Consider the following 72089-nt stretch of genomic DNA (forward strand, 5'->3'; position numbering starts at 1 on the left):
GTTAAGTTTGAAGAGAGGGGCTAGAGTTGAGTAGAGTTTCGACCGCAGAAAGTTGCGTCTTCGGGTTCTCGGGAATCTCTGCAGCGTAGATCCTTCGTCGGGGGCTCGAGTGCGGAAACCAAGGTAAGAAAATGGTCTCTGGAGCTGGGAGAATGGCTGAGGAATTGTGAAGGTGTGCCAAAACTCGAAGCTCATGCCATCTATTTATAGTGCTGGAAGAGTGAGTACGCGGGGCGTAATTTTGGAGTACACGGGGCGTACTCACGTACGCAGCGCGTACCTCATTACGCTAGGCGTAAAAATGCGTCATGGCTTACGACTCCTGGCTAGCTAAGCGTAGCTTGGGCAGGCCGATGGGACTCGACTCTGGGTCTAGTACGCGGGGCGTACTCCCAGAGAACGCGGGGCGTAATCCGGCCTGTCCTCTTCTAAATTCCGTAACTTTCGCGTACGAGCTCCGTTTTTCGTGTTCTTTATATCCACGCGTAGGTGAGATTATGCTCTACAACTTTCATTTAGACTTCGTCGGCTAGTTTTGTCTTTATTTTTAATGATATATTTTTAATAGGCCGGGCCTCCTAAAGTTCGTTAAAAATTCATAGGTTCTTTATTTGACGTCGGTTTTCGTTTGTCTTTTTATCGTTTTATTACCACTGAGGAGATCTTCAACTTCCGTTTAGGTGGCGATAGCTAAATAACACTCGATCTTCAATCCGAGTTTTTAGCCCTTTACTACTGTTACGAAACTTTGAAAATTCGTAACTTCTTCATACGAGGTCCAATTTGGGCGATCTTTTTATGCATGCTCACCTTTCAACGAGATCTACGACTTTTGTTTATATTTTACTTTTTACGTCAAATAATGTTTTAACGTCGTGTCGTAAATATACGAGTGGTTATAATTTCTTCAATATAACCCGATTTTGAGCATTCTTTATGTTTTTGGAAACCTTGGCATGATATCTAATATTTGATGCATTCCAACTTAGATACTTGAACACTTTATTTTTCGAGGTTAATTTCGTTGTTTATGGCTTTCGAGTGTTCACAATGCTTTCGGGAAATATAGGGTTGTCACATATTTACCTATAATACTATAGCTTATCAATAACTATGGAAATCAATACTAATATCCAGATCCTTCACCAATCCCATCAATACTATGAAATAAGGATCAGTAAGTAAAGACAATCTGGAGGCAGGACCATTTCAGCATATAACCTTTCTGAAATCCAACAAACAAGCCAACGTGTCTATGATCGACGCCTCTCTTGTAAGTAGATCAATAAATAATTTTAACCGAAATCAACAACTTGTTTATTGTTAAAATGACGACTATGAGTACAACCAACTATAGGTAAGAACAAGTGTAACTTACTTGATTTGACGAAATCCGAATACCTGCAACTAGAGATTTGATGCTTACTTTCTTATATCCTTTGTAAACCTCTAGAGCTCCACTAACTAGATTACAGAACGAGAAGTGAAATCATGAGGACCCAAAATGCTCAAGGATGAGAGAGACAGGGAGAGAAAGAGAGAGAGAGAGAGAGAGAGAGAGAGAGAGAGAGAGAGAGAGAGAGAAGAAAGAGAGAACATGACAACAGTTGAGGGAGGGATGGCTCTCCTTTTATAGTTGTAAAAAGCCAAAAGGATACCCATTTTATGATAGGGCACGCCACACCATTTGTCCAACCTAACAGTGAATTTAAGGTGGGTGGTTGACAATTGGGGTGGATGGCAAGTGTATTAAATGCCCAACAATTTCCTTTCGAACTTAACATGTATCCTCGCAAAACTTCATAAAATAATATTTTCTACATTCGAGCTCTATTTTTCAAGTTATATATATATATATATATATATATATATATATATATATATATATATATATATATATATATATATATATATATATATATATATCCACTGTTTGGTAATTCTGAGTACTACGACTTTCATTTACGCTACTTTTCTTAAAAAGTAATATATTTCACTTTCAATATTTGTTGTTTATACAAGGAAAGTGATCTTCCAAAATCCATAGCTTCTTCATACAACCTCATATTTTTCTATTCTATATACTCATGGGTTCATATTTTCGATTACTACAACTTTCGTATGGATTACTTTGGCTAAAAGTAATATATTTTCATAAACAGAAACGTGTATATTAAATTATACTGTAAAATGAAATTTACGTGATACCAGCACCATCCAGAAACAAGTATTTTATGTTACTTGCTGATGATCATATATTATTTATGTGGGTTTAAAAGTTAAAAATAAAGGTGACGCTTTAATTGTTCTTAAAAAAATTTAGAGCGCAAGTTGAAGTTGAGACACGAGTATAAATAAAAAAAACTTTTGAACTTATCGGGGTTGTGAAGTTCTTTCAACACATATGGTAATGAAAATGGGTTCAAATGGCACTACACGACACCTTATTCGTCTCAACAAAACAATTTTGTAGAAAGGCATAACCCAACGGTAGTAGAAATAAATAGAAGCAATCTAAGGGGTTTGAATGTTCCAGAAGCCCTATGGGGAGATGTCGTGAAATACGTAGTCTACATCATAAGCTGAATAACCATAAACTCATTGAAAGATTCAACACCTTATGATCTATGGACCGATCGGAAACAAAATATCAATCATGTAAGGGTGTTTGGTTATGTTGCTTATGCAAAAATAGTAGAACACATCTAAGAAAACTCAATGATAGGAGTAAGAAGATGGTATGAAGGGATGTTTCTGAAGAAGAAGGAAATTGGGAGTGGGTACCTACAACCAACCTCAAAGTTATCCCTAATGGAACATTTACTTTACAAATCTTGGTTGAAACCGGGAATGAAGACGAAGAAATACATCATAATATAAATTTCAATGAAGCCTATACACCACAAGGAAGCTCGGTTACACCTCAATTATTACTGGAAAGTTCACTCGAAAGAAAAGGCCCATAAAAATATCGAATTTTGATGGATAATGATGAAGATTGTGATGAATTTATGTTTCTATTAGATGAAGAATAACTGCAAATTTTCTCAATTTCAAGTACAAGTAACGATTGGATGGAAGCAATGAAAAGTTAATTAAGTGTAATTGAGAAAAAAAACATGGAGTTTAGTTGAGCTACCAAAATATAGGAAACCCGTCAGTTTCAAATGGGTGTACAAGATTAAGTGAGACCCGGGTGGAAAACATTGAAGTACAAAGCAAGGATAGTTGCTAAAGGGTATATAGAGTTACAAGGAATTGATTTTAATGAAGTATTCGCACCAGTGACTCGATTGGAAACACTTCAAATTATACATGCTTTTACAACTTCAAATGGACTGAGTATACATCACCTTGATGTACAATCTACTTTCTTAAATGGTAACTTATATGAAGAAGTTTATGTGACACAACTGCAGGGATTCGTAAAGAAAGATAAACTGAAGTTGGGGTACAAAATGGAAAAAGTGTTATATTGTTTGGGTCGTGCTCGATGAGCTTGAAATTCTTGCTTAAACAAATGTGTTAAATGTGACTTGACATTTGGAGCATTCTCACAGAGCATTTGAGTTCACTGGAGCAATTGGGATATACTTGGAGCATTTGGAGCAACCTAGACCAACTTGGAGCAACTTAAAGCAACATGGAACATCATTTTGTGCCCTTCATAAAGGTGTTGCACCATTTATGATGAAGTTGCTCAAAATGGAAAGGATGTTGCGCCAAGTGAATGGAACTTATGCCATTCATACGGGTGTTGTGCCAACATGGGAGAAGTTGCATGACATTAAAGCCACTATGATGCATGTTGCACACAATGGTTGGAGTTACGTCATCCTTACATAAGATGGGACATCTTCATACACGATGTGCAATATTCATGTAGGGTATACTATGATGAGCCATGTGTGCTATGAAGTCCTCTATGATAATCAGAAGTTGTTAATGCTCAAGGAATACACTGTGTTGTGCCGCCATGATGTATGTTGGACCAATTGTGTTCATGATGCACCACTTTTGCATCATAATGCCCTATTATGGTACATAGTGATCCATCATATGTGTTGTTAATACTTATGTGTTGTATGTCATGGATGAATGTTCTAGAAGCTACTACAGGGCAGAATGTGATTGATTGACACCTTTCATGGGCCTATGGGCCAATGGACTTGGCCATTAGGATTGATGAGATAAAAGCTCTTATTGATCGATAGGATTCTTAACTAGCAACACAAGAACACAAAGTAAATAAGAACACAAGATGAATCAAATTGATGTCGAATGATTAATAAGTCACAACCTCAGAAGAACTCTATGAATAATTGCTACTGTAGAGGTGTGGTAGGGTTACAATAATAATATCAACGACAACTCCATACACAGTGGATGCATGCACTCTATTTATATTAAAACCCTAATAAAAGACGGCTGGATAGGCCCAATCCATATACAAAAAGGACTAAGATAAAAAGCCCAATTATGCAATCTTTTGTACCCAACAATCTCCCCCATTGTGTCAATTGAGGCGAGAGAAATCTATTGTTGTGCTTGTTTTGTCTTCTTCACTATCTTGAACGGCTTCGATATGATAGCTAGTAGAGTATAACGAAAAAGAATATACCAGCGAAGCATGTCATTGAAATTCTTTTTAGCCACATTGTCATTTTGTTTGCACCTTTTTATGATACTCAAGATATGCTCCAAACAAGTAATGTATAACAGGTGTTTGTCGGGTAAGGCGAACAGACACTTTTGATTTTCTCCACGAGTGAACATCATAGTGTGATATTTTGTGTCTAATTTGCCCATTTGCATTTTGTTCACATCGCTTGCTTTACCAATGGGTTTGACAGTTGGCTTCTTCCTCAAAGCAGAAGCGATCTCCTGATCCAGCTTCGCGACTTCATGTATGCAAGATACCAACATTCTCTTTATGTGAGCCAGAATAGTATCATACTTCTGTTCTTCGGTTAGTAGGAAGTTTATGAGCAGGATCCAATCATGAGGGTTAAGGTTCGGTATATCAGCAAGAAAGATCTCATGAACCGAGTTTTAGAGTCCTATTAATTTTCACGTCAGGAGTAGGAATTGATGATGTCGGCTCACATAATACCTTGACCGATGTAATCTTCTTTTCACTCTAGGTCAAGTACTAAGGTTGAGAAAAAAGAAAGATAGTAGTCAATCAGAGTCCTATCAATCTTCGCGTCAGGAGAGGAATTGATGTTGTCGGCTCAAAGCAATGAAAAACAAATGCCCTTCGGGTGATCGGCATATTGAATTGTGAGTCTTTGGTATTTTCCAAGTCAAAAGAAATGACTGGCTCAATCCAATGAGTGTTTGGATACTCAAATGCTTCTTATAGCAACTTTTCCAATGTCCATAATGGAAAGAGAGATTTTCTCCTTTCCAAAATGTCATGGGCTGCTTTTTCTTTTCTTTCCCTCTCTTCGTCTTCACGTGCAACATTGATATTTTCATCAAGAGTTCGGTCACTGTGCTTTCGCTTTAACGACTCTTCTTCAGTTTTTTCTTCTTCATCACTTTCACCGATAACTTTCTTTCCTTTGGAACTCGAAGCTACATTATCCTTTTGGTTCATTGACGACTTTCGATTTCTGAGTTGTTTCGATTGTTATAGGTTGAGTAGGTGGATCTTGAGTAACTTCTCCCCTTGTTTCGGAGGAGCCCCCGCCTCAGAAATACCCTCAAGTCGATGCAAGATCTCAAGTGCTGGATGGAGTTTCTCTGCTAAGTTGTCGACGAACACTAATTGTAAGAACGGAGTCATGAGCATCAAGCAGATTCGTGAGAAGGACACTGACATCGCCTGCACATGTATTCATAACTGTCTTTTCAGACAAGAGCTCATCAATAGTCTTGTTTGCTTGGTTGAGCTTTAGAGTTTTAGTTTTAAGCCGAGTAGTCAGAAGAGCCAGTTCGTCCATGACTTTACTTTCAACAACTAAATCAGCCTGGAGTTTATCAAGACGAGAATTGATTGAGATTTGGAGCTCTGTATTATCAGCTTGAATCCCTGTACGAATTTTCTCAAAATTCTCCTTCTCAGCTTGAAGCGAAGTGGTGAGGTTCTCAATAGTAACGCTCTCCATATTGGCATTCTTTACAGAAGCCACCTAGAGAGAGTCCAAAAATAAACGAGCATCTGAGATTAGTTTTTCAACATTTTCGGTCTCCTGCTTACATTAAGTAGAAGAAACTTCCATAGATTTCGTGGCTTTATCAATGGATTCCTGATGCTCTTTAACCAGTGTAGAGAACAAGGCCTTGACCGTTGTTTTAGAGTATTTAGTGGTAGAAGAGGTAGAGGTAGAGTCAAGCAAGGAATCGAGCTTCAAATTCAGATCTTTAAGATGCCTTTTTGTGATAGGGGCCTCATCATCACTATCGCTTTGAATGGTAAAGGGGCTATAGTGGAATGTATCAAACTCCACATCATTGCCACAAAGAATGGTGTAAGACTCATCGGAGTGGAGTGGGGAAAGTGGTTTAGAAGTAACAGGGATTTAAAAACCAAAAGTTGTTGCCCCCGCATCAGATGTGTTGATATCAACAGGTGGTTCGGTTGTAGTGGTAGTGGTGGCGGTTGTTTCGGTGAATAAGGGTGGTGGTAATGGTGTAGACGTGGGTGGTTGAGTTAACATTGGAGGAGGGCAATGAGCTAATGAAATAGGAACAGAAGAGCGAGGTGGTGATGGAATGGTTTCAGTAACATGTACCTCATGATCTGGTGAAGGTGGAGCGAATCACCTTGAGGAGAAACTTTAGAAATTTTCGCTTGAGAATCATCTTCGCTTTCGCTTGACTCGTCTACTGGATGATCCGAAGGCACATAATATGAATCGCTTGAGGATGACACTTTCGGCTTGAGAGTCATCTTCCGCAACTTTCACTTCTTAGGAGTCAAAGGTTCAACAGTGTGACCATTTTGCTTCTTAGGCATGATAAGTTTAGTGGATGGACCCTCATGAACTTCCTTCTTTTTGTCCCCTTTCTTACCTCCTTTCTTTGTCTTGTCAGCCTCATCGAGGGAACGTTGCATCTTGGGAGTGAGTTCCCCTGGACCTGAAAAGGGCAATTTCTTGTATTCCATAATGAGGATACTAGCACTGGAAACACATATGTACATCGTTTCAGGGATGAAATCAATGAAGGGAAACTTGGAAGAGTAATCCACAATGATCTTTGTGGTGTCAAAAGTAGCAATTGTAGACATTAAAGAATCTGCCATGATTGGGACTTGAAATTTCTCCATTTCCCTTTGGGCAACGATGGTCCAGAATCTCCCAGATGAAATCTCAGTGTGACGACATGACGAATTCAAACTTTGAACTAATTGAGTCCAAAGAATAGACCCATAATCGAGATTGATGCCATGGTATAGAGCATAGATAATGGTCATAAAAGCTTTACTGGCACCATCGGATCCATCCACTCGTTCAAAAAAACCCTTAAAGAGAAGGGTAAACAACCCATTCCATTAAGGAGGTAGGCAAGATTTTTAACCTTTGAAATGGTGGAAAGAAGATCATTGTACCCCATGCTGTAGAACATCTCGAAGATCTGTGCAGTCGTAATCGAGTCAGGATTCACCATTGATTCTACATAAGTTAGCCCTAAAAGAGAGCAAAAGCTAATTTTGGAGACTGAAGTTTTCTTATTGAAAATCTCGAACATAATACGCTCCTCAGCCTTGATGTACTTCGTGGAAGAATAGACCTGAGATAGGAGAGACATTGGCACACATTCATCTTTGGAAAGAGCATGTACTAGTGGCGAGTACTTGAGGCATTCGACAATCTGCAACATAAAAGCATCATACTTGAATGGAGTCAAGTCAATGATCAGGTTTTCGTTAGGCTTGAACATGAGGAGATTAGATTGAGTAGTGTGTTCATGAACTGAAGACGATTCGGTCATTGTTGAAGCTTGGTGACAAAGATGAACAGTAGAGAATATTTGCCTTGAGAATTCTCGAGAGATTTTGTGTGTGGTAAAGGAGAAAAGAATGATGAGATATCCTTTTATACAGTTACCATGAGAGAGAAAATCTGTAATGATCATGTAGGCGAGATTTTCGGAAACGACGCCAGATTGGACGTGATTTGACAATTGTTACCCCTGAGAACCGTGTCCGTCGGCGTGACGATAGGTGATGTTTCATATTTCACGCGCCTTTATTTGAAACTTATCCATTCACCGTCTCTTCATATTATCTAAGTGTTTCATCTTTAATTCCAAAGAAAACCGAAACAAGTTCGATGAGAAAGCAGACAAATGTATCCTTTTAGGTTATTCGCTGACCTCCAAGGCATATAGGGTTCTCAACAAGCGATCCAAGAAAATAGAAGAAACCTATGACGTCATGTTTGATGATAACTATCTGAAGAAGAATCAATCAAGCGAAAGTCAGACGGGAGACATCGTTCCAACACCAAGTCCAGTCACCATTCCAATAGCTGACATATATGAGGAATACATGCTCCTCTTTGATGAGCCCGAGAAGGCTATTAACTCTTAAGCAAAAACACCAGATAATAACGTCGATGAAATAAAGAATACAAACGATGATGCCACAAAAGAAATGGAAAGGGAACCTTCAAATTCAAGTGAACCTCCAATAGAAGGCACTCCATTGCAGGGGGAGGGTTCGTCTACGGCCAATAAATCCGATTCGTTTTTCCAGGGGGATAACCCATCTCCAACCGTGACCCATGAAATTCCACTCGAGGTGGAGAATTCTGAACTAGATGTTGAAACTGTCTCATCATTCGAGGGGGAGAATCAAAATACAAATGATGATTTGGATGCTCAATCAGAATTCGAAGTGGAAGTCAATGCTGAACTGGATCCTGCTTATGATCCTTCCTACCCTCCACTCACAAAATGGACAAGAGATCATTCGAAAACTCAGGTTATTGGTGAATCATCTAAGGGAGTCTTAGACGCTCTCAACTGAAAGCGAAGCAAACTGCTTTATTCTCTCAAGTGGAATATTGCATGTTTAATTCGTTTGTCTCCAAGACAGAACCGAAAACAGTTAACACTGCACTTGATCACTCTGATTTGTTTTAGGCCCTGCAAGACTAACTCAATAAGTTCAAACGAAACAAGGTTTGGAGATCGATTCCCACACCACCTGATACATCTGTAGTAGGTCTAAAATGGGTGTTTTCGCAACAAGATGGATAAAGAAGGCAACATCATAATAAACAAAGTGAGACTTATGGTGAAAGGATATTGTCAAGAAGAAGGTATCGACTATGAAGAAACTTTTGCACCAGTAGCAAGGTTAGAATCTGTTTGAATCTTCTTGGCTTATGCAGCACACAAAAACATCGAAGTATTTCAGATGGATGTCAAGTGTGCTTTCCTGAACGGAGAACTAGAAGAAACCGTATACGTTAAGCAACCACCAGGTTTTGTGAATGAAAAGTATCCCAAATGTTGCTATATTTTGGACAAAGTCGTTATATGGTCTGAAGCATGCTCCTAGAGCCTGGTCAGAAAGAGAAGATGTATCTAGTTCCAGTTTGTTTGCAGGAAGTGGAAGGACCTAAGACATGAAAGGGAAACAGAAGGAGATCACGTTTAAAATCCATGTCTAAAGGTTCAAGAAATGCAAAATATTATAAATTCAACGAGAATGGGCACTTCAAGAAAAATTCTCTAAAGCTGAATACTGGAAAGTTCAAGAGTGAATCAAGTAGCAATAAAGTTGTTGCTGTGGTGTACGAGACTTTTGATGAAGGGACGATGGTGAGGTACTGGCAATAAGTACATATAGTTATACAAATGCTTGGTTTTGGGATTCTGGAGCATCTTATCAAATTACGTACAATCATGACTGTTCTGACTCCTTCAAAAAGTAGAATGATACAATTAAGATGTGTGATGACTAGGTGATCAATATCAAGGGTAGTGGCACTGTGTAGATTAATATGCACAATGGTATGGTAAGAAAGTTAGATTACTGGTATGTCCAGAAACTTTGGAAGAATCTGACTTCTCTTGGCACTCTAGCTAAGAATGGGATGAGGTACGTTGGCGAAGGTGACTAGGTTAAAGTCACCAAAGGTACTTTGTTTATATTGAAAAGGAAGATGAATTATGGAGGGATTTATATCCTAGAAGGAAGTACGATTATGGGAATGATGACTATCTCTCGATACTTGAATGAAGGCGATAATAAGACATAATTATGGCATCGTAAGTTGGGGCACATGAGTGAGAAGAACATGTCAGTTCTAAGTAAACAAGGACTGCTTAGTGGAGAGGCTACTTGAAAGATAAAAGTTTATGAATCTTGTATCAAGGGAAAGCATCACCAAGTGAAGTTCGGCACCGGTTAACACATAAGCAAGGAAATCCTAGAATATGTTCACTCAGATTTGTGGGGTCCTTCACCAGTGAAGTCTCAAAGAGGATGCTCATACTTTGTGACATCAATTGATGACTATTCATGGAAGGTTTGGTTATACTTTCTGAAGACTAAAGATGAGGTGCTTGGGAAGTTCTAGAAGTGGAAGACCATGATTAAGAAAAGGATTGGAAAACAGGTCAAGACTCTAAGGACTAATAATGGGTTGGAGTTTTGCAACTCACCATTAGATAATTTCTGTAAGAAAGAAGGTAAAGTGAGGCACCACACTATATAACACATGCCACAACAAAATTGAGTGGTAGAGCGGATGAACCAAACACGAATGCAACGTGCCAGGTGCATGTGGATATTTGATAACTTACCCAAGCATTTATAGGCGGAAACAGTTAACACTGCTTGTTACATGTTGAACTGGTCATCATCAACTGTTATAGATTTGTAGACTCCTTAAGATGTATAGTCCAAGAAACCCCTGACTATTCTGGTAAAACTGGGATTATACTTTAGGTTTTGAAGACTATAATTAATAACTTCCGATTATTTATAAAATAATATATGGATTTTCATTTAATTTTAATTGAGATTTTGATTTAAGTTAGGACTTAACATTATATTAAATTAACAATTAAAATTATCTATACAAATTATTCAAAACTTATGACTTTAAATAACAATGACTCATATACAACAACATATTCAAACTAAATTAAATATGTAATATGTTACAGGTTAAAAAAATACATAATAGTAAAAGATGTTAATTTAACATTAAAGTTTCATTAATTTCGGATTACAATTGAGGTTTTTGTATTTATTCAATATTATTAACCAACTTATAATCATTATTTCAAAAAAATTAAAAGTCATAAGGATTTCGAATGCATATGGTGAAAGAAAAAATGTTTCTTTTTATAATATAATATAGTTATAAATATTTCTCTAACACTACAACAAAATGCATCTAATGCAACCTCACCAAAAGGTTGCATTAGGCCTTGAAAAAGTTGCATAACGCCTAAAGCAACCTATTATCATAAGTTGCATTAGGTAAAGTTGCATTAGAACTAAAGCAACTTTTTTCTTATAAAATGCAACCTTTTTGAAATAGTTGCAAATCCTTTTTAGACGCAACCTTTTTTTACTGTAACCTTTGTTATGAAAAAGCAACTTTTTTATGCTCAAATGCAACATTTTTTACACTTAGAGGCAACTTTTTTTTAACTATTTTGGTTACGAAAATACAACCTTTTTTATAATCCATTGCAACCTTTATTATCTTTCTAGTAAAGAATTGTAACATTCTCAATGGCATATGCAACGTTTGTTACGTCTTTAATTGCAGAAAATGCAACCTTCTTTACAGTCAAATGTGACTTTATTTTTGTGATTTTTGTAACACTAACTCGACATCTTTTTTTCTAATCATGCAGACATTGCATATGTTTTACTATATTGCTATGAATATTCATTACTACTAAAACTACACCATAACAATAATAACATAAATATGTTATATAAATTTATGGACTCCTTTGACATGTCTAAATTCAAAATAACAACCGTAACTCAAAGGCAACACAACTATAATCATAAAAAGAGTATTAAGAACGTCATAGACGTGTACTAAACATAGACAATAAATCATATTAGCAACTATGGACAGAGGTTGTTGTTCTGTAAACTTCTACGTCGTGGCTTCAATGTTTTCTTGTTGGCTGTTAATATATTTTTGCATAGCTTTTAATTCAACCTGTTTTTTCATGATCCTCTTGAATATCTTCAATCAACTTAATTTTTTCAACTTCAACTATTTTGCATATCACTAACAATACAATGAATATTATAAAGAAAATGGGACCATTCTCCTTAACTGTACAATCATTTTCTGGAAGCAACCTAACAAGAGACTCCAAAACTTGTGTTCATCTTCACCTTGACGAGAAACTATATAACCTAAATGCTCCATCACTTTGCCATTGCATATACTAAGAGTCTCTACAAGGTAACTAAAAAAAATGTATTATAAGTTTTAAATCATATAAATGGAGGTTGAAGATAAACTAACATTTTACTTTACAACCCTCATTTCAATAACAAAAATAAATTAAATCTATATAAGAACATTACAGAAACAATCTCCTGCTGGAAGGAACTAGAAATCAATCCATTCATTTTAAGTTCAGTTTGTATGAGTATATAAGAAAACCACTAACATTGTAACAATAGCTGCAAGACAAACTTTCAAGACCCATTCCATTTAAGTTCATATTAGAAATAATATAATGAAAAAAAAGAGCCGATTATAGAAACTTACTTTCTACTTCTAGGATATCTATGTACGGCTCATATAATCCATCCATCTCAATCTTTTTGTTACATGTAGTAGTTAAAGATCGTATATCTAGCACATAACATATACATGCCATTTCACACAAACTAGACTAATTCGGATCAATCGATTCATTGTCAAGAATGGCATATTCCCTGACACTGTACTAAAGTTGTAAGACGGATTGACTCACCTCAAATCCCGCTAAGAGTAAAGTAAACAAATAAGCAGCCTCCAAACACTACTACCGAACACCCTAAACAAACCGAAACAATTAGATTACGAAGTCTAAGAACATATCACTAAACAAGCACCCACTAAAGACCCAACATTCCTACCTTCATTCAACTGGATCAGCATTGCTTGTTTTAGCCCAATATATCAGACAATCTATTGACTCAACTTTTCTTCCTTCAGTCAACCAACTCGACATTGATGCCTTCAGTCCAATATATCGTACACTAGTAGTACCCATCACACAGGTTAGTACTACACACATAAATCCAACAAACACATACAAACTAAAGCAAAGGATATATAACACATCTAATACTACAAATATACATTCTACAATCACACACGAGCCAAAGCAAGAATATATAACATTGATATCATGTAGTGAGAAACTCACTTCAAACTGACGTGTAGGCCTCAAGTCACAGCCCGGAAATCTAACAAAACAAAAACACTTCACAAACCTCATATAATAGCAATTACGCGTGTTAATGGCTAGCCCTTAGCCCTAAATATATAATTAAGCGGTTGACTTATTTTCCAGATTATGACCTAAAACAGTAGTTTGTTAAAAAATTGTATTCCACCCATTAAAGGTAATCAATCCATGTTTTTATGACATATTCTGAAATTTTAGCTCCATACCTTTCCGGGGACTACTTGCACAATTCCATACAATTTTCCTACAATTAATTATGAATTTTACAAAACAGCCTATCATAACAACTAATTGCGGACCAATAAGTGAAAATGACACTTTCCGCCCTAGTTAGAACCTTCAACAGGTCAAGGAAAAAATCATGGAGTTACTACACTAAATTTATGAACTTTGGGAACTTACCGTTCCCAAATTCGACATTCCTTGATTTTTCTATAATTTTTATAAAACCAGGATACAATAGGGTAACTATATAATTTCCTAGCTTTGTCTTTTTGGGTTAATTTGGCTTCTTAACCCATTAAGTCATCATGAAACAACCTTCAAATCTAGAAAACAATGTCTGAACAGTGACTAGAATGTATTGAGTCAAAATGACGACTTAAATTGCAAACACCACTCCCAATGTATGGTGTTTAAAGTAGCAATTCAAAATGAAATGCTTTAATGGTAATCTCACAAGTTTCTAGGGTTTATGCTTTTACTAATGATCCAAGTGCTCAAAGTTATTAACAGGGATCACCACCCGCTGCCACCCTAGCACGGTGGCCAGTGGTGGTCGGTGATGGTGTGCATGGCCGGCGGCCATGGCAGCCATGGTGGTTGTGGTGGCGATTTCGAACAAAGAAAAGAGAAGAAAGAAGGGAAAAATCATTGATACCTTCCAATCAAGTACACATAGCCAAGAACCCTTACGGTGTCGACTACCTTCGGCTTATCAATCACGATGGCAATGCTTTCTTTTCTTTTCTTTCGCTTGATCATAGCTTTCTCGTTCACTATGGCAACCCTTTCTTTCTCTTCGGCCAACTACACCAAAACCGCAAACACCCAATACAAATGTCCAACAAAAGAAAATCATGCCCTATACCAAGGGGTTGAACGATTTGGACTAAGGCTGCAAGGGAGGGCCGATCAAAGTGTTTAAACCTAAAAAATGTGGGCTTAAAACCCAAATTTACAACATTTTCCCCCAAATGTTACCATAATGGCCAATTAGCCTCGCCTCCATAATTTATTTTCAAAGAAAGTTTCAGAAATGTTCCTTTTTTACCCCTCACATAAAAATCTTTATATTTCGCTTAATTAATTTTTTTAGTTAGTTACTTTTACATTGTGTATATTACTATTTCCCGTAATTATTGACTTATTTATTTAGATAATAGTTAACATCATTCTATTTCATTTATTCCGTTGTAATAATCCTAATTTCACAATAACAATTATTCAAGTAACGAAAACTAAAATTGTTAACGAAATGAATTTCGGGTTGTTACAACAGTGGCATGAGAAGCATTTAAAATCTCCACTTCTAACATGTTTGTCCTTAAAAGAAATTATATTTATAGGAAATTAAAATTAACAATGTAACTTTTATAATAAAAGTTGCAATTTTTAATAAGATATGCAACTTTTTAAAAAAAAAGTTGCAATTATCAATGAAATTTGTAACTTTTTAAAAAAAAGTTGTAATTTTTAATAAAAGTTGCAACTTTTTAAAAACAAAGTTGTAATTTTTAATAAAATTGACAACTTTTTAAAAACAAGTTGCATTAAATCTTCTAGTGCAACCTTTTTGTTCAGTGAGACCTTCTTTATAGTCAAATGAAAACATTATGAAAAGGTTGCATCTAAAAAGTCGTATTAGACTCATTTTGTAGTGGTGTAATAGTCTGTTACTTTGTAGGAAGTTCGATTGATTTGTATATCAACCAACCCTCCTTGATTCTGTCCTTCTTATGTGTCTGCCATTGTAACCAAGAACATCAGAAAAATTAGAAGGTGAGAATCACAAAGGTAGAAAGGAGAATCGAGGACTTGCAAATCCCTTAGGGTCGTCGCCCACCATTGGCGACGCTGTTGTAGCAGCGTCGTTGTACCCCACAACCACCCCCTTATTCTCCCTTTTCTGTTTCGTTTAATTTCTCTTTAGCATTGATTTTCTTTCAAATTCTCCCTCCCTTTATTACTTTCTCTTGGTCTCTCTATGTATTGATAGAGCACACACGATTTTTTTTTGGGGGGGGGGGATGACTTTTATTATGTGTATGTGTGTGTCTAAGAGAGAGGAAATCCGAAAAATGAGGAATTATATTTATTTTGACAAAAGCTTCCAAACTATAGCCTTAACCATAAATAAATGTGATAATGACTTATGAGGGTAATAAGGTTTGCAGTTTGTCCGTATTAGGTCATTTTGGTTTTTTTTTTTTTTTTTTGTGCGTATTAGACAAATATGGTTGTTATTATTGTTTAGAAATAGTCATTTTTACTGGTTTTAACCGGTAAAAGAGATTATTTCTAAACAGTAATAACAACCATATTGGTCTAATACGCACGAAAAAAATCATAGTGACCTAATATGGACAAACTGGAAACCTAATTACCCTAGTAAGTCATTATCCCTAAATAAATTTGTAGCTGAGATAACAATGTCAATTTTTACAAAATGTAGGGATTTTGTGTCAATAATAATAATAATAATAATAAAGGAAATAAATTTGTACTTATTTGTTTTTTTAATTCGTTCTGTGTTATGTCGGAAATTACCCGCGATTTCTGATGACCAATAAATCCATCACTATTCCGTCGAAGGTTTATTTTACTGATACTTGTACTCCCTAGTAGTGACGTCGTGAAGTTTTAGATGAGATGTCACGTATAAAATCGTGGAGCCAATACTTTGTAGATACATTTATAAATAAATTGACCTCGATGAAAATTGAAGAAATAAGGTATAATTTTCCTCACATCTATAGGTTGTGAGTTGGTGTGGGATTCGAGCTTAGATCATTCACACGTGTCCACTTGTAGTAGGTACATAACATCTAAGGTTTGCATTGTTGTTCACACGCTTGATTCATTTTTTTTCATCTATAAAAAAGAGCTCCTCCATACATCTTAAAACACAGAAGCTGGTGCCTTCGTCATGTCTGGCACTCTCCGGTTCTCTTTTATGCTTTTCATGTTCTTCATCACGAGTTTTTGTGTCCATTTTCCCTATTTTCTAACTTTACATTTCATTTTTATGGCAGATGGATCTTACTTCCAATAGCTAAATATATGCAACAAACGTACCTAGCTATATGGTGAGGGGTTTCGATGCGATTCTTGTCAAGTGAGCAGTCTTTTGCAGTTGACCTCTCTTTCGTTGTCTGTTCGACCTTGATTATATTCATATATTTGCAACCCTAGTTACATACTTCCTTAATAAATATCTTAACGTATATTTACTTTTATTTTATTTTCTTCATCACCTACCACAATTTTTTTGGGTCCCTTTCATTCATATCTCCTGACATATCAATTTATATGTTGCATGTTTATAGATTACAAATTGTCTACAACTACCAAAAAAACTAACATCTTCTTGGTTTTCGGGATAAACATAGATTTTAACCCATAATCTTAGAGATATTGGACGTTGATAGGTAGCTCTAATGGTGGAAAATAAACTGTCGATATTAAAAGGACGATGGGAAGTTAGTTCAATTACCATGATGTATAGATTATTTAAAGGGTGATCATGGACTACATGAATCTCGTTCACTAGTCCCGAATGGATACAAAATCCTAGCACCATATATGATCAACCCATCCACAGTGTTCTTGTCGGCCTATAGTAGGAGTCAGAGGACGAAATTAGATAGAATTCTGATTATAAGCATATATATAATCATGCGATAATGATTTTAAACAGTATCATTTTGTGTAGGGTTGGTGTTCAATTTGATTTTGTTATAATCTACCAAAATTATCTTTTCCAGTTTTGGTAGAGATATATTACTATATACAAAGTATATGAGCTTCCTTTCGCACTTCCATGTGTGATAAATATTATCATTAGGTGTTTATAAGCTATATTAAATGTTATGTGCTAGAATACTACTTTAATACCGTATATATTACATTCGGTGTTTATAAGAATAGTTTTTTCAAAACAGTTTTAAATCCGAAAGATCAAAATATAGGTTTTTACAATCACCATTAACCTCTTATATCGGTCTGAGTTATAATCTAGTCTATTTAATACACTTTGAATTTTTATAAATATATCAATTTTCAAAAGCAGTCACAATTATATTTGGTAGTTTTAGAGTTTTTGTTTAGTTCCTTTTTCATGTTCCTTTTCTCCTTTTTCCATCTCATGATTTAAACTTTAAACATTTTATATTAAAAAAAAATGTGTTATGTTATCAATAGAAGATGGTCCTTTGTATCCTCACCTACCCATGCAGGCAAACAAAGAAAAAGAGCCTTTCTTGACAGTGACCACCATCTTTTTAATAATATAGACCACACCCTAACCTTTATTGAGTATTTATTATATTTAATCAACATATAATTGAAATAAATATTATTATTATTATTATTATAAATATACTTATATGTAGCAATGACCAGAGAAACTCTTTAATCAAACACTAACGATATCTTTCATCACATTAACGAAATGTCAAATCGTCTAAAAGTAAGCGTATGACCAAATGTGGGGTCCATAACCATTGGATCATGAGTTTTTAGCCGTTGCTTAGATCTCAAATGAATATACTTTTGATACCTACCACCACTAAAAGACTAAAAAAAATGGAAAAATAATAATTTAAGTACAATTTACACAAGTAGCTAAGTAGGTAAGAAAATAGTCCCCGTAGCGATAGCCTATGTGGCTCCATCACCACCACCGCTGCCAACAACCACCGTCTTTGGAACTTTCTCCTTTTTGTCTTCACCACCCTTCCATCCTCCACCACTTGCTGCTCCATACTTGCATGTATGTGTGTGTGTATGTGTAAGTGTATGTGTATGTGTGTTGTAATTATCTATGCATGACAAGGTGGAACAGACAATGAATGTGAGGTGATAACAAGCAAAAAGACTGGTTACTTGACAAGTGTTTGCATGGAAACCTACACTGAAAGAAGTGGAGGGGGACTGGAAATGGAATTAAGTCGATAGGTGGTCAAGAAGAAGGCTCAACGGTCAATTTCCCGACTATTTCGGTAGAAGCCATTAAAGCTTTGCAGAAGCTCGAAAGAGAGAGGTTTTGAAGCTTGAAAACGAATAGCAATGGTGTCAGGCACACCAAACGATGCAAATTATTGGGATTGTTTTTTGAGTTATTTTAATTTTATTTTCTTTCAACTGTATTCGTTAGATTGTACATGTACATTAAGTTTTATAAAAATACGAATACGTTACCATATGATTATAGTTTTAGAATACACGACTCAATTATATATCAAGCTAATGTTTTAATTTCCAAATGCAATTATTCAATATCTTGTTAACTAAAATTTAATTGGGTTAGATTCAGTCACATATTAAACCCCAAGTAAGAAGCATATTAAAAAATTGATGACTAAATGACCCAAGGGTCTTTTTTACCAGATCAAGTAAATGACATAAAAAAATCCTTAAATAAACATTTTATATATAGAACTTATTGCTCCATTCTAAGATTTATAGAACATGAATTCACATCATAATAAATTTATATAAAGCATATAATACCGAAAATAACATAAACGATTATGTCTCGAACTTTTGGTCCACCATTATTTTTCCAAAATCTATAATTCTATCATAGGTTAATTTTGGTTTAATGATCACCACCGACGCCAACCACCATAGCACTTTTGGAGTTTTTTTTTGGTTATTGACGTTACCAGATTTAATTCATCCATAGATTTTGATAACATTATTTATTCATTTTTGAGTTCACAAGTACAAAGAAGTGAGCAACCCGAGGACATTGCATTATATTCGGTTTTGTGACAGTTGCACAAGATAGGGTTGAAGACAAATTCTACCAGCTGTTGATATTGAAAGGACTACATATATATTTCATTAATTATTAATTATTAGCTAAATATCTTCATAACGAATAACTTTTAAGGTCTTATACACCACAAGTTTTCTTATTCGTGTTCTTTTAAGTATGAGGCGTATTTTTTCAGTTGGTTAAATTATTGTATTATAAGCAATTTGTTTCATAACTGGTGGTTTAACAAGTGTTGTAATATTAGAAAAAGAATAAAGAACTCTCATCTAAACATCTATAGAGAAAGAAGCTCTTATAAGTTATTATGACAGTCGATTAATTTCAAGATTGTTGAATATATTGTGTGGTTAAACAACATAATTGGCGACTAAATAACTGAACCATGTCTTCCCAGGATATCTAATTTTTCAGATGGACGAGTGTGCATCCAGACCGATAATATGAGAAATATTTCATGTTCTAAAACTAAGGTAATGTGAGGAAATAATATAGATGTTCACATCTCCAATTGGATTCCCGTAGATGATAGTTATGAGACTTCAATTTCTTTGTCTGAATCGGATATCTTCCGATATAACAACACAATTTCTTAAAAGTCATCATGAAGCTTTGTGCTCCATAATTAGCAACTCAATATTCAATGAGGAATTAAAGAAAACAACTGAAGTGGGAGACTGTGTTGCTAAAGTCACTTGGACACAGAAGGTTGTGTGTCAAGAATTCTTATTAGCTTTTCGCGGATTAAAGAGACTTTTCTTAGTCCATTGTTTATTCCATCTTTTTGGGGATATTTTGCTTTCGTGTTTGTTAGCATGCACATATACGAATGGAAATTTGGTAGTTATCATTAGCATTTTGGACTGTATGTTTTCTCACAGATCTATAAGTTTTATGTAAGGAATCGTTTGTGGCCATTCATGGTATTCATATGCCTTTGGATGTTTTCTATCATAAATTTTAGCTCCCCAAGATGGTTTTAAGCCGTACTGTGGGGTTGTAGCAAACACCATGGTTTGCCATGGTGGCCATGCTGGCGCATACCATCCCAGGTCCAGATCTATATGCCGGGTCCACGACTATATGCCGCTGTCCTCTCTATTCATCTTTCTACATATTCTTTCAACACATGTATTTTTAATTCATTTTTATTCTTTTTGCATTATAAATAAGGAAATCTCAAAAAAATAAAAAAAATAAAAAAAAATGACGAGTAAATTACACGAATGGTCATTTAGCTTTACATTTTTTCCCTGAAATGGTCTTTACGTAACTTTTTTCCCTGAGATGTTCTCTATGAAGCTTCAGCAACTAAGGTCAGATGCTACTTTCAATAGGGTTATTCTGAGTTTGTTGTTTATATGATGGATACCCGTGAGAAGGTTAAGGCAACGGTGGACGATGTACTGATTGTTCGGGAGTACAAGGTTGTATTTCCAGAGGATTTTTTCGGGAGTGCCTCCGGAGAGGCATGTGAAGTTTCGGATTGACTTGTTTCCAGGTGCGGCTCTGATAGCCAAAGCACCTTATCGGTTAGCACCTCCAGAGATGCAAGAGTTGCCTGTACAGCTACAGATGTTGTTAGACAAGTGACTCATTCGACCGAGTAGTTCACCATTGGTAGTGCCGATTTTGTTTATGAAGAAGGATGAGTCACATCGGATGTGTATCGACTACAAGGACCTGAATAAGCTAACAATGAATAATCGTTATCCGCTCCCAAAAATTGACGATTTGTTTGACCAGCTTTAGGGTGCATCTTGGTTTTCCAAGATTAATTTGCATTCAGGTTATCATCAGATGAGGGTCAGAGAGGAGGATATGCAGAAGTCGACATTTCAGACTAGCTATGGTCATTACAAGTTCATGGTGGTGCTCTTCAGGCTCACCAATGCTCCAACCTCATTCATGGATCTCATGAATCGTGTATGCAGACCTATGTTGGATCTGTATGTGATGGTGTTTATTGATGACATCCTGGTTTATTCCAAAATCCAGGAGCAGCATGAGGAGCATCCGAGGGAGGTATTCGAGACTATGAGGAAAGAGAGATTGTATGCGAAGTTCTCTGTAACACCCTATTTATTTAATAAATAAATAGATAAAATTTATTAAAGAGTAGTAGCCCTAAAATCTAGGATATTCAGTGAGATGTTGGTTTTTCTAGCTAAATGTTAGAATTTTATGAAGGCAGGGGCTCCGTGGTAATTATTTGGATTTGACTTAAAAGGAAATTAGAGGTGAAGGCTGAATATGTCATAATTGACAGTTGGGGGTTAAAAAGGTAAATTTTGGATTAGTTTTGTAAAGATTTTAGAAGATGGGGGCTGTTTAGTAAAATCCGGACTTATTTTGTAAAGGAATTCAAGGGGCAGGGTTTAATTGGTAATTTGTAGACTTCTCTTGAAAATGAATCTTGATAAGAGGGGCCGATAGTGTCAACATGGAATATAGTTTGAGGAGTCGGATATATAACTGTTGCGTTGCCCTCACTAAACCCTAACCCTAAAGAAACATCACCCGTCACCCCCTTATGTCTCCCTCTTGCAGCCGCCATCACCACCTTATGCCACCTTCCCTTCCCCTTCCGACCATCCATGGCCGCCAAGCGACAGTTGAGTCCAGTCTATGGCACTACCATCAACGGGAGCATTCGACCATCAAGTCCCGATGTTACATCTGCCATCGCGCCTTTCCGATGGAAATGGAGACGCTGACGATCGATCACCGCTCGGTTGCTGGCATTGTTGGGATGTTCCGTCGGGAACTTGGCAACTTCGATCGCTTCTTCTCTTTAGTTCCTTCATCAGCCACCACCGTTCTTCAGTGTTTTCACTTCGCCGACGACTTGTTCTAGCCAAAACCACCGAGACCAGTCGAGCCACCACCGTGAATCGTTGCAACAGCTCTTCGTGAGTTCATATGGGTGTGATTCTGCTTAAAGATTCGGGTGTAGGGGGAGGCTGTTCGACTGGGAACCCAAAGGAACCACCGCTACCACCGCGAGGCGGTGGCTGTCGATGTAAAATCACTTGTCGCCGCCATACGCCACCAAATGGATGATTGGTTTCCCTCTCCAAGCTGACGGCGTGATGATACGTGTGGGTGTTGACTGGATTGCTCGAAAAGGGCATCACCACCACCATAGGGTTGTGGCTGCCACCATCTGCCGCTGCCTGCCACCAAAAGGTGGCTGCGTGTTTGTGTTTGTGTGTGTTTATTTTTTTAGTGTGTGTTTATTTTGATATTCAACATTGTATAATGTAAATCACAGCTTGGAATAATAAAAGAAATTGAAACCACCACCTTAGGGTGGTGGCTGCCGCTTCCTGCCGCCACCGGCCGCCTTGTCGAGTGGCGGTGTGCTTAGTTGTGTTGGGATTGCTAGTTTGGGCATGTTTGGTCAAGGGACTAAAACCCTAATGGGCCTTGAAATTGGGCCACCACAAGGTGGCTGTGTGTTTGTGTGTGTGTGTATTTGTTTAGTGTGTGTTTATTTTGATATTCAGCATTGTATAATGTAAATCACAGCTTGGAATAATAAAAGAAATTGAAAACCACCACCTTAGGGTGGTGGCTGCCGCCACCGGCCGCCATGTCGAGTGGCTGTGTGCTTAGTTGTGTTGGGATTGCTAGTTTGGGGATGTTTGGTCAAGAGACTAAAACCCTAATGGGCCTTGAAACCCTAATGGGCCTAATGAGGCTTAATGGACATGAAAGCCCAAACTTGTGTCTAATGGGCTTAATGGACCCTAATGGATCCAAGGACTTAACTAATGGGCCTATTGGGCTAAGATGGGTTTGAAAACCCTAATGCCATGAAACCCTAATTTTGGGGAATTAATCGAGACACACGGGACTTATTAATAACTTGTAATATTAAATAATAATCATTGGCGGAAATTAATCTAAGCAATATTGGACTTAATGGATTAAGTCCTTAATGGGTTAAGTAGGAAACTTAACCCTAATCATCATTATATGTGAAACCCTAATTTCACTAGGGTTATTATTGGGCCTTTCTATTGGGCCTTTATGATTGTGCTATTAATGGGCCATCCAAAGTCAAGCAAATGAACTAGAATATTTAATGGGCCTAGGGTAAGGCCCATGGAAGAGATTTGGGCCCAATTTAGAAAATTTAGCCATAGAGGGGCCATACTTTAGGCCTTAATGATTATACGATGTTGGGCCCTGGAATGAGACCATGTATAGGCTTGGGCCCAATTTTCCATATGTTGGGCTTTTAGCCATAGTTGGACTTTTGAGCTTATGGATTGGGCCTTGGGCTTGAATAAGCCAAGCTAGGGGTACAGTGGTAATTATCCAAAGAATGTACTTATGGTTATGTATTGGGACCCAATTATTAATTGGGTGTTATTTTGGTGTTGACAGTTCGGGAATCTGCCAGGCAGCAGCTGGGGTCGAGTTTACGGGACTTTAGCAGTGTGGGATTGAGTCTACGGGACATCAGCAGTGTGAGGTGAGTTACCTTCCAGTAGCAGTCTGTCTACGGCCATAATGCCTGCCCACTAGTAGGAGTTATGTGTTAGATGATTGTCTTTATGATATCATCTAGTTTTGCTACTACCTGATATGTTATATCCTAGCTTGATGTGTTATAGTAGTAGAGTTCGGTTGTTAGGACCGAAGGGTAGTCAGACACCCCAGATACGTATGACAGTATGTGATGTCATGATTATGTGCTAGCATGATCTAAGATATGTGTTAGGGGTAGTAGGAGGGGAACAGTCTCCGAGTTCGGTTGGTAGGACCGAATGGTAGTCAGACACCCCAGATATGTCTGATAGTATGATATGTTATGATATGTGATAGTAGTAGTGATAGGGGGTGAAACAGTCCCCGAGGTTTGGTTGTTAGGAACGAAGGGTGGTTGGCTCCCCAGAATGGCCGCACTGGTAGGACAACACCCCAGAATGGCCGCACGGGTAGGTCGGCACCTCAGAATGGTTGTACCGGGTAGGTCGAGCACCACAGAAATGCTTGAAAAGTATGGTATGTTATATGATTGTATAGTATGTATGCTATATGATTGTATGATATGGGGTATGATGGGGGAACTCACTAAGCTTTGTGCTTACGGTTTTCAGTTTTAGTTTTAGGTACTTCGTTTTCAAAGGAATGGAGCCGGCTTGATCGCAGCGTATCACATTATGTTTTCCGCACATGAGATCTTTGGGATTACACTCTGATATGGTTTTATGATAATATGTTTTAATTATTGACATGAGAAACTATTATGAATGTTTTTATACTGATGGTTTTATGTAATAACTCATTTAAAAATGAATTTTTTTTGCTTTGAATTTTGGGATGTTACAAGTTGGTATCAGAGCCTTGGTTTGAGGGATTCGGACATACTATCGGGTGTGTCTGAACTCAAACTAAGGGCTTGGTATGAAAATTTTCAAAGGTAAAACAATTTTATAAAAAGGAGTTTGAAAAGAATCTGAAAAGAGAAACGAACTTTGAGAAGAACAAAGTGTGTGATGCGTGCAATCAGCCGAGCTCAAGTAAGTTTTCCCTAAGATACCCATACATGTTATGTTATGATATGATTATGAGAACTGCATGCTAGATTAGGTCTGAGGATCTAGGAGGATGCCTTATATGCCTATTGTATGTGCTTGTAGACTTGCGTGCTTGTACTGATCAGTTAGTGATAGGATAGCCTGTTTAGGTTATGCCTGATTGTATGAGCCTTTGAATTGCATGTACAGATTCCTGATTAGAGAATAGAATGATCTGATTGGAATATGATGGTTAGATTTTCCATTGTCTGAATGTTGCTTGCTCGGTGCTTTATGGGACACTTAGTAATGTGAGCTAGCTATTTAGTGAATATGCTAGGTCACATGGGACACAGGCCGGATAATCTCAGAGTGAGAGACTTGACCCTATTGCGCAGCTCTTGTCTGAGTCCAACCGTTCTAGGGATGGGTCTTTTACTCGAAGGATTATCTGATCTCTGCTGCATGTGACTATGTTTATGAGGTAGCTAGTTGACATTACTAGGAATCTTTCAGCAGCTGAGGACTGAGTGGGTACGGGAACCTAGGGAAGCCTAGGATATGTTTCAGTAGGTTAGTGGTGAGGATGATTGAGACTTGGGAGTACCAGTTTGAGGAAGTGAATTGGAGGATTCGGGAGGATTGCTAAGGAAAGTATGGATAGGTGTGGAAGGTAGTGAGAGTCTTGGAGAATCTGAGAAGCTTTGGGAAGGAGTTAGTGACCCAGTTTGGGGACCGAGGATGTTCCAGTTGTTGCAGCTTAGCCTTTGGCAAGCGAGCTAGTGAGCATGACAGAGTGTCAGACCCTGAAGGATATGACCTCCAAGAGTTGCAGATGTGGGATCGATTTGGGAGCACCTTGGAAAGAGAGGTGTGTGCCAGGTGCGTATAGTAGAGGGTCCCGGGAAGAGACCCATGATTTCTGATCATCGGGTGAAAGGCCAGCAGGGCCTTAGTCAGTGCAGCACGTACGAGAAAGTACATGAGGGAGTTTGTCACTCCAAGGGTTTAGGCTGCTATAGGGTAGCAGGATTGGTCATGTCAGCAGAAGGGGGTCAGTATTCCTCTAGATGTTGCGGGTATATCATCTTCTATGATATTAGGTGGATGTTTGGAATACGTACCGCTTTGGAATTGTGAGTGAGTTTGGATAAGTTAGACCTCGGGTCGGTTTTCTGCTAGTGTTTGGGTTTCCAAGGATCATATATGCCATCCTGCATGCCGAAAGGTCCTTGATGAACCCAGAGAGGGACGCATCTTGTGGAGTGGGTTTCAGGCATACCGTTATCATTTCGGATCTTTGTCGGGATCTATGCAGGAGTATTATTTAGAGGATACTCGATCAGGGTTGGAGTAGCCGGTAATTGTTTATGGGTGAACTTTGGAGATCAAGGCACTACCGTTGCTAGGACATAACTGGTGATAGGAAGAGGGTAGTGTCAGTCGCGGGTGTTAGATGCATAAGTGGTTGGTCACTGGATGTTCAAGACAATTGTGTTTTCGCATGGGCTGTGTCTGGCTAGAGTTCATTGGTACTACAAGATTGGGAGTGGGAACGAGGATTCGTCAGCTAGAGTGAAGATTAAGATCTTCAATTGATAACATGTTAGATGGATTGAGGTGTCATACTGGATCAGATTTCAAGAGTACTCATCGAGACTTCCGAGGATGGGAGATCTCCAGGTTTAATTGGCGATTAAACGTAAGCATTGGCAGGCACAGGTTGTCATCAGTGGGATATTAGAAAGCGAGAAGGATTGGGAATCCTTCAATTCTCATGTAATGTGAAGACTTAGTCGAATCTAAGTAGGGGAGAGACTTTTTTTTATAAAGTTCTCCAACTGTGAGTTCTGGTTGCGCAAGGTGCAATCTCTTGGCCACCTTGTTAACCAGATGGGTATTCTAGTTCTTTCGGCCAAGATAGAGGCCATGATGCAGTGGGAGATTCCGAGGTCTCTATCTGAGATTCAAAATTTCCTGGGTCTGACGAGTTATTACCGGAGATTTATACGGGACTTCTCCGAGATTGAGGTTCCTTTGATCCGACTGACTAACAAGTCGGTGGCCTTTCGTTAGGGGGTTGAGCAACAGGCAACCTTCGAGACCCTCAGACATCGGTGGTGCAAGGCACCGATTCTCACCCTGCCAGAGGGTGTAGATGATTTCGTGGTTAATCGTGATGCTTTGATCACGGGCATGGGTATGGAACTGATACAATGGGGTCACGTGATAGTAGGTTTCGGGAACCAGGTTAGAGTTTCGGTTAGGAATCAAGTTTAGTTGAGGGTTAGGTCGAGTGCGTGTTCGACCCGGTTTGTAAAGTGTTGTAAGACTACGGGTGTGGCTGTAGCATTCACTAGCAGCAGATAGTGTGAGGGGTGTTGTAAGACTACGGGTGTAGCTGTAGCAATCACTAGCAGCAGATAGTGTGAGGGGTGTTGTAAGTCTGCGGGTGTAGCCGTAGCATTCACCAGGTTGGCAGATAGTGTTAGAGTGTTGTAAGTCTGCGGGTCTAGCCGTAGCCTTCACCAGGTTGGCAGATACTGTTAGGGTGTTGTAAGTCTGCGAGTCTAGCCGTAGCATTCACCAGGTTTCCAGATAGTGTTAGAGTGTTGTAAGTCTGCGGGTGTAGTCGTAGCATTCACTAGTAGCTAGATAGTGATAGAGTGTTGTAAGTCTGCGGTTGTAGCCGTAGCATTCACTAGGTTGGTAGATGGCATGAGCATGTTGTTAGAACGCGGAAGGAACAGTAGTACCTACCAGTTTGGGTGCAACAGTGAGGATATGGAAATCCACATATTGAATTTCGGTATTACCCAAATGGATTAGATCTGGTTGAGCAAGTGATAAGACTGTAGAAACGCCACTACAGTTATGAGATCAGGGAAGTAATTGACTACTTAAGGCCGTTTGTGATGTAAGGCTACCATTGGTTGGGTAGCAATCACTTTTAGTCTTGGATTGGATGATGACAGGATGCGATGCATGGACCCGATCGGTTAGGTCAGAAAGTAGTAGAGTTGCATTGGCTTGATAACTAGTGGTAACTAGTTCTAGAGAAGGATATCGTTCAGATGTCGTGTGAGACGACTAGGTGGGAGCCCTTTGGTTCCACAGCCGGGCCAGAACCCAGAATTTTAGATGATTGGTGAACAACTTGAGACCAGGGAGGTCTCGATAGGTTTTGGTAAGAGGCTATGCGGAAAAATACTCCTTCAGGTAGTTCAGTGTTAGGGGAGTTTCAGCACTTGGGCAGTATTAGTATTTGTATTTTAGGTTGCGAATACAGACGTAATAGCTGATTGATTGGGAAGTGACAAGTCACTCACAAAGGGATCAACTGAGCCTTGACCAAGTATGGGTGATATGCAAGGATATTTGGGTCTGTAACCCTGTTTTATAGTGGGAACCACGAGTAATCAGAAGTTAAGTAGTTAGTTGTGGGATAAACGGATTGGGTTCAACGATAATGATTCAGTATGAGTGGTCCGCCAGGGATTCAGACCATCTTGAGACAGTCGATTCAGATCGAGTAAATGTTACCTTTTTTCGAGAAATTTGTTCATCTATGGATTGTAGGGCCTTACGAGGTTTGGTCATGGATACCCTGGGAAGGCTAGGGTGTGCCCAGGATGGTGACCATGTTACTAGAGTGGTTGGGTGTGTAAGGAAGGATAATGAGTGATTTCGAGGACGAAATCTAATTTAAGTGGGGGAGAGTTGTAACACACTATTTATTTAATAAATAAATAGATAAAATTTATTAAAGAGTGGTAGCCCTAAAATCTATGATATTCAGTGAGATGTTGGTTTTAGGAGCTAAATGTTAGAATTTTATGAAGGCAGGGGCTCCGTGGTAATTATTTGGATTTGATTTAAAAGGAAATGAGAGGTGAAGGCTGAATATGTCATAATTGACAGTTGGGGGTTAAAAAGGTAAATTCTGGATTAGTATTGTAAAGATTTTAGAAGATGGGGCCGTTTAGTAAAATCCGGACTTATTTTGTAAAGGAATTCATGGCGCAGGGTTTAATTGGTAATTTGTAGACTTCTTTTGAAAATGAATCTTGATAAGATGGGCCGATAGTGTCAACATGGAATATAGTTTGAGGAGTCGGATATATAACTGTTGCATTGCCCTCACTAAACCCTAACCCTAAAGAAACATCAGCCGTCACCCCCTTATGTCTCCCTCTTGCAGCCGCCATCACCACCCCCATCCATTCCACTTCCGACCATCCATAGGCACCAAGCGACAGTTGAGTCCGGTTTATGGCGCTGCCATCAACGGGAGCATTCGACCATCCAGTCCCGATATTACATCTGCCGTCGCGCCTTTCCGATGGAAATGGACCCGCCGACGATCGATCACCGCTCAATTGCTGGCACTGTTGGGCTGTTCCGTCGGGAACATGGCAGCTTCGATCGCTTCTTCTCTTCGGTTCCTTCGTTAGCCACCACCCTTCTTCACTATTTTCCCTTCGCCGACGACTTGTTCTAGCCGAAACCACCGAGACCAGTCATGCCACCACCGTGAATCGTCGCTACAGCTCTTCGTGAGTTCATATGGGTGTCATTCTGCTTGAAGATTTGGGTGTGGGGGGAGGCTGTTCGACTGGAACCCAAAGGAACCACCGCTACCACCGCGAGGTGGTGGCTGTCGACGTAAAATCACCTGGCACCGCCATATGCCACAAAATTGATGGTTGGTTTCCCTCTCCAAGCTGAAGGCGTGATGATACGTGTGGGTGTTGACTGGATTGCTTGAAAAGGGCATCACCACCACCATAGGGTGGTGGCTGCCACCATCTGCCGCCGCCGGCCACCACAAGGTGGTTACGTGTGTGTGTATGTGTGTATTTGTTTAGTGTGTGTTTATTTTGATATTCAGCATTGTATAATGTAAATCATAGCTTGGAATAATAAAATAAATTGAAAGCCACCACCTTAGGGTGGTGGCTGCCGCCATCGGCCGTCGTGTCGGCCTGTTGGGTGGCGGTGTCCTTAGTTGTGTTGGGATTGCTAGCTTGGGGATGTTTGGTCAAGGGACTAAAACCCTAATGGTCCTAATGAGGTTTAATGGACATGAAAGCCCAAACATGTGTCTAATGGTCTTAATGGACCCTAATGGATCCAAGGACTTAGCTAATGGGCCTATTGGGCTAAGATGGGTTGGAAAACCCTAATGCCATGAAGCTCTAATTTTGGGGAATTGATCGAGACACACGGGACTTATTAATAACTTGGAATATTAAATAATAATCATTTGCGGGAATTAAATCTTAGCAATATTGGACTTAATGGATTAAGTCCTTAATGGGTTAAGTAGGAAACTTAACCCTAATCATCGTTTTATGTGAAACCCTAATTTCACTTGGGTTATTATTGGGCTTTTCTATTGGGCCTTGATGATTGTGTTATTAATGGGTCATCCAAAGTCAAGCAAATGAACTAGAATATTTAATGGGCCTAGGGTATGGCCCATGTAAGAGGTTTGGGCCCAATTTGGAAAATTGAGCCATAGTTTGGGCCTTAATGATTATCTGATGTTGGGCCATGGAATGAGACCATGTATAGGCTTGGGCCCAATTTGGAAAATTGGGCTATATGTTGGGCTTTGAGCCATAGTTGGACTTTTGAGCTTATGGATTGGGCCTTGGGCTTGAATAACCCAAGCTAGGGGTAATGTGGTAATTACCCAAAGAATGTACTTATGGTTATGTATTAGGACCCCATTATTAATTGGGTGTTATTTTGGTGTTGACAGTTCGGGAATCTGTTAACCAGCAGCTGGGGTCGAGCTTGCGGGACTTCAGCAGTGTGGGATTGAGTCTGCGGGACGTCAGCAGTGTGAGGTGAGTTACCTTCAAGTAGCGGTGGGTCTACGGCCACAATGCCTGCCCACCAGTAGGAGTTATGTGTTAGATGATTGTCTTTGTGATATCATCTAGTTTTGCTACACCTGATATGTTATATGCTAGCTTGATGTGTTATAGTAGTAGAGTTCGATTGTTAGGACCGAAGGGTAGTCAGACACCCCAGATATGTATGACAGTATGTGATGTCATGATTATATGCTAACATGATCTGAGATATGCTTAAGGGGTAGTAGGAAGGTAACAGTCCCCGAGTTCGGTTGTTAGGACCGAAGGGTAGTCAGACACCCCAAATATGCCTGATAGTATGATATGTTATGATTTGTGATAGTAGTAGTGGTAAGGGTGAAACAGTCCCCGATGTTCGGTTGTTAGGACCGAAGGGTGGTCGGCGCCCCAGAATGGCCACACGGGTAGGACGGCACCCCAAAATGGCTGCACGGGTAGGTCGGCACCCCAGAATGGCCGTACCGGGTAGGTCGGGCACCCCAGAAATGCCTGACAAGTATGGTATGTTATATGATTGTATAGTATGTATGATATATGATTGTATGGTATGAGCTTTGATGGGGGAACTCACTAAGCTTTATGCTTACGGTTTTCAGTTTTGGTTTTAGGTACTTCGTTTTCAAAGGAAAGGAGCCGGCTTGATCGCAGCGTGTCACACTATGTTTTCCTCACATGAGATCTTTGGGATTACACTCTGATATGGTTTTATGATAATATGTTTTGATTATTGACACGAGAAACTATTATGAATGTTTTTATACTAATGGTTTTATGTAATAACTCATTTAAAAATGAAATTTTTGGCTTTGAATTTTGGGATGTTACATTCTCCAAGTGTGAGTTCTGGTTGCATGAGGTGTGGTTTTTGGGGCACCTTTGTAGCACCTGGTTCTTGGTACGTGTTCCTTTTATCAAATTTTTAAATATTTTGCATTTGGTCTTGGACTCGGCGAGTTGAAGGACCAACTCGCGGAGTAGAAGCGTGATGAGGCGCGGAGTTTAAGTTGTGGACTCGGCGAGTAGACCCTGTTTGGGCAAAAACCCTAATCCGAGGGTTTGCACCCTATTTACACACCTTAACTCAAACTGCTTAGCCCAATTTGCTCCCGGAAGACCCCCATAGAAAACCCTAGCCGTTATTGAAGCAATCTAAGGCTTTTGGAGTGATTTTGGTGCTTTTGTGATCCAAGGAGGGAAGGAAAAGCTTGAAGGATCATGAGAAGGCTTGAAGGGTTCGGTTTTGGGCATCATTTGCTGAATTCAGAAGGTATAAATTGTATACCTTGCTTGCTCTTTTGATAGATCCCATTTTGTGGAGTTTTAGGGCTTTTCTAAGCCATTTTGGTCACCAACCATGATTGCAAGCATGGTTCGAGGTTGATGTTTCGGATCTAGGTCCTTAAAGGGGTTATAAGGCAGAAAAGAGTGGCTTTTGCACTCAAGGAAGGCCCCATGCATTGTGAGAGCTTGTTTTAGGACCTTTTGAGCTTAAAGTCCCATGCAAGCACGTAAAGGTTGTAACTTTAAGTGCTAGATCGATTGTAGGAACATAGATCTACATTTTGATCAAGTGTTGTACATCAGAAATCGAAGATTCAGTGAGTGGTTGTGACCAACTCGGCGAGTCCTAGGTTCTAACCCATATCAGTGGAGGGTCATAAGGACCCAGTTGAGTGTGGAAAGGTTTTAAGGGATCCCAAGGGGTGACCCAACATTCTGGACTAAGCCATTCTTCTGGAAATTCATGGGACTCGGCGAGTGCCTGAGCAGACTCGGCGATTCCAAGGCGATCTTCATAGAACTCGACGAGTTGTTCATCAACTTGGCCAGGGGTAAAATGGTAATTTTACCCTAAGAGTAGATGTCAGTTTCTGACTAAGTGTTTTGTGGGGATTATAGCCGGAGGATTTCCGAAGCAGCAGCGGCGGCAGTCAGAGGATTCCCGCATAGTTCAGCAGCTACTACGAGGTGAGTTACCTTCCAATAGCGGTGGGTCTACGGCCACAATGCCGGCCCACCAGTCGGGATCGTATACTAGATGTTTATCTTTGTGATATTCATCTATGTGGTTACTAACTGATATGTTATATGCTAGAATGATATGGTATGTGATAGTGATAAAGTTCGGTTGTTAGGACTGGTGGGTAGGTTAGGCGCCCCAGATATGCCTAACAGTATGTTATGACATGTTTAGTTGTTAGCATGATATGTTACATGAGATAGCGGTAGTAGGAGGGGGGAGAGCCCTGAGATTCGGTTGTTCGGACCGAAGGGTAGGTCGGACACCCCAGATATGTCTGACATTATATTATGCTATGTTATATGTGATAGTAGTAGTAGGGGGTGAAATAGTCCCCGAGGTTTGGTTGTTAGGACCGAAGGGTAGTCAGCACCCCAGAATGGCTCGACATGGCTAGGTCAGTGCCCCAGTATGGCTTGACACGGGTAGGATGGCACCCCAGAATGGCCGTACGGGTAGGTCGGCACCCCAGAATCGTCGTACTAGGTAGGTCGGGCACCCCAGAAATGCCTGGCAGTATGTATGTTATGTGATTGTATGGTATGTGGTATGATGGGGGAACTCAGTAAGCTTCGTGCTTACAGTTTTCAGTTTTGGTTTCAGGTACCTCTTCAGCGAAGGGGAAGGAGCTGGCGCGGTAGCGGCACATCATACATACACACATTGGTTTTCCACATTATGAGATGTTCTGGGATTGTACTCTGATATTATTATTATTTTCATGTTTTGGGTTTTCAGACACGAGATATGTTTTATGAAATGATATGATCGGATGATGTTTTACTACAAATGTTTTACAAACCACTTAATTTAAATGAAATTTTTAGGTGTGAAAATTGGGTCGTTACAAGTTGGTATCAGAGCCCTGGTTTGAGGGATTCAGACACACCCTTGGGGGTCTCTGAACTCAAATCAAGCGATTAAAATATTTTGAAAAGGGAAATATTTTCTAAAAGTTAAGAAAATAGTTTTTGAGAAAGAACGAAGTGTGTGATGTGCGCGACCGGCCGAGCGCAAATAAGTATTCCGAAGTACCCATACAAGTTTATGTTACGTTTATCAGTTTCAGTAGAACATCATGCTAGAATAGGACTAAGGATCTAGGAGGGATGCCTTATGTGCTTGCTTTATGTGCTTCAGCTTATGAGAGTTGCATGCTAGAATTGAGTAGACAGTAGTAGGATAGCCTGTTTAGGTTATGCCTGGTAGTATGAGTATAGCATTGTATGCTAGTGCAGTTCCTGTTATGAGGATATAGTGGCTTGAGATTGTTCCCCTTTGTCCGAATGTTGTTTGCTTTGTGCTATGTGGGCTTTGAGTAACAGGATTTAGCTGTTAGGTGAATACGTTAAAGTCACATGTGATCAAGGTTGAATAATCTCAGAGTGCTGGATTTGACCCTATTGCGTAGCTCTTGTTTGAGTCCTAACCGTTGTAGGGATGAGTCCCTTATTCGAAGGATTATCGGAGCCTCGTTGCATGTGATTGTATTCAGGTAATGGCTAATTGGCATTACAAAGAGACCTTCAGCAGCTGAAGACTGGGTTGGGTGGAGACAGAGGTTTCCTAGGGTAAGCTTAGGATAAGAGTAGCAGAGGTAAAAGGGATCTGGTGGAGTCAAGGCAGTCCTTGAGGAAGGTACGGATAGATGTGGAAGGTAGTATGGGCCCGTAATACTGAAAGCAGAGGATCCGTACCCGAATTGAGGAAAGCTAAGACAAGATCGGGGAACTTGTAGTGGATGTGATCCCTCTAGAGGTGTTAGTATCACTAATAGTTGCCTGTATATATTGTAGAATGGTGGTACTACGTCAGAGACCAGCAGTTGGCAGTTCATGAGAGGGATCGGGTTCGGGATCACGTTCCGAGCCAGTAGATGAGAGGCTACGCGAGTTCATTGCGTCAGAGATCACCAGAGGCATCCTTGAGTCGACCCCCATCATTTTCTGGTCAATCAAGGAAGGGATAGTTAAGCTGATGGAGGATCGCCTCAGGGCGTTCAGGAGTGACACGGCATCCGGCGAGTCAGGATCTCGCAAACTGTCTTTTAAGGACATCAGGGGCAGTGGTGCGTTGGATTTCCATGGGGCGAAGGACCCCATTGCTGCCAGACGATGGATTGCGGACATTGAGTCCGCATAGCTGACCAGCTTCTTCCCCGAGGGGTCGAAGGTGAGATATGCAGCAGGATGTTTACGAGACCGAGTTACAGATTGGTGGGAGTCCGTCGGTGACTCATTGGGAGCCTCGGCTGTTGAGGTTATGACCTGTTCAGACTTTGTGACCAGGTTCAGGGCAGAGTTTTCGCCGGCTGTCAAGCTTCAGCAGGTGGCCAGGGAGTTTTTAGATATGAGGCAGACGACGGAGACTGTGGCGGAGATCACCGCCAAGTTCCGAGAGAGGGCATTGTTAGTGCCCCAATATACGGGGGATGAGGATATGAGGAGGACCCACTACCATGACATGCTACAGGCTGACATCCAAGAGCATGTTAACTTTTCAGCTTGCCCTACCCTGGAGTCTATGATTTCCAGGGCAAGGGAGAGGGAGATCGATCTGGAGCATGTCCGGAAGAGGAAAGTTGAGGAGGGGCAGTCGAATGGGGCTTCGGGGAAGAAGCCCAAGGGACCAGAGGGTAGGCCGAAAAGCCAGTCAGGACCAGGCCGCTGCAGGAAATGCGGCAGGCCACATGAGGGGGCGTGTAGACTGGGATCGTCGGGCTGCTACAAGTGCGGCAAGATGGGGCATTTCAGCAAGGATTGTACTGCCCCTGCACCGGTTTTTCAGACGTCTGAGTTGCTGTGTTTCCACTGCAACCAGAGGAGCCACAAGAAGGCCAATTGCCCCCAGTTGACAGCAGCATCAGCGCCAATGAAGGAGCCACCTCCAGCGACCCTGCGGATCACTGATGGCTGGCAGGGCAAGGCAGAGGCTCCAGTGGTGAAGAGCCGGGCATTCCAGTTGACTACCGAGGAGGCACGCGCTGCACCCGATGTGGTGACGGGTATGACTTCTTATTCATGTTGTTATGATATGCTGCTATGATTTTGATATGTTATGTATGTGCTCTGTTTAGGATCGTTCCATGTCAATGGTATCCCAGTTCAGGTATTGTTTAATTCGGGTGCTACCCGATCGTTTGTTTCTCTCGCTCAGCAAGAGATTTCCCGAGTCTTTAGGCATGTTGGATTGCCCTCTAGACGTAGAGATTGCAGATGACCGTTCAGTGTGAGCATCGACGGTATTTTGAGACTGTGTGTTGAAATTATTCGAGGAGCATTATTTGGTGGACCTAGTTCTTATTCCGTTGAGAGGGAACAAGGTTATTATTGGTATGGATTGGTTAAGCTCCAATGGGGCAGTGATAGATTGCGCTCAGCAGCTGGTTCGGATCAGGACCCCAAGTGGGGGAGAGTTGGTAGTTCAGGGCGAGAGGCCACAACAATGACCAGCATTATGTTCAGCAGCGAGAGCTAGGCGTTACCTTCATCAGGGTTGTGCAGGTTATGTTGCGTATGTTATGGATACCCGGGAGGGGGGCAGAGCGACAGTGGGCAATGTGCTTGTAATACGAGAGTTCGCGGACGTATTCCACGAGGAGCTTCCTGGGACACCTCCGGAGCGCCAGGTGGAGTTCGGGATCGACCTAGTCCCTGGTGCGGCTCCGATAGCCAAGGCACCATATCGATTGGCTCCTCCCGAGATGTAGGAGTTGTCTACGCAGCTGCAGGAGCTGCTAGACAAGGGATTTATCAGGCCAAGTAGTTCGGCTTGGGGAGCCCCGATTCTGTCTGTGAAGAAGAAGGACGAGTCACATTGTATGTGTATAGACTATAGGGAGCAGAATAAGGTAACGGTGAAGAACCGTTACCCACTCCGAAGGATTGATGACCTCTTTGACCAGTTACCGGGAGCATCTTGGTTCTCCAAGATTGATCTACGTTCAGGATATCATCATATGAGGGTCAGAGAGGAGGATGTGCAGAAGACTGCGTTTCGGACGCGCTATAGCCATTATGAGTTTGTGGTGATGACCTTCGGGCTCACCAATGCTCCTGCCGCGTTCATGGACCTCATGAACCGTGTGTGTAGGCCGATGTTAGACCGGTCTGTGATAGTGTTTATTGATGATATCTTGGTTTATTCCATGACGCAGGAGGAGTAGGAGGAGCACCTGCGGGAGGTGCTGGAGACTTTGAGGAGGGAGAGCTTGTATGCCAAGTTCTCTAAATATGAGTTTTGGTTGCGCGAGGTGCAGTTTCTTGGGCACCTTGTCAACCAGGATGGAATTTCGGTAGACCCGGCCAAGGTGGAGGCTGTGATGAGATGGGAGGTTCCGAAGTCTCCATCTGAGATTCGGAGTTTCCTAGGATTAGCAAGCTATTATCGGATATTCATCCAGGATTTCTCCAAGATAGCCATACCATTGACCAGGCTAACAAGGAAAGTCGTGGTCTTTCGTTGGGGGCCTGAGCAGCAGGCAGCGTTCTAGACATTGAGACAGAGATTGTGCGAGGCGCCGATCTTAGCCCTGCCAGAGGACATGGATGATTTTGTTGTGTACTATGATACGCCCATCTCAGGTTTGGGTGCGGTATTGATGCAGAGAGGGCATGTCATCGCCTACGCGTTGAGGCAGCTGAAGCCTCACGAGGCGAATTACCCAACGCATGATTTGGAGCTGGGTGCTGTTGTGTTCTCCCTCAAGATTTGGCGTCATTACCTCTATGGGGTTCGCTGTACCATTTACACGAACCATAAGAGTTTGAGGTACCTCATGGATTAGCCAAATCTAAACATGAGGCAGCGTTGGTGGATGGATGTGGTAAAGGATTTCAATTGCGAGATCCTTTATCAACCGGGTAAGTCCAATGTATTGGTTGATGCGCTTAGACGCAAGGGGGCGCCGATCAGGGATATCTGCATGCAGATAACAGTGGTGACTCCGCTATTGGAGCGGGTTCGAGAGGCCCAGCAGGAGGCCATGAAGGAGGAACATCGGAAGAGGGAGCACATAGTGGGTCAGGTTTCCTCCTTCGACTATGAAAGCATGGGATTATTGTCATTACACCGCAGGGTGTGGGTGCCTTACCTAGGAGGCGTGCGCCAGATTTTGATGGAAGAGGCACACAAATCCCGATTCTCCATTCATCCCGGGGCGACGAAGGTGTATAGGGATCTTCGTCTGGACTATTGGTGGCCCTGCATGAAGCAGGATGTGGCATGGTACGTGGAGCGGTGCTTGACTTGCAGGAAGGTCAAGGCCGAGCATCAGAGACCTCACGGCAAGATGCAGCCATTGGATATCCCGCTGTGGAAATGAGAGGATATTACGATGGATTTTATCACCAAGCTTCCCAAGACCGCGCGGGGAGTGGATTCGATATGGGTCATCGTCGACCGATTGACCAAGAGCGCCCACTTTATCCCGATTCAGGAGAGCATCTCAGCCAAGAAATTGGCCGATGTCTATATCAGAGAGCTGGTGGCTCGGCACGGAGTGCCAGTTTTGGTGATTTCGGATAGGGATGTGCGGTTCACACCCAGGTTTTGGAAGAAATTCCACGACGAATTGGGTACTCGTCTGCCTTTCAGCACCGCATTTCACCCGCAGACGGATGGCCAGAGAGAGCGGACCATCCAGACTCAGGAGGACATATGTGGGCATGTGTTTTAGACTTCGGAGGTAGCTGGGATGCCTACCTTCCATTGGAGGAGTTCTCGTATAATAATAGCTATCATGCGAGCATCGACCACCCTCCCTTCGAGATGTTGTATGGGAGGAGGTGCAAGACCCCGATATGTTGGGGCGAGGTTGGCCAGAGGGTCGTGGGGAGCACCTAAGTAGTGCTCAAGACGACAGAGAAAATTTAGCAGGTCCAGAGCAGGCTTCAGACTGCTTAGAGTCGGCAGAGAAGTTATGCCGATAAGCATCGATCAGACCTAGAGTTCCAGATCGGAGATATGGTTCTCCTGAAGGTGTCACCTTGGAAATGCGTCATTCGATTCAAGAAGCGGGGCAAGTTGGGCCCAATGTATATTGGGCCGTTCAGGGTTATAGCCCGGATGGGCAAGGTGGCATATAGGCTGGATTTGCCAGCCGAACTCAGTCAGATACACAACACTTTCCATGTTTCTCAGCTCCGAAAGTGCCTGGTGGATGACTCAGCAGTAGTACCCTTGGAGGACATTTAGGTTGATGGGAGCCTGAATTACATCGAGCGGCCTGTAGCGATACTTGACTAGAAGTCAAATGATCTAAGGAACAAAAGAGTTGAACTCGTGAAGGTGCAACGGCAGCACCGGACGGGGTCGGAGTGGACCTGAGAGCCGGTAGATGAGATGATGGAGCATTACCCCGAGCTGTTTCAGGATCGAGCAGCAAACTTCGAGGACGAAGTCTAAAATAAGTGGGGGAGATTTGTAGCACCTGGTTCTTGGTACGTGTTCCTTTTATTAAATTTTTAAATATTTTGCATTTGGTCTTGGACTTGGCGAGTGGAAGGACCAACTTGCCGAGTAGAAGAGGGATGAGGCGCGGAGTATAAGTTTTGGACTCGGCGAGTCAAGTCCCGGACTCGGCGAGTAGACCCTGTTTGGGCAAAAACCCTAATCCGAGGGTTTGCACCCTATCTAATCACCTTAACTCGGCCTCCTTAGCCCCATTTGCTCCCAGAAGACCCCCATAGCAAACCCTAGCCGTTATTGAAGCAATCTAAGTCTTTTGGAGTGATTTTGGTGCTTTTCAGATCCAAGGAAGGAAGGAAAAGCTTGAAGGATCAAGAGAAGGCTTGAAGGGTTCGGTTTTGGGCATCATTTGCTGACTACAGAAGGTATAAAGTCTATACCTTGCTTGCCCTTTTGATAGATCCCATTTTTTTGGAGTTTTAGGGCTTTTCTAAGCCATTTTGGTCACTAACCATGATTGCAAGCATGGTTCGAGGTTGATGTTTCGGATCTAGGTCCTTAGAGGGGTTACAAGGCAGAAAAGAGTGGCTTTTGCACTCAAGGAAGGCCCCATGCATTGTGAGAGCTTGTTTTAGGACCTTTTGAGCTTAAAGTCCCATGCAAGCACGTAAAGGTTGTAACTTTATGTGCTAGATCGATTGTAGAAGCATAAATCTACATTTTGATCAAGTGTTGTACATCAGAAATCGAAGATTCAGTGAGTGGTTATGACCAAATCGGCGAGTCCGTTCTTGGACTCGGCGAGTCCTAGGTTCTGTCCCATATCAGTGGAGGGTCATAAGGACCCAGTTACGTGTGGAAAGGTTTTAAGGGGTCCCAAGGGGTGATCCAACGTTCTAGACTAAGCCATTGTTCTGGAAATTCATGGGATTCGGCGAGTGCATGAGCATACTCAGCGAGTCCAAGGCAATCTTCATAGAACTCGACGAGTTGTTCATCAACTCGGCAAGTCGAGGATAGAACGTGTTTATAGGATGAAGATGAACTCGACGAGTTGTTCATACAACTCGGCGAGCCAAGGACAGGACCTGTGTATCAGTTGATGATGAACTCGACGAGTTGTTCATTCAACTCGGCGAGTTGGATGAGGATTTAGTCGATGTTCATTTATAAGGAAAACTCGTCGAGTCATCGCCTAACTCGACGAGTAGAGACGGGTATGAGGTCTAATGGAAGGATAGGGACTCGGCGAGTTGGCGAGCCAACTCGGCGAGTCAGGTCAACTGGAAGTTGACTTTTGACTTTGATTTGGTCAAGGGTAAAATGGTAATTTTACCCTAAGGGTAGATGTCAGTTTCTGAGTAAGTGTTTTGTGGGAATTATAGTCGCAGGATTTCCGGAGCAGCAGCAGTAGTAGTCAGAGGATTCCCGCATAGTTCAGCAGCTACAACGAGGTGACTTACCTTCCAGTAGCGATGGGTCTACGGCCACAATTCCGGCCCACCAGTAGGGATCGTATGCTAGATGTTTGTCTTTGTGATATTCATCTGTGTGGTTACTACCTGATATGTTATATGCTAGCGGGATACGGTATGTGATAGTGATAGAGTTCGGTTGTTAGGACCGATGGGTAGGTTATGCGCCCCAGATATGCCTAACAGTATGTTATGACATGTTTAGCTGCTAGCATGATATGTTACATGAGATAGAGGTAGTAGGAGGGGGAGAGTCCCTTAGATTCGGTTGTTAGGACCGAAGGGTAGGTCGAACACCCTAGATATGTCTGAAAATAGATTATGCTATGTTATATGTGATAGTAGTAGTAGGGGTGAAATAGTCCCCGAGGTTCGGTTGTTAGGATCGAAGGGCAGTCATCACCCCAGAATGGCTCGACATGGGTAGGTCAGCGCCCCAGAATGGCTTGACACGGGTAGGACGACACCCCAGAATGGCCTCATGGGTAGGTCGGGCACCCCAGAAATGCCTTGCAGTATGTATGTTATGTGATTGTATGGTATGTGGTACGATGGGGGAACTCACTAAGCTTCGTGCTTACAGTTTTCAGTTTTGGTTTCAGGTACCTCTTCAGCGATGGGGAAGGAGCTGGCGCGGTAGCGGCACATCATACACATACACATTGGTTTTCCGCATTATGAGATGTTCTGGGATTGTACTATGATATTATTATTATTTTCATGTTTTGGATTTTCAGACACGAGATAAATTTTATGAAATGATATGATCGGATGATGTTTTACTACAAATGTTTTACAAACCACTTAATTTAAATGAAATTGTTGGGCGTGAAAAACGGATCGTTACAACCTTGTCAACCAGAACGGTATTTTGGTCGATCCGGCTAAGGTTGAGACAGTAATAAGGTGGGAAGTTCCGAGGTATCCATCCGAGATTCGGAGTTTCCTTGGATTGCAAGGTTACTATTGGAGATTCAATCATGATTTCTCCAAGATAGTGCTTCCTTTGACCAGGTTGATGAAGAATACTATCACTTTTTGTTAGGAGCCTGAGCAACATGCAACTTTTGAGACTCTGAGGCAAAGATTGCATAAGGCACCGATTCTGACCCTACCAGAGGGTGTTGAGGATTTGGTGGTGTATTCTGATGCATCAATCATGGGGTGATGTATTGATGCAATGCGGTCATGTGATTGCTTATGCTTTGAGGCATCTGAAGCCTTATGAGATGAATTATCCTATGCATTATTTAGAATTGGGGGATGTGGTGTTCGCCCTCAAGATTTGGAAACATTACCTCTATGGGGCTTGTTGTAGTATTTACACAGACCACAAGAGTCTGAGATATTTGATGGATAATCTGAATCTGAACATGAGGCAACATAGATGGTTGGACGTGGTGAAGGATTATGATTGTGAGATCCTTTATCATCTGGGGAAGGCCAACGTGGTAGCCGATGCTCTTAGCCTCAAGGCAGTTGCTGCCGCAATCTAGGATTTTTTTTTTCTGAGGATCATAGTGATTACCCCACTCTTAGAGCAGATTCGAGAGGCTTAGGTAGAGGCTATAAAGGAAGAGCACCGAAAGAGTGAGCGCATAGTGGGTCAGATGGCTTCCTTTGATTATGATAGTTAGGGATTGTTAACCATTAAACTGAGGGTGTGGCTTCCCTATTGGGGCGGTACGCATTAGGTTTTCATGGAGGAAGCGCACAATTCGAGATAGTCTATTCATCTTAGAGCGACAAACATGTATAGAGATCTCCGACCTGACTATTGGTGGTCATGTATGAAGCGAGACGTGGCCTAGTATGTGGAGAGGTAATTGACTTGCAGGAAAGTTAAGGCCGAAAAGCAGCGACCTCACGACAAAAAGGAGCCGTTGGAAGTTCCCGTTTGGAAATGGGAAGAGATAACGATGGATTTTGTCACCAAAATTCCTCGGACGACACACATAGTGGATTCGAAATGGGTAATTGTGGATCGATTAACCAAGAGCACACATTGTATTCTGATCTAGGAGAGTATTTCGACGAAGTTGCTAGCCGATGTCTACATTCGGGAGGTTGTGGCACGGTATGGGGTGCCGATTTTTGTGGTCTCTAATAGGGATGTTTGGTTTACTTCTAGGTTTTGGAAGAGATTTCATGAGAAGTGGGGAACTCATCTTCACTTCAGCAAGACTTTCCACCCACAGACCGATGGTTAGAGTGAGCGGACTATCCAGACATTGGAGGACATGTTGCGGGCATGTGTACTGAGATTTGTTGGTAGTTGGGATACGTATCTTCCTTTGGTAGAATTTTCGTATAATAACAGTTATCACGTCAACATTGATCGACCTCCTTTTGAGATGCTTTATGGGAGGAAGTGTATGACCTCAATATGTTGGGGTGAGATGGGTCAGCAGGTCAGGGAGAGTACCGAGGTGGTATTCAAGACGACGAAATTGATTCAATAGGTCTGTGGCAAACTTCGGACAGCACAGACTCGACAGAATAGTTATGCAGACAGGCGTCAGTCAGACTTGGAGTTTCAGGTTGGAGACATGGAACTCTTGAAGGTGTCACCTTGGAAAGGTGTCATCTGATTCAGGAAGCGGGACAAGTTGGCCCCCATGTATATTGGTCCTTTCAGGGTTTTAGCCCGGGTGGGCAAGGTTACATATCATTTGGATCTGCCCGAGGAGCTCAATCAGATTCATAGCACTTTTCATGCCTCTCGGCTGCGGAAGTGTTTAGTTGATGATTCTGCAGTGGTTTCATTCGAGGACATTCATGTGGATGATCGCCAGAATTATAAAGACACACCGGTGGCGATCCTTGACAGGAGGATGAAGACTCTAAGTAGGAAGAAGGTGGACCTTGTGAAGGTGCAGTGCCAGCACTAAAAAGGTTCTGAATTGACATAGGAGCCCATGGGTGAGATGAGGGAGCATTGCCCTAAGTTGTTTGCAACAACAGACTTGGAGAACAAATTCTGATTCAAGTGGCGGAGAATTGTAACATCCAGATCCTATGAGCTATTTAAATTTAATATCTTTTATATTTTGGGTGGTGCCACATCGTGGTGGAGGCCCTACGATGTGGTAATGGTGGATGTACCGCGGGTTTTAAATGACCACCACGGGGTGGCATCTTATGGCTATGACGTGACATATGTGTAATGAGAAATCCTATTTTTGGGTTTGCTCCCTATTTAAAGGAATGACGAGGCTTGGGTTTGCTCATCCTCAACCTCTATCAGCCCCCTCAAACTGTAACATCCCAAAAATAATCTCCAAAAATTTAATTATTAATATACTAATTATAAAACCATTTGTCGAAAATCAACCATAGTACAAAATCAAAGTATCAATAGTCAAAACATGTCACGATAAAACAATATCAAAGTGTAAATCCCAACGATCTCATGTGCGGAAATCCTGGTGTGATGTGTTGTAGTCATGTTGGCTCCTTTCCCTTCGAAGAACAAGTACATGAAACCAAAACTGAAAACCGTAAACACAAAGCTTAGTGATTTCCCCCATCATACAAACATATAATATAATAAACATACTTCCAGGAATATCTGGGTGCTCGAACTACCACGTTGAGCATATCTGGGTGCTCAGCCTACCCTTGTCAGGCATACTAGGGTGCCCGACCTATCCCTATCAAGCATATCTTGGTGCTCGACCTAACTTGCTAGGCATATCTGGGTGCCCGACCTACCCTCCGCTTTTTTTTTTCAACCGGTTACGGGGACAATTTCACCCCTACCTCTAACTCATAATAACATAACATACTGTCAGACATATCTGGGTGTCCGACCTACCCTCCGGTTTAGCGGTGAGCATTTGGACCGATGGACCGGACCGGACCGGTGAACCGGACCGGACCGTTTTTTTGGACCCCCGGGCCGGTTCTCAGTTCTAATATTTCTCTCCGGTCTGGTCCGGTTTTTTTCCCGGTTCGGTCCGGTTTTTACCGGGTTTAGAACCGGTTGGACATGATTAAGATTTTTGTGATGTTTTTTAAACACCTATAGCTTATTCGTTTTATGTCGGATTGACCTGCAGTTTTTTCCAACATTTATTTTATAGTTTGTAGATTAATTTAGACTATAATTTTGTTTATTTTGGTATTATATTCACCGTGTTACAATCCTTCAAAGTAGAGCTATCAAAGCTGAAAAAAATTTCAGCTTTTAAGCAACATTTTGTAATCTGTGACGTTTTTTAAACACCCATAACTCATTCGTTTTAAGTCGGATTGACCGGAGATTTTTTCCAACATTTAGTTTAGAGTTTGTAGATGTGTTTAGACTATAATTTTGTTTATTTTGGTATTATATTCACTGAATTACAATCCTTCAAAGTAGAGCTATCAAAGCTGAAAAAATTCAGCTTTTCAGCTAGATTTTGTAATCTGTGATGTTTTTTAAACACCCTTAACTCATTCGTTTTAAGTCGGATTGACCTCTGGTTTTTTCCAACATTTAGTTTATAGTTTGTAGATGAATTTAGACTATAATTTGGTTTATTTTTGTATTATATTCACTGAGTTACAATCCTTCAAAGTAGAGCTATCAAAGCTGAAATATTTAAGCTTTTTAGTATTATTTTATACTATAATTCCGAGTCCGCGTTTAGCACATGTGGTAGAGTTGTAACTGAGTATCAGACTAGTTTATCGACATTGATAGTTGAAGCTTTGTTATGCACCCAATATTGGGTGATAAAGTCTACAAATTCGATAGTTGACAACGTTGATTACATCTTGAACGATGATCATATAGCTTTGGGTAAAAAAATTACAATCTTTATTGTTTTTTATACAATTATTACTTTTTATTAAATAAGAACAACATTTTCATGTGTGTGTATGTACAGATTTCACAAGATTTAAATATGTTACATATGGATGACAATGATATGGGGAATAGACCAATGGAAGATTAGGTTATGAGTTTATGAAGTTTATTAGTTTGATTGATTTTAAAGTTTAAACTATGATTTTTGATGTTACGGTATTACTTTTGTATGTTTGTCTTAACAATGTTTAACTTTTGTATGTGAACTTGATTTATATGTGAGTTGCTTTTATTTGGAAAATTAATTTTTGCAAATTGCAAGTTATAATATTATACATCAATGTTGACTAGTTAGGCATGAAACAAAAACTTATTAATTTTTCAAGTTATAATATTATACCTCAATGTAGATTACTTATTATACTCTATGCAATTAAAGTTGTACCGGTCCAAACGGGTCCAAAAACCAGAAAACCCGGACCTAGACCCGGACACGGACATGGACACGACTCATCCGGTCCGGTCCACAAAATTATCCATAACCGGTCCGGTCCAAGAGCCGGTCCGGTTCGGTCCGGGCCGGGCCGGTCTAAATGCTCACCCCTACTCCGGTGTATCTCAACCGACCACGGGGTCTAACCTACCCCTCCTATCACTATCACATAATATCATAGCATACTAGCACAAAAGCATAACAGATAGTGGCATACCAGACAATTACCATAAGGACAATCATCTCAACTATAACCAACTACTAGTGGGCCGACATTGGTGCCTTCTACCCACTTCTATTGGAAGGTAACTCACCTCGATAACTGGGAATAGTTGCAAAAACTCCTGCTCTGAAATCAACTCCTCTCATACTCCTACACATAAACATTTCCTTTAATTATCCTTCCGTACTCATTACCCCTTAATGGTCAACTTCTGTCAAAGTCTAAGTCTAAGTCAACATCCTGCACAAAGTTAACATCCTGGTTGACTCAAATCGCCGAGTTGGTCTTTCAACTCGTTGAGTTTAATGAATCATAAAACCTTGAATTCATGATCCAACTCATCATGTTCTTTCATGAACTCGACGAGTTCCTCCCTATAATAGAGTCGGGACTTTTCAACACAACTCGTCGAGTTCCTCCTTGAACTTGTCAAGTTCTTTAGTCTTCAAAACCCAAAACCATGGCTAACTCAGCCCTCGCTGAGTTATCTCCTAGACTCGACGATTTTGCTCAGTAATAGAAAAGGTCGGGGAAGCAGGATCCAAATCGTCGAGTTCTCTTCATCTAAATCAATTCAGTCACTTCCAATCCAGTTCAATGCTTCCAAACCATAGATCTGGTCCCCTAGGGATGATATATCACGTAAAGTTCCTATCTTTACTTGAATGCATGGACCACTTTTCTCAAAAGGCCAAAAGAATGGTCCATAAGTTGCATAGTACCTTCATGGCCATAAAGTTGGCACCTTTATGCCTTGAAGTCCACTAAAGACCCTAGATCTGAAGGGTTTTCCGACATTGGACGTCCAAGTCCCAAAGACTAACATTCTTGGATCAAAACAGGGAGAAATAACTCTAAAACTAGATCTTAACATTGAATAGACAAGATAGGAGCTTTATACGTCAAATGAACCAGAAATGGAGCTCAACTTTTGGATCTACTCTTCTCCTTCACGTCCTTGCTCCTTCTTCAGGAATTCTCTTCTTCAAATTCACAAAGAAAGCATAAAAATAGCTTAAAACACTCAAAAGCGAACTAGGGTTTCGTGGCAAAGGTTTGGGATGATTAGGGTTTCATTCTGGCAGCTCTACTCGTCGAGTTAAGTTCCTTAACTCGTCGAGTAGACTTTAAGTTCTACGTCCAAATTCCATTCCTACTCGACGAGTTTGGGGCCTCCAACTCCTCGAGTTCCTATACAAAAATGAATAAATCTGATTTAAAATACATACCAAGAACTGGGCGTTACAAATCTCCCCTACTTATTTTAGACTTCGTCCTAGAAGTCTGCTGTGTCTGGAAATAGCTCTGGGTATTGCTCCCTCATCTCATCCTCCGACTCCCACATTCATTCCGAGCCCTTGCGGTGCTGCCATTGCACCTTCACTAACTATACCTTCTTGTTCCTCAGATCCTTTGTCTTCCCGTCGAGGATGGCTACCGGTCGCTTGATGTAGTTCAGGCTACCATCTACCTGAATATCCTCTAAAGGAAACACTACGGAGTCATCTACCAAGAACTTCCGCAGTTGGGAGACATGAATGGTGTTGTGGATCTGACTAAGCTCGGCTAGCAGATCCGGTCGATACGTAACCCGAGCCAATACCCTGAATTGACCAATGTATCTGCAGGCCAACTTTCCCCGCTTCATGAACCGCATGACACCTTTCTATGGTGACACCTTTAGGAGGACTATATCTCCTACCCGAAACTCCAAGTTTGATTATCATCTATCGGCGTAGCTCTCCTGCCAACTCTAGGCCGTCTGGAGTCTACTCCGGACCTGTTGGATCCTCTCTGTCGTCTTAAGTACCACTTAGTACTCCCCATAACCCTCTGTCCAACCTCAACCCAACATATTGGGGTTCTGCACTTCTTCACGTAGAGCATCTCGTAGGGAGGACGGTCGATGCTAGCGTGGTAGCTATTATTGTAGGAAAACTCTGCCAAGGGAAGGTAGGTATCCCAACTACCACCGAAGTCTAAGACACATGCCCGCATCATATCCTCCAAAGTATAGATGGTCCGCTCACTCTGAACGTCCGTCTGTGAGTGAAAAGGCGGGCTAAAGTGTAGACGAGTACCCAACTCGTCATGAAATTTCTTCCAGAATCTGGAAGTGAACCGTACGCCTCGGTCAAAAATCACGGAAACTGGCACCCTGTGTCGAACTATTACCTCTCTGATGTTGATTTCAGCCAGCTACTCGGCTGAAATGCTCTCCTGAATCGGAATGAAAAGGGCACTCTTGGTCAATCGATCCACGATGGCCCAAATCGAATCCACTGCCGGTGCGGTCGTGGGAAGCTTCGTGATGAAATCCATAGTAATATCCTCCCATTTCCACACCGGGATATCCATCGGCTGCGTCTTGCCGTGCGGTCGCTGGTGCTCGGCCTTGACCTTCTTGCAGGTCATGCACCTCTCAACATACCAGGATACATCTCGCTTCATGCAAGGCCACCAGTAATCAGGACGAACATCTCTATACATCTTCATCGCCCCGGGATGGATGGAAAACATGGACTTGTGCACCTCCTCCATCAGGGTCTGGTGCACACCTCCTGAAAAAGGAACCCACACTCTACGATGAAGTGTCAACAGCCCGCAACAATCATAGTCAAAGGAGGAAATCTGGCCCACGATACGCTCACTCATCCGATGTTCCTCTTTCGTAGCCTCCTGTTGGGTCTCTCGGATCTGCTCCAGAAGTGGAGTCACTACTGTCATCCTTAGACAGATGTCTCTAATCGGGGCTGTGAATTCCTTGCGGATAAGTGCATCAGCCACAACATTGGCCTTCCCAGGGTGGTAGAGTATCCCACAGTCGTAATCGTTCACCACATCTAACCACTGACGCTATCTCATGTTCAGATTCGACTGATCCATGAGGTACCTCAAACTCTTGTGGTCCGTGTAAATGGTATAATGAACCCCATAGAGGTAATGCCACCAAATATTGAGGGAGAAAACAACCGTCCCCAACTTCAGGTCGTGCGTCAGGTAGTTCGCCTCGTGAGGCTTCAGCTGCCTTGAGGAGTAGGCGATGATGTGCCCTCTCTGCATCAAAACTACGCCCAAACCTGATATGGACACATCGCAGTATACTACAAAATCCACAACGCCCCTGGCAGCGATAAGATCGACGCCTTGCACAACCTCTACCTCAAAGTCTCGAACGTTGCCTGCTGATCAGGCCTCTAGCGAAATACAACGGCCTTCTTCGACACTCGGGTCAGGGTACCGCTATCATGGAGAAATCCTATATGAATCTCCGATAATAGCGTGCTAAACCGAGGACACTCCAAATCTCAGATGAAGATTTCGGAACCTGTCATCTCATCATGGCCTCCATTTTGGCCGGGTAGATCAAAATACCATTATGGTTGACAAGGTGCCCCAGAAACTGCACCTCGCGCAACTAGAACTTGCACTTTGAGAACTTGGCGTACAAGCTCTCCCTCCTCAGGGTATCCAACACCTCTCGCAAGTGCTCCTCATGCTGCTCCTGTGTCTTGCAGTAAACCAAGATGTCATCAATAAATACTATCACAGACCGATCTAACATTAGTCTGCATACGCGGTTCATAAGGTCCATGAATGCGGCAGGGGTATTGGTGAGCCCAAATGGCATCACCACGAACTCATAGTGGCCATAGCGAGCCCGGAAAGTAGTCTTTTGTACATCCTCATCTCTGACTTGCATCTAGTGATAGCCAGAACGTAAATCTATCTTTGAAAACCAAGATGCCTCCAAAAAGTTGGTCGAAGAGATCATCAATCCTCGGGAGTGGGTAACGGTTTCTTCATCGTTACCTTGTTCAGCTCCTGATAATCTATACACATCCGATGTGACCCATCCTTCTTCTTCACAAACAAGATCAGGGCTCCCCAAGGCGAACTGCTCGACCTGATAAATCCCTCGTCTAACAGCCCCTACAACTGTGTATACAACTCCTGCATCTCGGGTGAGCCAACCGATATGGTGTCTTGGCTATCGGAGCCGCACTCGGGACTAGGTTAATCCTGAACTCCACCCGCCTCTTTGAAGTTATCCCAGGCAACTCATCTGGAAACACGTCGGGGGTACTCTCGCACAACTAGCACATTCCTCATGGTCGCCTTACCCGTCTCCCGGGTATCCATAACGTAGGCGACGTAACTTGCGCAACCCTGCTTAAAGTAGAGTCTAGCCCTTGCTGCTGTACACAAAGCTGGCCCACGTTGCGGCTTCTCGACCTGAATCACCAACTCTCCCCCACTTGGGGTCCTGATAGAAACCAACTGCTTCTCACAGTCGATCACCGCCTCATTAGGGCTCAACCAATCCATGCCTATGATGACCTTATTCCCATGAAAAGGAATGGGAACCAAATCCAAAAGCTAACGCTCGTCGTACATCCTCAAGACAGAATCTATGTAGACCTTAGATGCCTGGATGGACCGATAGTCAGTAACCTCGACCTCTAAAGGACAATCCAACATGCCTGAAGACTCGGCAAACATCTTGTTGAGTGCAAGAGATACAAATGATCGGGTAGCCCTGAGTCAAATAACACCTTTACTGGGATACCGTTCACATGGAACAACCCTAAACAAACACATAAACAATAAAACATAAATATCGTAACGGACATGTAATAAGAGTTAGTGAGAAGAAAACATATCCTTCACCACATCCGGTTCCGCACGCGCCTCCTGGGATGTCAGCTAGAAGGCTCAGCTCCTCACCACTGGAGCATCTGACTTGCCCTATTGGCCATCCGTAATCCACAAGGTTGCTGGAGCCGTCGCCGCCACTAGCGCCCCTAATGTCAATCTTGCGTAGTTGGACTTTTTGTTGCCACTCTGATTGCAATGAAAGAAAATCACGTCTGATGTCTGGATAGTGGGGGTAGGGGCTGTATAATCCTTGCTAAAGTGCCCAGTCTTGTCGTACTTGTAGCAGCCCGATCCCCCAGCCTTGCAAACTCCCTCATGTGGCCTACCATATTTCCCACAGAGGTTGCAACCCTGCTGGCCCTTCGACCTCGAGTCGAATCCCTTAGGTTTCTTCCCAGAAACCCCAGTCGTCTGTCCAGTCTCCGCCTTCCTCTTCTTGAGGTGCTCTATGTCAATCTGTCTCTCCCTCTCCCTAGCTATCATATCCTTCAAGGTCGGACATGCTGAGTAGCTGACATGTTTTTGAATCTCAACTCTCAACATATCATGGTGCCGGGTCTTTCTCATCTCCATATCACCCGCATACTAAGGCACTAGTAAAGGCCCTCTCCCTGAACTTGGCGGTAATCTCCACCACTGACTCAGTTATTTGTCTACTATCAAGAAACTCCCTGGCAAGCCGTTAAATCTCCATAGCTGGTGTGAACTCAACTCTAAATCTGGTCACAAAATCCGACCTGGTCATAGTGTCAACGGCTGGGGCTCCCAATGTGTCACTGACTGCCTGCCACCATTCTTTAGCCCTCTCTCTCAAGCAACCACCAACATACCTGACCTTCGAACCCTCAGGGCAGAAGCTCATTAGCTGTGCAGACTCGATGTTTACAATCTATCACCTAGCCACAATCGGGTCATTCACCCCGCTGAATTCTGGTGCTCTGCATCCCCTAAAATCTTTGAAGGAGAGCGTGAGAGTCCCTGAATGGCTAGATGCCATGTCGCTCTGGAATGCCCTAAGTCCTCCATCAACTTGATAATCCCTTCCTTGATCGACCCAAAAATCACGGGGTTACCTCAAGTATGCCTCTCGTAATCTCAGATGCGATGAAATCACTTAATCCATCATCAGCCAGCTTGAAACCTGTACCCAAGCCTGACCCAGACCCTGAACCTTCTGCTCAGTGATCTGTCACCACCATTCCGAAAAAAAACACATAATCATCAGGGTTATATATAATCTCGAGAGGTTTTACACACTACAAGTTCCCTGGCTTAATCTCAGCTCTCCTTGATTCGTGTACGGATCCTATGCTTTCAGTAGTATGGGCCCAAACTACCTTCCACATCTATCCATACTTTACTCAAGAATTGCCTTGACTCCACTAAGTCCCTTTCCTTACTACTGGTCACCGCAGTAATCTCATTCTAGGCTTACCCAAGGGTAATCTCCAACCCACTCTCCGCCATCAGTTGCATAAGAAGTCCATGCTATCTCTCCCTAGCTAGGTCGCGAATACCATTGCATATTACTAAGACCGGATAATTCTTCGACTGAGAGGTCCTACCTTACAACGATTGGACTCAAACAAGAGCTCTGAAATAGGGCTAGACCTAACCTTCTGAAATTATTTAGTCCTCGTAATATGTAACTTGACGTATTCGTTTACTAGCTAATTAACGATAAGTTGGACTCCTAAAAGCACAAAGAAAGCAGCATTCGAGCATTGAGTAACCAAAAATGAGCATCTCCTAATTAGGTTAGTACATACAATAGGCACATAAGGCATCTTCCTAGATCCTTAGCCCTAATCTAGCATGTAGTTCTCATTCACATACGGTAGGCATATAAGGCATCCTGCCTAGATCCTTAGCCCAAATCTAGCATGCAGTACTCATAATCATAGCAAACTTGTATGGGTATCTTGGGGGAAACTTACTTGAGCTCGGCCGATTGCATGCATCACACACCTTGTTCATTCTCAAAACTCTTAATTTTAATTTTTGAAAAGTTGTTACCTTTGTAAAGAATTTCCAAACTAACAATTTGAGTCCAGACACCCCCGAAGGTGTGCTCGAATCCCTCAACCCAAGGCTTTAATACCAACCTGTAACATCCCAAAAATACGGTCCAAAAATTTCATTTTTAATATACTAATTATAAAACTATTTGTCTGAAATCAACCATAGTACAAAATTAATGTATCAATAGTCAAAACATGTCATGATAAAACAACATCAGAGTGTAAATCCCAACGATCTCATGTGCGAAAATCCTGATGTGATACGTTGCAGTCATGCTGACTCCGTTCCCTTCAAAGAAGAAGTACCTGAAACCAAAATTGAAAATCGCAATCATAGCTTAGTGAGTTCCCCCATCATTCCACATACCATACAATAAACATAGTGTCATACATATTTGGGTGTCCGACCTACCCTACTAGGCATATATGGGTGCTTAACCTACCCTTGTTAGGAATACTGGGGTGCCTAACCTACCACTGTCAAGCATATATGGGTGCTCGACCTACCCTGCCAGGCATATCTGGGTGCCCGACCTACCCTCCGGTTTATTTCAACTAGTTACGGGGACTATTTCACCCCTACTTCTGCCACATAATAACATAACATATTGACAGGCATATATGGGTGCCCGACCTACCCTCCAGTTTATCTCAACCGACTACGGGGTCTAACCTACCTCTCCAACCACTATCACATAATATCATAGCATACTAGTAAAAAATCATAACAAATAGTAATATACCAGACAATTATCACAAAGACTATCATCTCAACTATAATCAACTACTAGTGGGCCGACATTGGTGCCTTCGACCCACTTCTACTGGAAAGTAACTCACCTCGATAACTGGGAATAGCAGCAAAGACTTCTGCTCTAAAATCCTTTTGGATTAGGTGTCTGCGCCCATAACTATAATTGGTATTTACTTGACCCGAGAGTACCATGGTCCATTTCGGGTTGCATATCACCAGGACAATTTGATAGGATGGATACTTGATTAAGAGGTCACTTATGATTTATTAATATATTATAAGTTCTAATATATTAATATGAAATCATAATATTTAATTAGTATTGATCATAAATTAATTTGGAATTAATTATGTGATCAAAAGAGACTAATTAAATATATGTGGATTGATTTGGTAAATCAATGATTCTTATAGTGTGGGCCAATTGTTATTTAGGATGGGCTAAACCAATATGGTAGTCCATGGATAGTCCATGGAGATTTAACCCATGGAGCCTAAGTAGTATGAAAGGTCATGGGCATTAGGGTTTGCATGGATGTAACCCTAGACTTTGCCACACTATAAAATGACTCCCTCAGCACCCAAAATCGGACACTAGAGTTCTTGGAGTTCATTAGAGCCGATTTTGGAGCTAGCAACACCTCTCTTAAGTTCTCCTTTGTCCTAGGTGTGTTGTGAACCATTTGAGGTATCACAGTTGGGGTGCTAAGTTCTTAAAGGCGAAATATAACAAGTTCTACAAGCTACATAAAGAGGTAAACACTTAACTGGAATTTTATGTTGTTTATGTCAAGTGTATGATAGTTGTAGGCTTAATGCTTTGGAAACAATATCGCATGTATAATTGGAGAAAACATAGATCCAAAGCATTTGTGTTTATCTATGTACCATAGGATATTGTAGTATATTAAACCCTTCAGTGGTATCAGAGCAAATGATTGTTTTCTATTATATTTGATGCATGACTTAATTTTCAAAGTTCAAAAAAATCGTTTTTCTGGATTCTGACTGGTGAACTCGCTGGGTCCACTAGCTGAGTCGACGAGCCTACTCAGAAACTGGCCAACTCGCCGACTCTAGTTCATGTACTCACCGAGTTAGTGCTCATGTGTGCAGAATTTGGAGTTTTTGGCCAGAATTGGATTAGGATCATTACCCCAAACTGTTTTTTGAACCATGAAATCTGTTTTTTGATATGGTAATGATCATGCTTGTCCATTTAAAAGATAACTGTCATAATTTCAAGATTTGTATTAGTTTATATGATTAAGCTAATTTCTTGAAGATTGTTGATATGAATTATCTTGTTCTTATGAGTTTAACTTGATCATCGAAAAATTTGATAATTTTTATTAGATAGAATATTTGATCTAAATGGCTTTTATGAACTCCATAACTTGTCCTCATGTTATGGAAAATAAAAAGTCTCTCTTTTAAATAGTTAAAGTCTTCCATAACTTGTCCTCAAGTTATGGAACATGAAAAGTTTTTCCATTAAAAAATGCATTAAACTCATAAGTTATAGAAACCAAAAGTTTTTGAATAGTTCAAAATTTGCCCTCAAGTTTTGGAATTTGTAAAGTCACCCTTATGAGTATTTAGTTCCAAAACCTAGTATTTTAAAATTTTAAAATACACCCTTATACAATTATAATATTAAAAGTTTACTAAGACAAGTCAATCTTACTGTTAGTAGGCTTCATTCACAAAACCAGTCTATAAGGGGCGTATAAGGTTACTGCCTATAAAATGGTAGTTTAATGGATGTCCACTCTCACCCACTACTTCCTTGACTGGTGGAGGGTCATTAGCCAAATGGGTAGGATAGGACATTAATTCTCATTAAAAGTATAATGAAAATTCCAAGTATCCATACCTTTATAAATTCCCAATCTTAGTTACTTAAGAAAAATGTGAATTTGGTGCTAACCCATGAAATTGCACTTTGCACCTTACCAAGTCATTAGTGGATCATGTATGGTTAACCGACACACTAACTTAGACAAACAAGGGTGTAAAAGGGTAGTTCGATGTTTTTCATAGATAAATGGAGCATGTGTGGTTAATCGGCACAATGATTTGGTGAAAAATGACATCTAGAGTACCAAGCTAATTTGCATGGTTATTCACACCTTGTTTGTGATCCTCGACATCCCAGTTAGAAACTTGAAGGGCACAATCGAGATTTCAACATGTCATTAAAAAGGTAAATCTAACGCCTGTGTTTCTGGGCTTGGCATTTTTAGCAATGTAATAGTCTAGGTTAACCTTTGTAACCCGTTTTGAAATAATAAGATTGTATTATTTGAGTATTATGTGTTTTGTGCTTAATTGCTTAATTATGTGATTTGATTAATTAAGAATAAAAATAAGCATCAAAATTTGAGTGTAAAATAAACTTAATATCTTTGGTTAATGTTGTAGTAGTTGAAACGAGGTTTCCGAATATATATAGAATGCCCAAATCTGACTTCGTATGAGGAAGTTATGATTTATCGAAGTTTCGGCTTAGCAGTGTGCAGCCTGAAATACTCGATTTGAGATCGAGTGGTTTTTAGCCGAAGCAATCTAAATGAGAATCGAAGATCCCATTGTTGGTATCGAAGCGATAAAAAGTTAGGCGAGAACGAACGTCAAACGAAGAACTTATGAATTTATAACGAAAGTTTCTGTCCCGGCCTATTAAAAATAAATAATAAAAATAAATTAAAAATTAGCCTACGGAGTCTAAACGAAAGTTGTAGATCGTAGTCTCACCTTCGCGTGGATATAAAGAACGTCGCAAACGGAGTTCGTATGAAGAAGATATGAATTTCTGAAGTTTATTAAATAATTTGTATTTATTTTTAATTGAAAATCCAGCATTATCCGAAGGACGAGTCATCGGACACATCCGAAGTACGCCCCGCATACTCGTGTACGCCCTGCATACAGAGAAGAGTTTTGACACTTCGGATGACGCATACAGTGACGATTTCGGAGGCCTGTACGCCCCGCGTACAGGCGTACGCCCCGCGTACTCCGAGGCTCCAGCCTCCTATAAATAGGATGCGAGGGAAGCCGATCCAATTGCCAATTTTCTCTCTTCTCTCTCCCGTTTTGCATGCCAGAAATATGCCGAAGTCCCGGTATTATTCTCGAGCCCCGAGGCAAGTCCCGAGATCCCGAAGATCCCGAGAAGTGCGGTTCCCGAGCCGAAGCTCTGCCCGCGAGAAGTTCGATTTTTGTGAAGAACTTCCAGATCTGCTGAGGATTACTACTTCTGCAAGTCGTAGTGCTGTCTGATCATCTTCTAATCAAGTGAGTGTATACTACCTTTCATAAACACGATAATAATACAAGTACGGTTTGAGTGTATTAAGTATATTGTTGTTTATATGTGTGAGTGTGTAGTTACTTTCTTCTAACGCATAATTATGAAGTATTTTATACGGAATACGTATTATGTGTATAACTTTATGGTTATGTGTGTGAATGTGTATTCACTTTCTTCTAACTCATAGATATGATTTATTCTCTATGAGATATGTGTTATGTGTGTGTATGCCTCATCTGTTATGTGAAATATGTGTTGATTAAAGCATGCTATACAGGTTTTTATCTATGTATAAAATGTATATTTTTATCTACTAATATGTTGGGTAGAACATGGGTAGATAGTTGGTGTGTAATAAACAGATGATAGGCCTCGTTGTTGGTTGATCTATTCATCTAGCGGAGTTTAGATGACGACCACATACTTTTCTAGATAGTCTTGTGGAAACATTAGCAGGTTCGCCACCTGTAGGTGTTAATGAACTTGGGTGTTCATTCGCTGTACTCCATCCCCCTCATGGTTGCCTTATTTGACTTATATTGCTGAGGTACCCCCGAAGCATGTGTTGTCGCCCCGATGAAATATTCTTAGACTAGGTCCCTTATGTTAGTTGTCTTAGGGACATTAAAGTGAGAATAACGGGAATGGGTAATTGGGTTATTGTTGGTTGGTGAAAATTAAATATGATTATTTATTGTGGGTTGAAAACCCTATATGCTCACCAGGCTCCCAAGCCTGACCCACTCAGTTTTATTTGTATTACAGGAAGTGGCACAAGGGCATGAGATGGATGAACCATCAAGTTGTTTTGTTTACAAGTCTGCATATGTTTATATTTGTTGAATGACTTGTAATGTTATCGTTTTTGCTTATTGGTCTGTATCGGAACATGACACCCCGAGTTTTGATTATAATGTAAATACATTTCTTTTATGAAATGCTTTGGTAAACATTGTTTTATCATGTTTTGTTATTGGGAACAAATTCTGCAACTCTTTCAAATCGAAAGGATTTACTCTGAAAGTATTTTAAAAGCATAAATGAAAATCGGTCTTTTCTGGCCGAGATTTTGGGGATGTCACAGTTGGTATCAGAGCATTAGTTTAAGCGAAGTAGGAATTTGTAGGATTTCTAGACTTAAACTTAGAATGCTAAGTGGAATTTTAAGATGTGTGTCTGTTGTGTTTTAGACACGAGTACTAGTTTATTTTAGGAAAGTTGCCTAAGATGCTTTATGTGCTAAATGTTATATGTTGCCATATATGATATTATTTGTTCGGATCTATGGTATGTTGCCGACCGGATCTAGAAACCTTATGTGTGTAGGATTCTAAGTGTACGTCTACGATATTAGAACTAGCATGTAAACGTTTCGGAGTGATAAGGATGATTTGAATATCTATCATGATTGAGGATCTAATTTCACCTTATTCAGTGTATAGATCAAAATGGTGTGAACAAGAAGTGGAGTTGGAAATGCTGACGAAAACAGGAATCAACCACCAGTGATTGAACAAATACCTATCGTAGCAGCAGCACCTAAGCCAATAACCATGGCTGGTGTGCAATTGATGATTTAGACGATGTTGGATCGTCAGATGGATGAAACTAGACGGTTGCTTCAACAGAATCATGAAGAACTGTCAATTCGTGTGGAAGAGCCTGAATTAAATGAAGGGCACTCGGAAGGTGGAAACTTCATTGGGTCTGTTGGTCAAGCCAACCCACCGATAGTTAGGCAAGATAACCATGATGGGAGGAATGATGGAATGGGATGCAAGTACAAGGACTTTTTAACTTGCAAACCATCGACCTTCAATGGAAAGGAGGATCCGATTGGGGTTATGGATTGGATCTCCGAAATGGAGCTAGCCTTCATGACTTGTGGCTGCAGAGGTAAGTTGCAGACTATCTATGCAGTGCGTCAGTTCCGAGGTGGAGCCGGTCGTTGGTGGAACACTCTAGGGAAGACTTTGAGCCCTAATGAGCCACTGAAATTGACATGGGCAGAGTTATTGGTGCAGTTCAAGCGCAGATTCTGCTCGGCTCAAAATTTGTTGGAGTTGGAGAATAAGTTTTTGGCATTGACGAAAGGCAGCATGTCAGTTGATGAATACACCAATAACTTCACCGATAAGATGGAGTTTGCCTTGCGTATCGTCCCAGACGAGTTGACAAAGGTGGACATGTATGCGAAGGGACTCCCATGGGAGTACGAGGGGCCAATACGTCAAGCACATACTCTAGAGGCAGCTATCTGGGCTGCCAAGTCTGTTGAGAACATGATTAAGGGGAGAACCACCGACAAGGTTGAGGTTGGTGAGAAGAGAAAGTTTGAGGGAACATCTGGTTCCGGTAAGAAAAGCAAATTTTCGAAATCTGATTCGAAAAAGTTTGGTGGAGGAAAAGGAGGCGAAGCGAAGTGGTGTGATAAGTGTTAGAAAAAGCACTTTGGGAAATGTAGCGAGGATGTAACCTGCTACAAGTGTGGAAAGGTTGGACATTTTGCCAATGAATGTCCGAATAAGAAAAGGATGTGTTTTGGTTGTAATGAAGAGGGCATATTTTGAAAGACTGTCCGAAGAAGAAGGAGGAAGCAAAGCCCAACATTCCACCAAAGCCGAAGGCGAGAGCCTTCCAGATGACACTTGAGGTTGTGAAAGATGAAGCTGATGTTGCTTTAGGTACCTTTCTCGTAAATGAATTACCTGCTCAAATTTTGTTTGATTTTGGAGCCAACTACTCCTTTATTTCGCATGAGTTTGGTAGAAAGCTAGCCTTGCCTATTGATAGACTAGATAATGCTTTATTAGTCGAAGTAGCTAGTGACAGGTTTGTACCTATTAGCCATCGTATGAAAAACATCTTGATCGACCTTAATGGGAATAAGTTTCACGAGGAATTATTGCCTATCGAACTAAATGGTTTCGACATCGTGTTGGGAATGGATTGGCTTAGCGCCAATGATGCCGAAATTTTATGCAAGAAGAAGATAGTTAAAGTAAACCCGCCTGGGAAAGATTCGTTTATGGTGTATGGGGACAAACGGCGAGTGAATTCTGGAATCATTTCTCTAATGAAAGCCATAAAGTGTTTGACCAAGGGATGTACATCATATTTAGCATTTGTGATTGATGCTAAGAAAAGAAAGAAGGTGATGCGGAGCATTCCAGTGGTGTGTAATTATCCGAAAGTATTTCCCGAAGATCTTCCTGGATTACCGCCTGATCGACAAGTGGAATTCCTTATTGACTTGTTACCAGGAACCACGCCTATAGCAAAAGCACCTTATCGATTAGCACCGACGGAGATGAAGGAGCTGATGATGCAACTTCAGGAGTTATTGGACAAAGGTTTCATTAGACCTAGTTCATCGCCCTGGGGAGCACCGGTGTTATTTGTGAAGAAGAAAGATGGAAGTATGAGAATGTGCATCGATTACAGAGAGCTGAACAAGGCAACAATAAAGAATAGATATCCGTTGCCAAGGATTGATGACCTGCTTGATCAATTGCAAGGTTCGAGCTATTTCTCGAAAATCGATCTAAGGTCAGGATATCATCAGCTAAAAGTAAGAGAGCAAGATATCGAGAAGACTGCATTCAGAACTAGATATGGACACTACGAGTTCTTGGTTATGTCGTTTGGACTAACCAATGCACCGGCAACGTTCATGGATTTGATGAATAGGGTTTTTAATCCTTTCCTTGATAAATCCGTGATAGTGTTCATAGACGACATTCTGATTTACTCGAAAAGCCAGGAGGAGCATGGCAGACACTTGCGAGAAGTGTTAGATGTTTTGAAGCAGGAGAAGCTGTATGCAAAGTTCTCCAAATGTGATTTTTGGATTTGTGAAATCCAATTCTTGGGTCACGTGGTCAACCAAGAAGGGATAATGGTTAATCCAACAAAGATTGAAGCTGTGATGAAGTGGGAACAACTGAAAAGTCCCACGGAGATTCGAAGCTTTTTAGGATTAGCTGGATATTACTGAAGGTTTATCCAAGGCTTTTCTTCGATTGCTACTCCATTAACAGCTTTGACCCACAAAGGAGCTACTTATGCTTGGAGTGATAAGCATAAAGAAGCATTCGAGAAGTTAAAGAAGAAGCTATGCGAGGCACCGATACTTTCTCTACTCGATGGAGTTGAAGACTTCGCTGTTTATAGCGACGCATCTGGTGTTGGATTGGGTTGTGTTTTGACCCAAAGAGAAAAGGTGATAGCATATGCGTCTCGATAGCTGAAGGAGCATGAAAAGAATTACCCGACTCATGATTTGGAGTTGGCAGCGGTAGTTTTCGCTCTGAAAATATGGAGGCATTTCCTCTATGGCACGAAGTGCAAACTTTTTACTGATCATAAGAGTCTCCAATATCTCTTTAATCAGAAAGAATTGAATATGAGGCAACGACGCTGGCTAGAATTACTTAAAGACTACGACTGCGAGATACTTTACCACCCCGGTAAAGCTAATGTTGTTGCTGATGCTCTCAGTCGGAAAGTCAATCTTGAAAGGAAGAGGCCAAGAGCGTTGAGAATTGAAGTTGTCTCGACCATTGTCGAAAGTATAAAGAAAGCTCAAGAGGAAGCTTCGGAGAAAAATGACCGAAAGAAAGAACGTTTGGGTAAAACGTTGGTGTTTGGTACAAACGTTCATGGGCTGAAGGTATTCCAAGATCGTATTTGGGTACCTAAGTCAGGAGGAATTAGGGATCTTCTGATGGAAGAAGCTCACAAAACCATGTACTCAATTCATCCGGGTAGCACTAAAATGTATAGGGACCTGAAACCCTACTACTGGTGGCCGACGATGAAGCTTGATGTTGCAAAGTATGTGGCCGAGTGTGTGACTTGTGCGAGAGTCAAGACACAACATCAGAAACCGTACGGGAGTTTAGAACCATTGCCTATGCCTATGGGTAAGTGGGAAGACATTGCTATGGATTTTCTCACTAAACTGCCCAGAACAAAGAATGGTCACGACATGATTTGGGTGGTCGTAGATCGATTCACTAAGAGTGCGCATTTCATGGCAGCCAAGGAGAAATGGTCTATGGAAAAGCTTGCGAATTCTTATGTAAAGGAAATTGTGAGGCTTCACGGTGTTCCGTTAACGATAGTATTGGATCGTGATAGCCGTTTCACCTTAAGGTTTTGGAAATGTCTACAAGAGGAAATGGGTACCAAGTTATGTTTAAGTACAGCTTACCATCCGCAGACTGATGGTCAGAGTGAAAGAACGATACAAACAATTGAAGATATGCTGAGAGCATGTACCTTGGAATTCCTAGGTAATTGGGATGAACATTTACCGTTGGTAGAATTTTCCTATAATAATAGTTTTCACTTGAGCATTAAGATGGCACCTTATCAAGCTTTGTATGGACAGAAGTGTCGTACGCCGTCTTGTTGGCTTGAGGCTGGGGAAAAGCAGTTTATGGGACCGGAGATGGTTCATCAAACTGCTGAAAAATTGAAAATAATTAGGGAAAGGATGTTAGCGGCTTAGGATCGTCAAAAGAGCTACGCTGACAAAAAGCGAAGACCGATGATTTTTGAAATTGGAGATTCGGTTTTGCTTAAAGTCTTGCCGTGGAAGGGACTTATAAGATTTGGTAAAAGGGGAAAGTTGAGTCCAAGGTTTATTGGACCGTTTAAAGTTCTTCAGAGGATTGGGAACCAAGCTTACAAGCTCGAATTACCCGAAGAACTGAATGGAATTCACAACACTTTTCATGTGTGTTATTTGAGGAAGTTCACGGGAGAAGTTCCCAATATAATTCCGATTTCCGAATTAAGAATTGATGAGAACAAAAGGTTGATTGAAGAACCAGAGGCAATTGTTCACCGAAAGACTAAGAAGTTGCGACGCAAAATGGTTGGGTTAGTGCTTGTCTGATGGAAACTAGGGGTGCAAACGAGCCAAACTACTCGTGAGCTACTCGAGATCAGATCGTTAAAAGCTCGACTCGAAATTGATTTTAACCGAGCCCGATCCGAGCTCAAGCTTAATATTAAGCTCATTTATTAAACGAGCTCGAGCTCGAGCCCATGTCACTAAGCTCGATTAGGCTCGCGAGCCTAAACGAGCCTTTATATAATATAATTTATTATTATTTTTATATATTAAAATAAAAACATATTTCGGGATTAGGGATTTAGGGTATTAGTAAACGAGCTTCTTAACGAGCTCAAGCCGAGCTTAAGCTTATTTATACATGTCAGACAAAAAACGAGTCGAGCCCGAGCCCGAGTCGAGCTTGTATAATTATTTACGAGCTCGAGCCGAGCTCAGTACAAGAAAATCGAATCGAGCCGAGCTTGAGCTCAAGCCTTGTATAACTTAAACGAGCCCGAACCGAGCCTGACCAGGCTCGGGCTCGGCTCAGCTCGTTTGCACCCCTAATGGAAACACACGAATGGGCCGAATCTCACCTGGGAGACGGAGAGTGACATGTTGAGTCGCTATCCGCATTTGTTTGTTAATGTGTGATTCCGGGGACGGAATCATTCTAAGGTGGAGAGAATTGTAACGCCTGTGTTTCCGGGCTTGCCATTTTTAGCAATGTAATAGTCTAGGTTAACCTTTGTAACTCGTTTTGAAATAATAAGATTGTATTATTTGAGTATTATGTGTTTTGTGCTTAATTGCTTAATTAGGTGATTTAATTAATTAAGAATAAAAATAAGCGTCAAAATTTAAGTGTAAAATAAACTTAATGTCTTTGGTTAATGTTGTAGTAGTTGAAACGAGGTTTCTGAATATATATAGAACGCCCAAATCTGACTTCGAATGAGGAAGTTATGATTTATCGAAGTTTCGGCTTAGCAGTGTGCAGCCTGAAATACTCGATTTGAGATCGAGCGGTTTTTAGCCGAAGCAATCTAAATGAGAATCGAAGATCCCATTGTTGGTATCGAAGCGATAAAAATTTAGGCGAGAACGGACATCAAACAAAGAAGTTATGAATTTATAACGAAAGTTTCTGTCCTGGCCTATTAAAAATAAATAATAAAAATAAATTCAAAATTAGCAAACGGAGTCTAAACGAAAGTTGTAGATCATAATCTCACCTTTGCGTGGATATAAAGAACGTCGAAAACGGAGTTCGTATGAAGAAGATATGAATTTACGAAGTTTATTAAATAATTTGTATTTATTTTTAATTGAAAATCCGGCATTATCCGAAGGACGAGTCATCGGACTCATCCGAAGTACGCCCCGCGTACTCGTGTATGCCCCGCGTACAGCGAAGAGTGTCGACACTTTGGATGACGCATGCAGTGACGATTGTGGAGGCCTGTACGCCCCGCGTACAGGCGTACGCCCTGCGTACTCCGAGGCTCCAGCCTCCTATAAATAGGATGCGAGGGCAGCCGACCCAATTGCCAATTTTCTCTCTTCTCTCTCCCGTTTTGCATCATTTTGCATGCCAGAAATATCCCGAAGCCCCAGTATTATTCTCGAGCCCCGAGGCAAGTCCCGAGATCCCGAAGATCCCGAGAAGTGTGGTTCCCGAGCCAAAGCTCTGCCTGCGAGAAGTTCGATTTTTGTGAAGAACTTCCAGATCTGCTGAGGATTACTACTTCTGCAAGTCGTAGTGCTGTCTGATCATCTTCTAATCAAGTGAGTGTATACTACCTTTCATAAACACGATAATAATACAAGTATGGTTTGAGTGTATTAAGTATATTGTTGTTTATATGTGCGAGTGTGTAGTTACTTTCTTCTAACGCATAATTATGACGTATTTTATATGGAATACGTATTATGTGTATAATTTTGTGGTTATGTGTGTGAATGTGTATTCACTTTCTTCTAACTCATAGATATGATTTATTCTCTATGAGATATGTGTTATGTGTGTGTATGCCTCATCTGTTATGTGAAATATGTGTTGATTAAAGCATGCTATACAGGTTTTTATCTATGTATAAAATGTATATTTTTATCTACTAATATGTTGGGTAGAACATGGGTAGATAGTTGGTGTGTAATAAACAGATGATAGGCCTCGTTGTTGGTTGATCTAGTCATCTAGCGGAGTTTAGATGACGACCACATACTTTTCTAGATAGTCTTGTGGAAACATTAGCAGGTTCGCCACCTGTAGGTGTTAATGAACTTGGGTGTTCATTCGCTGTACTCCATCCCCCTCATGGTTGCCTTATTTGACTTATATTGCTGAGGTACCCCCGAAGCATGTGTTGTCGCCCCGATGAAATATTCTTAGACTAGGTCCCTTATGTTAGTTGTCTTAGGGACATTAAAGTGAGAATAACGGGAATAGGTAATTGGGTTATTGTTGGTTGGTGAAAATTAAATATGATTATTTATTGTGGGTTGAAAACCCTATATGCTCACCAGGCTCCCAAGCCTGACCCACTCAGTTTTATTTGTATTACAAGAAGTGGCGCAAGGGCATGAGATGGATGAACCATCAAGTTGTTTTGTTTACAAGTCTGCATATGTTTATATTTGTTGAATGACTTGTAATGTTTTCGTTTATGCTTTTTGGTCTGTATCGGAACATGACACCCCGAGTTTTGATTATAATGAAAATACATTTCTTTTATGAAATGCTTTGGTAAACATTGTTTTATGATGTTTTGTTTTTGGGAACAAATTCCGCAACACTTTCAAATCGAAAGGATTTACTCTGAAAATATTTTAAATGCATAAATGAAAATCGGTCTTTTCTGGCCGAAATTTTGGGGATGTCACAGTAAATGAATCTCAAGGAATCTAGGAATTTAAATTCATTTAAAACTTAATGTTCTATTTCATTTTTCATGGTAGAAATTGGTAGATCGTCTTTTACCTACCTTCAAATATTCTACAATTGGATTACGACATCCCTCTTCCGAATTGTAGAATATTGTGTTGGGTCCTACCCTTAGTGTTTCATTTGGGTGTTATATTAAGGACTAAAATCAACTAACTTGAATCTCTCCCTTGTAGATGTCTAGTTCAGACAACTATGGTCTTCCCAAATCTTTTTGAACAAGCTTTCCTCTTGAAGATGGTGTTCCATGATTGGATCGTGGAAGTGGAAACCATACTTCACTTCCTCAACCTCCTCCAATTATTCTCCCTGACCCACAAGCTTAAAGACTTGAAAAGTTCAAGCTCACTCAATCCCTATTGGCAAGTAAACACAAAGATGGAAAGTCTATATGTACTAATGTCTTGGACATGAAGCTGCACATTGACAGGATGGGAAGGTGTCGTGTTCCCTAGGAAATTGTCTATTGACTTGGTTCTTCAGTCACTTCCCGAGTCATATAGTGAGTTCATTAAAGACTATTATATGACAGATCACGACATGACCCTTATTGATCTTACCTATTTCCTAATTGTTGCTGAATCAGCAAGGATTTGGCGCAATGGTCAAGCAAATTTGATCGGAAGATCTACATCCCAAGCTGACATGGACATCCCAAAAATGATACCATCTCCTAAAGGAAAGGAACTGGCTAAGGTCGAAAGTATTTATCATAAGAGAAAGGCCAATTCTGAGATTGTTCCATGTGTCATTCCAAATGAGCCTATGTGTTTATATTGCCAAGGAAAGGGACATTGGAAGTGAAGCTGCCCTGACTACCTGAGAGCTTTAATCAAATTGTGTGGTTCTACTTCAGGTATAGTCCACTATCTAACTCTATTAAGTTCCTAATTGTTGATTCTTAATACATAATGTGACATGTTTTTCATTTTGATGTTTTGTAGGATCATGCAAAAGGAAGGAAGCTTAAAAGTAAAAGCATGCTGAATCTGATCGTGAAGAGATAGATTTCGATCGTATGGTTCGAAGATCAGATTTTTGAGCTGCTGCTTCGGAGTTATGATAGGTTGCTTAGAAATATGTAGCAACATAGTTTTCATTTGTAATTTCATTATAAGTAGAACTTTTTTTTTCCGTATTTTATAAATAAATAAAATTTTGATTTTATTTTGTGTTATATCTCCTTGCAGTGACATTTGTGAAAATTGATGTTTGTATGTTTCTATTATCAGAAATATGGATTTGATTCTTTCGTTTGTGGTAGTGTCCAAATTTACCAAATTGGGAAAGATTCTCATCATCCAAGTTTCAGTTGGATAGAAACTTGGAATCATGCAACTTGTATTGTGTGATGAATGAGAATGTCGTCTTTGGGAAATTAAGACTAATTCCTTGTTCACATGTATATGTGAGTCAAGTGAAGGACTAGGGGATCGGGTACACTTGGTTGTGCACTGGTCAGGTCCACCACAAAGATCGATAAGACTATTCGTCATGATTTACTAAAAGATTAGTAACTATGGTTATGCTTACAGGTTTAAGTATAATTCTGAAACATTGGAAAATTTCAATGTATGGCAGAACAAATGAAAAGAATCAAATTAGGCAGAATGATAAAAGTTTCTCCAATATGAAAAGATGGGAGAGTAATTTAGTATCGTGTTTTATGATTATCTTAGTGATTATGAAACCATATCACAGTTGATCCTCTAAGGACATCTTAGTGCATTTGTATGGCTAAGAAGATGAATCGTGAATTGTTAAAATAGTTAAATAAAAAAGGTGAATCATACTTCGTTCCAAAATCGAGTCTTAGAGTAACACTCCAAGATCGATCCTTGAGTGACTGATGTGTGTAAACTCAACTAGTTTTAAACCTACTTTTAATTATAAAAAGAACACACAAAGGCAGTGGACCTATCAATTGTGGTAAAGTTAAATAAGTAGGGTATCGAACACAAGGAATGGTAAATTAAAACTAAAGACTGATTTTATCTAAACTAAATAATAAATAGGGGTTTTCTCTAGTTTTACAAGACTAGAAACTTACTAACTATCACTTAAACTAAAAACTAGAAAAGCAAAGATTCAACTAAATTCAATGACGAAGGGAACTTATGTTTAGTTAAAATCAATTGATCCTATGGTTGATATTATGGTAATAGTGCAATGGATTAATTCTTCTATTGGCTACCGATTCAAGTGATTAGCTTCGCGTTCGCTGCACTAATCCTTAGAGAACAAACTAACTCAAACAGTGATCAGTTGTCTAATTTAATTTAATTCACTAGGATATTTATTTGGGTTAATTTAGACTTGTAATAGTTAACTAATTTGGTCCTTTAGTTAACCTCTTGTTGATGGTCATCACACAAGCTCACACATGAATTTACCAAATTTTCTATTAATTCTAGTTTCAAGTTCGTTAATCCTAGACATATGATAAAGTGGTCACATAAACATATGAGGTTAACAATTAAAAGATGTTCATACTATTTAATTATCTACCTATCAACAGAAAAATAGTTATCATTCACACACAAGGTTCTTTAACAAGCTAAAATCAACAAAATCAACAATGTTGAATTAATCCTACCATAAATCAAACCATAGTTTCAATATTGTATCCCCAAACAGCAGTTTAAGACTTTTAGCTCATGATTGAGGTAATTAACAACAATAAAACGAATTCTAAGTGTCTAACCATGATTGAAAACAATAGATTATGTAGAATGATGAGAATTTGACTCAAATCTCCTACGGAATTGAATTCTAGGTTGTATCTTCAATCTCTAGGGTTCTTCTGACTCTCCAATCGCAACTCCTTTCTCCAAAAATGTTCCAAAATTTCTTATGTCGATCTGGACAGCTATTTTTATAAATTTGAACGGACTCGTCGAGTCCATCCCTTAATTCCCGTACACGGTAAGTCACAGAGTCTTTATCCTCTCGAATCTTCGACACTACACGCCGAGTAGTCGACCCTACTCGCCGAGTACCTAGTCTTTTTAGCATTTTTCTTCTTTGTTCAATTCCCGAGCTCCCAACTGCTTCTCCTACTTCCTTTTGCTTTCGAGCTTTGCTTTTGGACTGAAAACACAATTCAAACACTTTTAAGTATCTTTTGTCCATGATATGCAATAAATTAGCTAATAAATGATAAAAAGCTATACTTATTATGAGGCTAAATATGAAAATATCAAAATACCCCACACTTGACTTTTGCTTGCCCCCAAGCAAAACTGAATTTTAACACATTAGAATCAGATAGGACAACTCCAATCCAACCCAGCCATTGTGCCAAGACCGGAACACATACATTTGTGTGTAAAATTTTCCTAACCCCCCCCCCCCCCCATATTCCAAATACTTACAATCCTCATAAACATTCACCCACTTATCCCGAACAATTCTCATTTTATGCATCCCTCCGAATCCATCCGCGGAAAACCTCCTATCCTTAAGGTGTTTTTTGGTTGATCAACCCAAGCATACATAATCTAAAATTACAATTTATGATACCACTATGGAGCTCTTTTGAATTTTTCACTTCCTTGATAATTTGATCTTTGATTTCTTTGAATTCACCACCTTGTTTGATTTTTGGTATCTTCAATTTTTGAACTCTTGGAATTTGGATCTTTTGATCTTCACTTTAGTTGCTCCAAAATTCTTCAAACTTTTCTTGCAATTCTCTCTTTTTCTTTTTTTTTTACATGTACCTCTCTTTTTTTCACTCAAAACCCTAAATCCTTAAGCAGGGGCGCTCAACTTCAACCTTTATTGGGTAACGACAATAATTTTCCTGGATACATTTTCTTGTACACGATGCTAAACATATTGCGTCCTTCGAGCTAAGCAAGGTCATGTTTTTGTCCCATGATTTCACTGGAATAAGGAAGCCACAAATGCACTAGAACGTATGTAGGCTCAACTAAACATTTGGGTCTTCATGCAATCATCAACATAACTCTAACATGAAATCCTAATTACTTTTTACAAAAATTTCTAAATTAAATCCTAAGTAACATTTATGGTATGCAAAAATTTAAAAATTATCCTAAATTAGGACATTAGGATTCTACATTTACTAAGGTGACATCAACCCCCTACCCCACACTTATTTTATGCAATGTCCTCATTGCATGTTATGCATGAAAAGTAGAAACATGAAATGTAAAGGGAATTGGAACAAACTTCCCTGGGGTAGCAGTCGATAGGCTGATCATCTTCTATTAAGCTCTTACTTTAATCGACTTTACACATGTGAACAAGTCATCCATGTCTGGGGCATCAAATCGCATGTGGGCAGCTCCAAATGTGCAGGAAAAATACTGTAAAATCTTCAGGAATTGATTGCAAAGAATAAGTGGTCAAGTGGTATGTCCAACAGCATCGAATCAGCAGTCTTCATGGTGTAAAAATAAGTGACTCGTCGAGTATAGTCGCGGAAAGTCTTGAAAGTGTGAACATATATCGCGACTCGTCGAGTTTGCTTAGTGCACTCGGCGAGTCTGTGCTGGGTGGAAAAATAAAAGTTCTGCACTTGTTCTAGCTTGTGATAAATCTCAAGAACTTCCCATAACTTCTAGAATTATTCACTCATGTCCATTAGGACCGGACTCGACACCTTAACTCTAAACTTCGCCCTTTCTTGACTCTTTTCCACTCTTTTTTTCCTTTCTCTCAAACTCTAAACCCTTTATGCAAGCATTCCTAATCCAAAATCTGAAAGACACCAAGGAAAACATCAAGCACATGAAATTAAGTCCTAATTAAGAATTCAAAACACACCAAACAAAATAAAAAACAAAAAACAAATTAAAAAGTGTTCAATCAAAACAAAAACTAATCATCATCCTCTTCCTCATCATTGCCATGTGCAGCCCCGCTCCCACCAGCTGAAATTTACACCCCTCACCATTTGGTCTTGTAGCTGCCTTATCTCGACATTGTACCAATCCATTGGCACTTCATCATTGTCCACCAGAATCACCGGCGGTTCCTCCTCCACTTCCCGCTCACGTCTTGATCTAACCCTTCTTCCCGGTGCCTCGGGCACGACCACCGGATCGTCATGCGGGATAGCATAATGACCACCGCCATAATCTTCAATAATTCTTGCCCTCCGAAAAAGAATAGGATTAAAGGGAGGGGCAGGAATCATTGTCTTCAAGTTCCATGCACCGCGGGTCGTCAACCCATAGGATTTGGCTAACCAGGTCACGAACATTCCACCATTAATCTTGGAGGGTTTCCGGTCCTTGACCGCGCCTTCCGCCAAGTAAGAGGCCAAACACCATGGAATGTTGCAGAAGGTGTCGGGCATGATGATATGTGACAACCTGAAATTTCCTTTCAGCCAAACCCTAAAAGTCAACCACTTCGTATCATAAGTTAATGTCATCATTTCTTATTTTTAAGAAATTTAAAGTTCGTTTGATTATTTTAATATTATTTTTAAACGAACGGGTGAAAGAAAGTGTCGTCTCGGGTTTTGAATTTTAAAAACTGCAAACACCTCGCATCTTAGAAGTTCGCGACCAAACTTTTATGTTTGGGTCGAAAAATCAACCAAAAACGTAAACTCATGCCATAAGCATGAGTTTACTCCCCAAAAACTAGTCATTTGTGTTTACTCCCCATTTTCTAAAAGAGTAAACTCCAAACTCTCTCAAGTATCATCCTAGTTTTTGTTCTAGATCTTCAAACTAGTAAGTGTTCTAACCCTTACAAGTTAGTATATCACTTAATCTAGTGATTGTACATCCTTTAATCTATTCATTTATGTGTTTTGACTAGTTTTTCCAAAACACCAAGAACACACACTAGTGTTCTTGGACTTAAACTTCATTTCAAGCTTCCACAATGTAAGTACTTCTATCCTAGAGTCATTTAAAGCTGGCTATACATGTTTATACCAAGGAAAAGTCCCAAGAAAACCAAGAACAAGGTGTTTACGGTTTTGGGAGGCTCCCAAAACCGTAAACACCAAATATAGTGCCTTAGGGTGCTTTAGGGTGTCTAGGTGCTTCACAATGCCTTGGGGACTTGTCTAGATCCATCCTTGATGAGTGTATCACATAAAAAGCACCGAAATCATATATTTTTATGTGTTTATGGTTTGGGGAGCTCCCAAAACCGTAAACACCTCAAATGTGGTCTAAAAGTCCCATAAATGTCCCATGGATGTTCCCTATGCCTAGAATCTAACCTAGACTAGTGCCATGTTTGAGCTAAGGACTTGAAAACCGCCAAATACCAAACTTAGGAGTTTAAGGGAGTAAACTCATGAGTTTAAGGTAGTAA

The 72089-nt window shown here is 40.7% G+C and overlaps 1 long non-coding RNA gene across 1 annotated transcript; it reads left to right on the plus strand.

Annotated features, from left to right (window-relative positions):
* Window positions 1-16348: 16348 nt before the first annotated feature.
* On the plus strand, window positions 16349-18832 carry LOC111921165 (uncharacterized). Its single transcript, XR_002860102.2, has 2 exons — window positions 16349-16572; window positions 16662-18832. It is a non-coding gene; the product is annotated as an uncharacterized LOC111921165 (long non-coding RNA).
* Window positions 18833-72089: the final 53257 nt, after the last annotated feature.

This window comes from Lactuca sativa, chromosome 8 (genome assembly GCF_002870075.4).
Source record: "Lactuca sativa cultivar Salinas chromosome 8, Lsat_Salinas_v11, whole genome shotgun sequence".
Classification (NCBI taxonomy): domain Eukaryota; kingdom Viridiplantae; phylum Streptophyta; class Magnoliopsida; order Asterales; family Asteraceae; genus Lactuca; species Lactuca sativa.